Source organism: Xiphophorus maculatus, chromosome 5 (genome assembly GCF_002775205.1).
Source record: "Xiphophorus maculatus strain JP 163 A chromosome 5, X_maculatus-5.0-male, whole genome shotgun sequence".
Taxonomy (NCBI): Eukaryota; Metazoa; Chordata; class Actinopteri; order Cyprinodontiformes; family Poeciliidae; genus Xiphophorus; species Xiphophorus maculatus.
In genome coordinates, this window is record NC_036447.1 from 19538563 (window position 1) to 19598080 (window position 59518).

General features: G+C 38.4%; 1 protein-coding gene across 4 annotated transcripts; it reads right to left on the reverse strand.

The window, feature by feature from the left end:
* Positions 1-3991: 3991 nt before the first annotated feature.
* Positions 3992-57682, reverse strand: rgs12 (regulator of G protein signaling 12). Of its 4 annotated transcripts, XM_023333989.1 has the most exons (20): positions 57412-57673; positions 56920-57083; positions 54926-56198; positions 53668-53907; positions 51539-52555; positions 45010-45129; positions 21538-21559; positions 15146-15315; positions 12974-13066; positions 12714-12857; positions 10847-11029; positions 10507-10657; positions 10093-10178; positions 8869-9072; positions 8583-8656; positions 8363-8489; positions 7318-7414; positions 7171-7232; positions 5419-5590; positions 3992-5119 (listed from the first exon to the last, which is right to left on the reverse strand). In XM_023333989.1, the coding sequence occupies exons 3-20, from the start codon at positions 56000-56002 to the stop codon at positions 4515-4517; spliced, it is 4644 nt and encodes a 1547-aa protein (XP_023189757.1). In that variant the 5' UTR covers positions 56003-56198; positions 56920-57083; positions 57412-57673; the 3' UTR covers positions 3992-4514. The 4 variants fall into 4 exon arrangements, with proteins under 4 accessions (XP_023189757.1, XP_023189758.1, XP_023189759.1 ...); XM_023333990.1 differs by lacking the exon at positions 56920-57083; XM_023333991.1 differs by lacking the exons at positions 56920-57083; positions 57412-57673 and adding an exon at positions 56548-56906.
* Positions 57683-59518: the final 1836 nt, after the last annotated feature.

Below are 59518 nucleotides of genomic sequence, written 5' to 3' on the forward strand. Positions count from 1 at the left end.
CAGTCTGTATTTTCCAGACACAAACCAAAATTAGAGATTGGTATCTGAACAGCTGAAGAATAAAATATTTAATAGGGTTTAAATTTTTTTCATATGACTCTGTCTCACTGTTATTGATATCTAATTTATTTATAATAAAACCAGTGCACAAACTGTTCAATAATTGTTAGAATCATACTCCCAGGGCATAAAATACAAAGTGTTTTGATTTGTAAATTAATTAGCTGGAAGCCAATAGGGCCAGTGGTATTTGTACAAAATGTTCTGCTAGGAACTTCCAGTACATTCACCTTTAAATGCTAACCTGATTTATTTCATAAAGGAGGAAACCAATTTCGATGTGCCTGCTCTGCTCCATTTTCAGAGCTGGTTAAATAAAGTCAGTTGCAGTGGTTGTCACATGTTAGTCCTCCGGGAAACAAAAAGAAACGATCAACAATGAGGAATTATACAAACAGAAAAAAGCATCAGAATCAGGACATCATGTGGTGCGAGTGATGCAAGCAGACGTGGATGGTCTCCTTTCATGGCCGCGAGCGTGTATGTGGTGGGAAGTGGGAGCAAACTTTATGTTTGTTAGCTGACGACCAAAGACTCGAGCGTGACAACGGTCGCTAAACCAGACACTGAGCAGAGAGGAAGCCCTGCATAGCTAATGACCCGGTCCTGGAAAGCTTTTGTAGCTGAAAAACAAAACTCCAGTTCTGCAGACAAACACACAAGAGGCTAGAAAGACAGGAGAGGAATATCAAAGAGAGACAATGCTAAAAAGATGGAGAAAAAGGTTAGTGGTCAAAGACTAGTAAAGAATGTAAACTCAAGAACCTGTAATAAGATTTTAGATTGATGAAATAATGTTTATGGCCATGCACAGCTAAACAGTGGTAGTACTGCTGCCTTGTAGCAAGAAGGTCCCAGCCTGGGATCTTTCTGCATGGACTTAGCAAGTTTTCCATGTGGAGGTGTGGGCTCTCTCCAGGTACTCCAGCTTCCTTCAACAGTCTAAAAACAAGATTGTTGTGTTAATTGGTCTCACTAATTTGCCCTTTGGTATGAGTGTGTTTCTGTGTTTCACGTCTCGGTGTTGTCATGGACAGGCAATCTGTCAAGGGCGTACCACGCCTCTTGGCAAATGACCAAAGGAGATAGAAATATAAAAATCTGTGTGATAAAAATCTTGTACATTTCAGCAACCTCTGAAAGCCCCTGTGTTGTTATATTGATATACCAACCAGTAATGATGGAGGTTCGTTACTCTGTCCCCATCTGATGAATGAAAAGTCAAAGCTTTCCAGTTTAAACTTGGACATTTACTCATGTGCACTAAAATTAATACCGATTTCTCTCCATGCTTCACAGTTAGGATGTTGTTCTTGTCTTGGAATGCCAAACTAAATGCCAAGATTTCAACACAGCAAACTTCCTTCAAAATGCTAAATAATTTTAATTATGTGCACCAGATGAAAAAGGCCCGTGTGTAATTTGTACCCTTTTACTGAGAAATAAATATAATAAGGAAAAGCTTGCTTTTTGGTTTGAGTGGCTTGAGCTTTTGTAGCAAATCGATACAAAAATTAAAATCTTTTTTTTTTTTATAAACAAATTAAACAAATTAATTATAGACTAAGACTATAAATCACTCCCTGCTTACTATCTATTTTTGTTAGTTTGTTTTGTAAATAGCTACAGAATAAAATTTCAAAAAGAGGAGGGCAAAGGAGGCACAGTGCCTAAAAGGAAAAATTGGAACAAAGCTGATATTCCTGAAAACTAGAAAAGGACAGAAAGTTGGTCACACGAGGATACAGAGAGTAAAACGTGGGAAACATTTATTTGAACTATTTACAGAGCACAATGTCAACTCAGCTGAACCGATTCCTAATGAGACAGCATGGCTGCGATACCATTTAAGAATGCAACATGGTGGTTTTTCAGGGAACTATATACAAATTAATACTTTTAACCGGTGGTAACAATGAAAACAACATGATGCATAAATTAATGGATTTATACAGTAAAGTTAAAAATTCATACGAAATGAGTCCAGATAGAAGCTTGCAGAAAACACAGCTCAAAGCTTTCTAATCTGAAAAAGAGATGGTCGATCGATAAGAAAAAAAAGCTGCTTGTTTACAGCCAGTGCACATTATTAAAAATCACATGATCAATGAGCAAGATTGCACACATAAGCACTTGCGATACAGTCAAAATGCCTGAGGTAAGAGAACAATGATTGAAATGGGTTTAAAAATGCATGTACTGTATATAAAGGTAGAGGGTCAGACCAGCCTGCTGTTACATTAAGTAAAAAACTATATGATCTCTTTAAAACTGTAGTATTTTCTTAGAGCTTTTCAGAACCTTCCCGGTGTCTAGTTTTTAGTGGCTATTGAGTAGAGATGCACCGAGCCAGTGGTTGGTGATCAGAATCAAGTTTCAGTTTGATCAGCTGGAAAATCAAAAATAAAATCTTGTTCCAATCATTCATCTTAATGATATATGAGTGCTACCATGTTTCAGTGATATTAACTCTCCATAACGTGGAAGTTGCTACTGAGTGTTTAAGACTCAAAGGTAGCCATTTTGAGTTTCAGTGAAATGTTTATGAAAACTCAAGGAAAATACATTTAAGAAGGCATTTTTACATTTTTAAAAAAAATTATTTTTTGGCTCTAGTGGCCTTTATTTGAAAATAAGCCAACAGATAAGGACTGAGAAAAGGGTGAAAAGACATGTGGCAAAGGTGCAGAGGATGGGACTCGAACTCGGAGCTGCTGCATCAAGGTCTGTAGCCTCTGTATGCGGGCGCCCGGTCTAACCACTGCACCACACAACTCCCTAAGAAGCTATTTGAGAGAAATCGTCATGGTTCCAGACGCAAAAGAGAGAAACACTTTCAGCAGATAACAGGAAGGCTAAATCAAAGTTACTCTGTTGTGTTTTTTAGAACTTATAATACAGGTTATTTTGGAAAATAGTAGACTTAAGATATGGAGCTACTCTGGGGAATGAACTTGAAGACTAGGATTTTAACAATGCTAGCCATGCTAAAGCTAATTTAAGATGCTAAAATAGTTTTTTTGTTTTAAAGATAGCAAAATCCGATTTTACAGTCACCAATCTCTCATAGAGATGGCGGTCTCTATCAACGATACATACTAACAGTAATATACATTAGCCATATTAGCGATATACATTAAAAGCAATGTATCAGTGGTCTCCAATGCATAATATAATAGGTATGACTGCTCTGTGCAGGAAGTGTAGAGTGAAACATTATCAATTTGAGTTTTAAGTAGCAACTCTTAAAGAGAATTTGGAATCGGATGCAATCACATCGGCAGGTCAAAGTTTTACAAAAACCGGAGGATTGGAAACTAGCCCCAACATTTGTATCGATGCATCTCTATGACTGGAATAATGAGTTTCTAAAAGTATGGCTGCTTAGTCACATGTAGAATGAAACAGACATGAAAAGTTAATGTAAAGAAGAGTAACAGGAGAAAAAAATTACACTCTGACAAAGTCTTGTTTACAATTGGCTAAAGTGCATTGTTAAGATTCTGTACATTTAGGGACTGGAGGAGTGAATTTGGCACAGGTTTCTACCAACCTCACCCTCAGTCTTATGTCTCAAAGCAAACATAATCCACAGCAAGTCCGTCAAAAAGTCCACACAGATACACACCACACAAGAAAATCCCAGGGAACAATTTGTCCACGCTCAATGCATCCATTTTCCTCTCTTTGTATTTTTGACACATTTTATTATTCTAAAAGCAGATTGCTGGCTACAAAGTAGTGCACACCTAAGCCTGTCGCAATAAGCAATTATTGTGATAAATTAAAATGAGCTCAATAATTTCCATTTGGATGATTTGCGTTTCTTGAAGGACAGTTTTGTTTACAGAGATTTCATAATATATTTTATTCATGGTTTCAGTTGTTTCAGGTTTTTATCAATTTTTTTAAAATTGTTTTAGATTGTTGTGTTTTATTTTGAGTATTAAAAATATCTTCCAGTTCCAGTGTGAAGTGTTCCATAAAAAAATATATATGTTTATTACTCTTTAAGAAGGCAAACTTGAATTATTATGCCCTTATCATTAAATTAGTTGCATCTAGACAACAACATTATCGTTTATCACAACAATTTCTTGGACAATCTATCGTCCAAACAAAATTTGTTATTGTGACAGGCCTATGAACACCTCACATTATCAGATTCACTGCTGTCTAAATAAAATCTAATCTCTACTGTTTGCAATTAAGTTCTTCACTCTGATCTTTTACATTAGTTGTGTGTGTTTTTAGACAGTCCCGGAATAAAACTTCTAATTAGCATCTAAAAAACTGAAAATTATTTTAGTGGCAGGGAAGGAGGAGATTCAGATGCATTTTCTGCCACGTGTGAGTAGTGGCGAGTGAAGTAACTCCAGACTGACTCTAGTGGGTCACCGGTCCCACTAACAGTCAGGTGAAGAGAGCGGTGCAGGTTCAGCGGTCTTAAGAGTTCACACCGGCGAGGTACCTGAGCAAGGCTGACCATCCTGTGCTTGGTGTTGAGGCCGGGGGAGGGGTTTACTCGACAGGGAGGAGGGAGTGATGTAGTTGAGGCTGGGGCTGTTAATATCTCCTTCTCCCACAAGAGTTAGATCTGACAGGGTGTCCTCCTCCAGCATCTGGATCGATTCCCCTCTGGCTGAGTCCTGGAGGAGACCCTGCGCGCCGGGTCGGGTTGACTGGATGGGGGAGACGGTAGCTGGAAATGGAGGGGGCGGTCTGGTTTTTCTGCCACCTCCGCACTCTGCGCCCAGCGCTGAGTCCAAGCTCTGTGACTGATGGCTCGCACTGAGCAGGTACGAGCCACTGACCACGCCGCCCCTGTGATTGCCATTTCCCTTGTTGCCCCGTTGGCTGCTGCTGGGGAAGCCGCCATTGTTGGTATTACGGGAATTCGGGGTGGAGCAGTTGGGCTCGGGGTTGCGGGGAGGAGGCGTCGTCGGGCTGGTTGGTGTGAGGCGCAGGAAGTCCGGCAGCTGAAGGTCGCTCTTGTTCAGCAGGCCTCGCTGGTCGTCGGCTCGGTTGCTCTGAGCTTTGGATATGAGGTCGAAGAACTCTGCAGCACGCACAGAGCGGCGCACACAAAAACATAGAAATACATGAACAGGTTCCCACGCTTAATTGTACACATCCAGAACATCTCAAAAACTTGGTTTTGTAATGCAGAAACATGCAGCATAAGTATTAATCTTTTAGACACGTCAGAGCTATATTTGGTACAAGCAAAGACTGGACTGTGCTACATGTAGCTAGCTTTAAAGCATTGGGTGTTTGTGCAGTCCTGCAGGCAGGCCGAAGGGTTAGTGTGAACACAGCCACAGAAACAACAGAAAAGGGAGGTTGTTCAGTTTTTACCTTCAGCTTCGTCTATATTAATCTTTTTCTGCTTTCTTTTCCCCGGAGCCTTATGCAGAGAGACAGAGTGGTTGGGTAGGGGCTGGGTGCTTGTGCCGGCGCCGGGCCCAGCCTTGCCATTTTCCCCATGGGGGTGGGCTGAACCGCCTTTCCTTGTTGGCCTGTCGTCCCCCTGGGGGCCACACGAAGAGCGGAGTGGGGCATTAGAGCCCTGATGAGTCACAGCGGTGCACGTATTGGAGGAAGCAATGAAAACAGGTGGGAACCACTGGTGCTGATGGTGAAGAGGGTCATAAATTTTGACAATTTGACGGTGAGCGGGAGACACAAGTTGAACTGGCTGGGGATGATTTTTGAGAATGTCACGAAAATGTTTATAAGAAATAAACATTTGACTTGCTGTGTTTCAGAGACAGTGGAATATACACCACCTGGCCAAAAACATTTTCCTATTTTTGCGTTGTTTAGATTTTGAGACTCTGCTGTGGCATTGTTTTAGCTTCCAGAGCATCTGTAAGGACCGGTCTGACTCCAAAACAGACATGCATCAAGAAATCGACTGCTGACAAGAAATCAGCCATTTTTCAGCTTGATTGGCCAGACTGTCGACGATCAGCTGGAAACTCAGAAGTCCAGCTTTCTTTGGCTTATCAAAACTGCTACCAAGTCTTCCTGCTAGTGTTTCCCAAAAACTAAAAATTAGCTATGTTCAGTATCCTTAAACTCTTCATAACTAAAGTCAGATGAAGCACAGATATAAGAAGCTACAGAAAGGAAACTAATTTGATAAAAATAGGAAATAAAATATATATTAAACGCTGCAGGCCTCTTTCGATCAACATCTCCTCCTTTAAGTCGCCCATTTAAACACTATATACTCATGTTTCTATATAATGCATCGGCTTGTTCTTTATCCAAATCTGTTTGCAGCAGTGTTGTAAGTTTGTTGTTTGCTTGATGCACACTAGTAATTTGAGTTATTGATTGTGAAAAACATATTTTTCAGGATGTGGAATTTGCTCGCAACAACATTTAACACTTGCTGCTAACTGAACATACTAGCCTCTGCAGTCATTTGCCAGATGAAGGATTTTATCTATTGGTTCAGTTAAACGAAGGTGTTACCTTTCATTTTGGCCAGGCAGCGTATGGAAAATAAATTCAGTAAAAACTTGTCCTTGGATGTTCCACTGAGACGCTACAACGGCCGCTTTGTGTGCTCGGCATCATCAACGTGAAAGCTCATAGAGCAAAACACCAGAGGGGCAAACTATCCACTACTTAAAGCTGCACTGCTGCAACTAACAGTGAAGGGAAACGATCTGTTTCTCAAAACAGATCCTGGGATTTACTGAGGATAATGAGGACAGCAAAAAGAAAGTCTCTACAGCTCCTCCACCACCACTACGATACATCGCTGAAGATCCCGGCACCCAGCAAAAGTTGGCGTTGTTACAGAAAAAAAAGGAAAATCCAGAGAGGAAAGTTGATGATGCATCCAGCCACAGGCAGACCACATTAACAGAACATTAGGGAACCTTAACAGAGTGATGCAGTTCTTTTTGCACCACAGCAAAACACACCTGTGAGCACGTTTAACACACAGCAAACAGACATGGGTGACTGAAGACAGCAGGAGGGACACTTAGTAGAGCGTGACATTATCAAACAGGCAGTGGAGACATTCAGAGGGTTACAGAACATTCAAGAATGGGAAGAAAACTTGAAACAAGAGGATGGAGGAGAGCTTACTGTTGCTGACTGGTTCCTGCTCGCAGAAGCTGGAAGGTGACTCTGAGCTGCTTTGATTTTGTCTGTGTGAAGAAACAAAACTTAAATTCAATTACAAACCAGCAAACAGAAGAAGAATGGGTATGATGTGTGTCTGTGTTTTTTCACCTTTCCCCATGGCGTTTTCTTCAATGTCTAACACAACTCGCAAACCATCCAGGTTGGAAATAGGAAGCCCGAGATCTAAAGGTTCCGACTCGCCACTCTGCATCACAGAAAGACATTTTAGAAGAGGTTCATATTGGCTATTTAAAAAACTGAAAACCGAGGCTTGCATGTGTCATTATCCCTTGTGAGTTTGTAGAACCAAATTTTTGCTGCAATTCCAGCACAAGTTGTGTGAGTGTACAAGCTTTCCACAACTACAGACTAAACATTTGCCCATTTTTTATGCAAAATACCCAAGGTCAGGTCAAATTGCTTAGAAAGTTATTGTAAACATTAATTATTGGGTTTAGTATTGGTACACTGTAGCGCCGACTGTATGTTTGGTGTTATCCTGTGTGAAGGTAAACCTCTGGATGGCATATTCAGGATGATGCCAGCCACACACAGCGTTTTGCATATAGGCCAAAAATTCAATGTTAATCTCAAATCACATTCTGCCACATCTTTCTTGTCACTTCTACATGCCTTGTTGCAAACTGGACATCTCTTGGCTTTCTTCTTGTAAATCTTCTATAAAGGTCAGATTTGTGGAGGATTCTCTCAATAGATTCTTCCACTCCTGATTTGTGAATCCCTTCAGCTCCTCTAGAGTTATAATAGGCCTCTTGGCTACTTTTCTGAATGATCCACTCACTGCCCAGCACACCAGTTTTGTTGGATGGCCATGTTTTGTTGGCCATTGCTATCCCTGACCTGTCTGGAGTCTTACTTGGTCTCCATTATGCTGTTTGTTCATTAATATTCTCCAACAAACCTCTGAGACCTCCACAGAATACTGCAGAGTGCAGAACACACCATACATAGGATTCCACTGGAGCTTTTTAATGTTATTAGATTAAAGGGCATTCAAACAGAAATAAATGCTAAAAATCTCAATAAAACAGACTGATGTTTGTATTTATTATTTTATAAAATGTGCACAAATTGAACAGGTATGAATATGTTTGAAAGATCTGCCTTCAGCCTAGGAAAATATTGTACTTACTATACGTGCCACTAAGTCAGAGAGGTGCAGGCCATATTTGGCCACAACAGGCCTCAAGACCTCAGTCACTGGTTTAGTTGGTTTAGCCTTCAGACCCACAGAGCGGTTGATGGGGACCAAGTCAAGCCTGGAGGAGGAATACAAAGACAATAAATCATATTTTTGTGTGAGCCAGGGTCTGCAGTCCCATGTTCATCTCTGCTGTTGACATGTTTTATACCTGAACAGAGTGCGTTTTTCTAATCTCAGGTCTCGGGAGCTGAGGGTCATACAGTCTTGGTCCAAAACAAGAGGCTGAGAAAACAATGACAGGAAATATACATATATTGAGGTAGCTGCTCATTCCTATGATATAAATCTGTGTCAGAATAATAAAAATAAAGTAAAAAAAACAAAGTAAATCACTAATTAATTAGTCATTTATTTGAATAAAATACAGAGAAATACAGCTGGAGGATACCAACTCAAATGATAAAAAAAAAAAGCTCAGACACACTGAGGTTTACCTTCTCTCCTCCGACAAGGAAAAGGTCTATAGCTGCCAGGTTGATGCAGAGTTTGTCACAAAGGCCCTGCAAAAGGTCTCTGATTGACATGCCGGGCCGAAGCGGCACCGGGCAACATGAGCCATCTGGCAAGCTAATGTTACATTGCCTCAAAGGGGCGCTGCTTCCTCCCCGTTCGGATACTGCGCCACGGGAAATATCATGCTAGAAAAGGAAAGAAGGTTGATCTTATTTGGGTAATTTGTGCTTCATCATCTTCCTAACCTCCTGCTTGTGACTCAGAAATTAAATTTGACAAAATATTTTTAAGGACATCAAAAGTGGTCCTGATGAAGAGAACAACTGTAACAAGATTATACCAGTATGTGCTGTTCATGAGTGTTTTCTACTAATGATAACCTCTGAATAGGTCATGAATAGGTCCAATCTCTCCTAAGGTCTAGATTGGAGTGGAAATAAATTAACATCTAACATCACAAACAGAAATAACCAGATAAACTTATAGAAAGCACATCCACCAACAGGAGATGAAAACATTTACAATGAATATGTTAAAATCAAACTAAATATAAACAGTTAATCATCATCATCAATATAATCATCTTCTGACATCTTTATTCTCACCTTCTGTCTTTGTTCAAAGACACAAACACAAAAGGTGAAGAAAGAAACTAAGGATGCACAAAATGGACAGTGAGAGGAACCGAGAAGGCCAGTTCCCTGCTGTGCAGAATCTCAGAATTGCTGCAAGAACTGGGCTCTGGATCACATTAACCTTCTGAACCTCTGCTGTCAGCCAGACAGTACCAGGAGCAGAACCACACCTTTACACAACTTTCTGCCTCAAGCAGTCAAAACGACAAGCTCCTGTTTTTGTTATTTATCATTAATATTTTTAAATTAATCAATTCTGACCATATGCTTTATGAATTGCAGAGGAATATTGTCTCGTTCTGCTTAATGTTGTTCAGTATACAAATGTCAACTGATTTGATGAAGGCAAAGAATGGAGAAAGGGAAAACAGTAACACAATTTGGAGAACGTTAGTGATTAAAGTAATCTGTTAAAATCTGTATCAATAGGTCAAAGCTTCACAAAAATCTGCCATCAAGTGTTCCTTTTAAAGGGAACACTGACATTAAAGCTGCTCCATGCAAAAATAAGCTTCCACGAACCAATTATTAGCAAACTGATTAGATCAAGATGACTCCCATCAGACTGACCTCATTCTTCCCCGAACCTGACGTCCCCAGTTCCAGACTCGCTCCTGAGGATAGCGAACCCTGGGACTCCCGACGACCGTTGGTGCCTGAAAATAAACAAACAAGCAAAGAAAATTGATGAGAAGCATCATGAGCAAACACATGCTGAGTGTAAGAGTGCCTCCTGACTAGATTCAAATTAAATGCTTCAGTAGATAACATCTTAGCAGCACCACAGATGCAAATTGGTAGTTTTTAGGAACAGAAAAAAATACAAGAACATAACAGATCATTTATCTGTCATCAATCCAGTATCTTAACAGATGTTACTAAATTTTCTAATTTTCAATGCATGATCACTTTATCATCTCTTGTTTTGAAACAAATTCTCCAGCAGACAGAAGTTATGAAATGAAGAAAGGAAAATGGACTGACTATAATTAAAATCAGCCAGCTCCCGCTTTTTGGGGCCTTTGCCAAAGCTCCTGTTTCGGGACCACGAAAAAAACATGCCCTTCCTCCGGTCTCCTGAGTCATCCCGACTGTCTTCGTTCAAAGACCGCCCTGATTTGGTCTTCTTGTCCTCCTGTAAGAAACACAGCAATGAGTGGAGGAGCTGATAGGGACACGAACAAATGTGGACACGATTTTATGTTATTGAAAGCTGCAAACTTAAGTTGTTTTCACTCATAAACATGAACATCCAGGATATTAATCCAAAAATGCATGTTCTTTTTCCATTTAAATTAAGACACAAGGATTTCTACTAGCTTACCTTCTTAGGAGTGGACAGGTTGGAGCGGTCGGAGCCGGTGGTGCTGTGCTTTGACGTTGGGCTGCTGGGGATGTGATAGGGGTCAGGAAGCGGTCTGCCCTCCACCTCAGCCAGCATGCACTCCTGGTACAGCCGAGACTTGAGGAATCGCGTGTAGCTGTCAAACTTCATCAGGTTAAAGATCTAATGGAGTCGGGAGGGAAAAGATTTAGGGAGGTACAAAAAATAATGTACGAAAGAATGGCAACAAAGACGATGATGAAAAAATGAGCAATCCGTGAACACTAGAACAGGAAAGAAATCTGTGCAAAAATCCAAAAACCAAGAGGTGAGCAAAACTACTCAGACAATCTGTATGGTATTTTGAAGCAGAAAATGAAAAAACAAAAGTGAAGTTAAACCAAATGATGAAACCTTTAAGCTGCTCTTGGAACGCGTTCTCTTGGAAAAAAACAAAGTAAGCTTGACTTATGTCTAATCCCTATCTTTATGGGGAAAGTTTTTAAGATTTGCTGCTTCAGACTAACTTTATTTAAGAGGAGCTGGCCAAGCTGCAAATACCTGGGAACACAACATAGACAACTTTACATAACATAATTGGTGTCTTAGAGAAAGTATTTTTAATCCTTGTTCAAATAACTTTTTTTAACAAAAAAGGAAAATATGAAAAGTGTGACATGCTTTTGTTTCCAGTACCTCTTGATCTGATTTTAAAAAAATCTATTTCTACCTGTGAACTGTAATCTGTGTGTAAATTAATCTAATATTAATCCAGCTGTTCTGTGAAGGCCTTAGAAGCTTGTTACAGAAGAAACAGCATCATGAAGGCCATGGAACATGTCCAGCAAAACAAATACCCTAAATATATAACCAGAGCTACAATGTATCAAAGCCTTACAGTGTGTTAAAATTGTCCAAAGTCCAAACATCAATCTATTAAAGAATATTTGTTAATACTTGTGAATAACTGAGGTTCAGACACTCTTCAATTGCTAGAGACCGGAAAAGACAATCTCCATAAAATCAGCTGGGTAATGTAGCTGAAAATGTAACAATATCTGGTTCTGGAAAACAGTAACTCAGAGGATAAAAAAACACATGCATACCTCACTTTTTAGATATGCATTTGTGTAATAATTTTAAAAGCCATGTATCCATTTTCCATTTACACTAATTTGTGTTGGTCTGTCACATAAAATCTCCATAAAATACACTAGACCTTTTGGTTTATGACAAAACGTGAAAAACTTCAAGAGGTATAAAAATAATCAACTTATCTACATTCTATTTGTGATTGAAAATATAAGATAAAATATTTAGCTTTTGAAATGAAAGTAAAAGAAACAGAAGACTGTGATGCATTTATGGATAAAACATCAATCAAAAGATATTCTGGGAAGGTTACCATAAGGCTTTTCAATGTGTGTGTGTGTGTGTGTGTGTGTGTGGGCGTGTGCGTGCGTGTGTGGTTATTGAACAGAAAATGTGTGGGTGTCTGATATGTAAAAAAAAAAAAAAAGCATGATAGTGAGGATATCCTTCAGGCCTTATGACTTCCTTATCAGAGTTTGAACATCTGAGCTCCACAGCTGAAATCAATAGGGCTTTTCAAACACTGTGCCCCGTCAACAACATGCGTGTGTAAGGAGCCATTCAGGCCGGTGTTGCTCGACAGCAGGCAAAGATGAATGACTGGCCTTGTGTTGTGTTAGCACTTGACACTGTGTTCAGAGAGCATTTTCAAATGAGTTATGTTTTGATTCACTTTTAAGAAGAAGAATAAATTTGTCTCGCAGGAAGTGGTTCTATTTTTGCATGTGAAAGGGTCAACTGTAGCAGAAGCCTTCATAAAAATGTGTCTCCGTACCTGCAGCTGCTGCTCCTTGAACATGTCGGGTTTTGGCGCGTTGAGGATATCGTCAGCAAGCTGGGCTTGACTGTCGATGTTGACTGGTGTTGTTGCTTTACTGGAAAGGAAGCTGTTGTAGATCTCTCTGGCACGTTGCGAGAGCTAAAAAAAAAAGGATTTACTATGAATCGAATGCTCAATAATAACTACATACTACAGGAGGGATTCAAATGGATGCAAGTCTGTGCTACAAGTATTAATCAAATAAGGTGTGTTACCTGTTTGTTGTCATTCTCAGGAACATGGCTGAAGAATTCACAGGCCTGCCAGAACAGAATGTTCTCCTCACTGAACTCCTTCTTTAGAAACTCCTGCAGAAAATAAACGAAACACGGATTAAAAATGGAAGACGAAAAAAAACAATCAGACAAATTCATATATTGGTCTTAATCAGAAACATGTAGCAAAATCCGCAAAAGTATGAGTGTGTGGCAAGAACATTTAGTTTAATTTCCATTTTAGAAAAAGTTGAAAGACACATTTGTTCTGGTGTAAAAAGTAAAAGCAGGATCTGTTTGATATGATTCACCCAATACTGACACACAGCTGTGTATAATACTCAGTAAAACTGTGTTGTAATAATTTAATACTGCTATATTTACAGTGCCAGCCAAATTCATGAAAAAAGCTGACAAAAATGTTTAAAAACCCCTAAAACAAATCCACTACTGTTCCTGTAGCAGAATATCACAAAAAAATGTTCGGAATCCCAAATTTGATTTGAACATCAATTTATTGTTTCTTGCTTGCTTGTTGTTTTTCTTTTTTAATCACGTAAAGCACTTTGAATTATTCAGTTGCTTAAATCTGCTTTGCAAATAAAATAACCTTGCCTATATTTATTAAATGGGGAAATTAATGCCATTGTAGGAAATAAATGTTTTTAATGGGGGTTTTTATGTAATAGTGTCTCTTCTCCTTGGTCTACCAAGTAAACATATTCAAAATCAAAACAAGAGTAAATTGTATAATATTATAATATTCTGTGCTTGAAAGAATATTTTGTTGCAATGGATTTTCAAAAAGTCTCCTACTATTTCTGGGTGGAAGAAGCTTATTTTGGAATATTTCCCTCTTGACTTTCTAACATGCTTCGTCCACTCTGAGACTGACATCTTTGCACACATACGGAAGCCGTTTTGGACTATCCTGCTAGAATAGAATAGAATAGAATAGAATAGAATAGAATAGAATAGAATAGAATAGAATAGAATAGAATATACTTTATTGATCCCCTAGGGGAAATTGCTTATTTGTTGAAAGCTACTCCATCTTAGGTGATAAATACAAAGTTTGTAAAAAATATTTATACCTAAGAGTGAATAATAAAGAGTAAATAGTTCATAATGACTAGATATAAACAAATAAATAAATAAATAACAAGCAATATATTAATCAATATACTGACCACATATATTGTGACCACATGTGCACCATCCTGTCTCGAGCATTTAGAAATTCTTAGACTTTGACTATAAAATGATGAAAATATGTATGCCCCCTATATTTTCTTTTCCTTTTTCTTTCCTTTGGACTGCACTGCTGAGCTTTTGTTTTGTTTTGTGTTGTTGTTCTTAAACCAAAAATTAATAAATATATCTATAAAAAGATTTCATAGTTACCAAATGTTGGTACCTCTAACAAACAATTTAAAATAAACAGAAGTAAACAGAGAAGTCCAGAGACCCACTTTAGTCACTGGTCACTAACTTGGATGAGCACTCGTGTTTATCTTGTCACCAAGCAGAGGAAGGAAAGTGGTAGGGAAGTTAAAAGAAAACCTCTCTCACATTGGAGAGATGCAGCAAAGAGAGGCATCTCAGGGTCGATAAATGTTAGCCCACTTTTATATTCTACCATCAAAATGTGTGGAGTTTACTAAATCTACTTGGACTTCAACTGAAGTTATATGTTTAGGTCAGATAAAGATTGAATTCAACCTTTTAAGAAAAACAAGTTTGTCACCCACTTTTAGGTACGTTTGAGGATCTGCGATGCTGTGGGCTTGATTCTCTCCCTAAGCTTCTGGGAATCTTGTTAGACTATGTGGTATCAAGAAACCTTTGAAATAACAGCAGATTCAAGTGAAAATCTGACTGACTGTCGAAAGTCTGACAAAATATACTGCTCAAAAAAATAAAGGGAACACTTTAAGTGTGAAACACCTGTTTAAGTGTTCCCTTTATTTTTTTGAGCAGTGTATTTTGACACTTTACCCAGAAATGTTCATCACAATTCTGCAGCAAAACAATTACGTGAACACTCACTTTTTACACTTGCCATTAAAAAAACATTAGAAATTTATAATACATTGTTATTGACAAACAGATTTAGAGTCTGTTTGTCCACAGCATCTGCTGGTGAGTAACGTTCAGGCGATGTTATTTTACCGAAAAGTAGCGGACTCCTACAGGGTCCTGCAGCAGTCGCTCGAAGCAGACGGCCCAACTGGCCACCCTCCTCTCGGTGTGGCGCCGGTGACTCTGGACACTGGGCAGGCTGGCATTACTGTTCAGACTGTTGTCACTGCTGCATCCCTGCAGCTCCACGCTGTTGAGCTCTGTGCATAAACAGGGATAATGGTATAATTTAAGTACATTTATATGCAGTGCTTTTCTAGTTACACCACACAAAGAACTTTACAGTTGAGCCACATTCAGTCAGCTACACATTAACACACAGATACATAGATCTACTTGGGGCTACCTAGGGGCACATCAACATGTGGAAGCTGGAATCAAACCCACACGTTTCAAATTGCAAAGCGATTTTCTCTATTAAGTTGCTGTAGTTTCTTAAATTTTCAGTTAAGGTTCAAATCTGCTTTGCTAACCAAACCCTTAGGATAATAAAAATTGATTTTATTGAAATCGGCAAATCAGACGTTTATGATTCTGATAAATGATTCTGATATCATTTATCAGAATCGATAAATGATAATGATAAAAGCTGAACCTGAATAGTACTTTTAATCACACCCTGTGGCTAAAACTGCAACTTTTTGATAACAAGATTATTTTGTTTGCAATTATTTGCATACTTTTTTTAACGTTTTTTCCATCAACTGCAAAACAAGAGGAGATCTGAATTAATTTTATAAATATTAAGTTACATCAGTATTGTAACAACATCTTTTATTACAAGGCAAGACATATGAGGTCCCCAAAGGTTCCATCTTGGGGGCCCTCTTATTTAATATCTGCAAGCTCCTGCTATCTCAGATTATAAAACGTAATAAGATTAGTTATTAACAGAACTATGGTGATGATACACAATTCTACATTACAATGTCAGCAACCCAACCCAGCATCGAACAGATGCTTAGAACAAATCAATGCATGGATGTGCCATAACGTTCTCCAGGTCAACAGAAACAATATAGTAGTTATTATCTTTGGACCTGAAGAGGAACAGCACACAGCTTGAGCTTTTACAGATGGAAACTAGAAATGAGGCCTAAAATCTGGGTGTAGTGATGGACTCAAGAGGGAATTTCAGTGGAGTCCGCTGTGATTGTACTGAAAGCAGCACAGTCACACTGGAACTCACTAAGCACCAATGTTTCCCCTTGTCAGTTTTATAGCACAGGTAGAAACCTGCCCTGGGAGACCATCTTCTGCTCCTGGGTTTCTCTTTTGCAACAAAACACCTAGATACAGCACTTTCAGAAGTCCAATAGGTTCAAACCAAGCTACTTATTCACAATAACTTTAATAACTCTTTATATCCTTCAACCGGTTTATATATTTAAACTTAATGTCTATATGCTGTGGGCACTTGAACCTTATTAGTGCCCACAATCCTGGCCAATAAAGCTGACTCTGTTTCTAAAAAAAAGGTCGTAATTCTAAAAACACTTGTAATATTCAATCTAATAGGCTTTCTGAATCAATCCATGCTTTATTATTCTTGGGAGAGTCTTGGTCAATCCAAGAATTGCTTGTTTTTCCCACTACTCCGCTGCATTGTGCCCGTGTTCCTACCATTTAGCTCTGACCAGTGTTATATTCGTGTTTGATAATAACCAGGCATCTTGTATAGCTCAGACACTTTTATTCAAGTATCTTTTCATGGATCTGCTCACACAGGTTTCACACAAAAACTCTCCCCCTCTGTCATAATATTCTTTACAATTATACATAAGCATAATTCATTCAATCATCACAATCAGGAGGCAAAGAGGGGTGCTGAGAATAACCAGCATTGAGCTGCAGGCCAGACTAACAGAAAGTGGCCTGCTATGTTGAGATAAAACCAAAAGGAGAACAGCCACAGGGAGGACAGCGGCAGTCAGGTGCCCTGAACAACGCAGAGGCCGTAAATAAATATTTTTTAAAAAATGTGAAAAAAGAAGATTGTACCCACAGCTAAAGTGCTCTCTGATTAAAAACCTCCAATCCGGGCAATCGGTGGACACTTTCAATGTGACTTCTGCTTTTGCACTCAGTGACAGTTTTCACACCGGATCTTTAAAATTGTTTGGACCAAAATGACTGTTTTTATCCACACATTTCACAGCAAAGTTCTCTTCAAGGGCAGATTAAAATAAACTCCTGAGGCTTCTGCTAAATATTAATGAATATTTATCACTGTATATAAGGAGAAAACATTAATCTGTGTAAACCTGTCTGTGATGTCTAAACCAAGAGCTCTGTTCAGCGTCACAGACCCCAATGCACATATCACAGAGGCAGAGTGATAAAACAAAGTTCTCTCAAAAAAATCTAACTAAAAATACACTAAGCAGCGGCTTTATACAGCAGGTTATAATATCTTGTTAAACCGTATTTTTTTGTTTCTCACAAAAACTTGATGTTAGGCTGATCTCACCCAGCAGCTAATATTTCCACAGTGTGTTATTTTATCACCACTCATTTTGCATACTGGCAAAAATGTTCAATTTCACAATCGTCTTAGCAGAGCACCTTTTTCTACCTGTTTCTTTCAAATCCACACTGCTTTGTGTTAGTCTATCACATAAAATCCCAAAAGAAATATTCCATTATGTTTTGTGAATGTAATTTGAAAAATTGTTCAATATTTCAAGAGGTCTGAAAACCTTAGCAACAGATGTTTTTTTGGGGGGGGGGGTTGCCATGAGACTCACAGGAGAAATTGTTTAGCATATTTCATAAATGCAGAATTTAAGCTAGCTCTGCTTAACAGACAGGGATGTAGGTCAAGTCAGCACACAAAAGGTAAACAAACATTTTCCTGTTTTAGATTACTGTCTACACTTTTAAGTGTGCAACCTTAAATGGTTTTCTGTTGTAATAAATGGAGTGATTAGCCAAAATGCTAACTGTGCAGTATACACTAAGTAAAAAAAAACCCCAAAAACCGCAATATTTTATCATCAGCCGTAGCATTAACATTCCTCTAAAACCTCATTCTGTATAGTAACTAAGATATTCAATACCACAGTCTCTACCATTCAGTAAGTTTTATTGCTCCTTCTTGCGCTCTACATTTTCCTCCAGCCGGAAAACAATCTATGAAAACTCCTGCGATCTCCTCACCTGGGTAGAGCTGGTAGGAGCCTGTGTGGTGCCAGCGGGGCAGGTATCGAATCCTTTGGGGTAACCAAGCCCCTTCATCCATAATCACCCTATCAGGGGCCCTCTCACTCCCCCCCCCTCAAAATTTCAAACAATCCAGCCTGAACAAATAGTCCAATAAAGGGCACAAACAGCTGACATCACAGGGAGGAAGAGACTGGAAAAAGGGGGAAAGCGAAAAAGGTGCAGAAGGAGACGCTGCCGTTGGTTAGCAACCTGGATGACAACCTGAGGAACCACAGAGAGAGTTGGGTCGCAGAAGGCACACACACCTGCATGCACACCCCCACACAGGCACTAGCTTCCAGCTAGGTAAGTGATCCAAGTGCACGCAGGGCTTGAGATGGTAAATAATTCAGAGTCGAGGGAGGGGACACTAAAGTACAAACACAAACTCACGTCACAGAAACACACACACTTGAAGCACAGCATTGATGAAGGGCTCGTTAAAGGAAGGCCACTACTGAGACTAATGAAGCCTGAACCCCAACAGTACTATTACTACACACACACACACGCGCACACACACATACTTACCCACGCCCACACGCACATATTATAAAAAGCTGCCAGTTATACTTTTTGATGATTCAAAGAATGATTGACCTATGATTAACCTTCTCAAATGCAACTGTTTAGAGGATTCATAGCAGAAAACTACAGATATAACAGGAAAGAATGACAATAAAGACAATCAAATACTAAAAAGTGGTGTCAACACATTTCAGGCTAGACTGCTGAAGGTAAATTCAGGAAGGTTTATTCACACATGTATGGATTACTGACTATCTCGCATACAGACCACATTTACCACGATTCGTATCATATAGTGAAGAACTCGGGCGTCCCACGGGGGACTATCCTCTCTCTTCTCCCTAACGATGTCACACATTACAGAACAGATCCATTCTGGGCTCTATTGTGTTGATTCTGCACATATTTAGTGTGTTACTGTTGAAGAGCTTTAGTGACAACTAGAGTACCAAGTGGTATAAAAAACAACAAACTCAATTTAGATCTTATCACTGCAGAGCAGACATCCCAAGGTGTGACAGCATAAAAAGCTCACAGGACGATAGGGATTCACAATTTGTAAGGAAGAAATACTAGCAAGGACTGAATGGTGATGAAAGTCTATGGATTGTATTTCTAAATATATTTACACCAAGTACATCATACCAGTGGAGTATGTAAAACTGAACACAGCAAAATAATATTTATTTTTAAATTTTACAAATAATAATAGGTTTAATAACTACTTTTTGCTGTTAATGCATTGACAATGTCTGTAGGAATACATTTCAAGAAAGAAAAAACATGTTGCTAATTATTTCAGACACTGTTTCTCATGTGGTAACCCCTTTTTGGATTTTTTTTACAGCTTTCTTTAGCTTGATGATGATAATGCAAGCTAAAAACTCAGTGTTTTTCTCCAAATAAATTTAAGGAACAGACCAATTGATGTTAAGGAAAATAGTTTTTTCCATAAACGTTACAATCTTTATGCTGTTTATCTCTCACACACGAGCACAGAGTGGGTTTAACTTTGCTCATAAATCAGAGAACAGTGATTCACTGGTCTTAGTTACAGAGTAAATAAGATCATAAACTTTTCTACATTAAAACTGAGCATCAACTACAAACTGCTTAAAAACCTTTTGTCTACCACTTCTTACATCTTTTATCTCCCATCTGCCCTCAGTTAAGCCTTATATGTTAATTTCTGGCATTTCATCAGAATGTATCCACATACTAATTCATTGCAACATGCAACAACTTGGCAAGAAAAACATGTTGTGACATAGCACATCCATTTTACTTCCAGAGCCAAGTAAAATAGATTTACTTGGCTCTGGATCAAGTAAATCCATTTGCAAAGTGGTAAATTCATACCCAAGCGCCATTTGGTTTACGTCCTTCTATAATTTTGCACCTGAATAAAAAGAACAAATCTATATCACTTCAATTTTCTTGGTAGTTTTAAGTGTCAATGCAGAAAGCATTAGGAACACATGACATTTGTATTAGTCTGATTATGATATGTACTATTGATGAAAAATCATGAAAAGGTCAACATGCCATTTTTCATGTATAATTGAATTGCATTCTGTAAAATTTTCCAAAGACTTTATTTTTAACTTTTTCCATTAGTTGAGCTTCTGATCTTTATTTAGGCCAGATGACTCTAATTAAATATGACCAATTAAAAGCAAAATAACCTAGAGTGACCTCCTGTTGGTGGACATTATTTATAGAACTCCTCTAACCAAATTTCCTTTGGTTTCTCTATGAGCAGAATGTAGTAAAGTACTTTGCATAGTTCAAAGTGAGCAAATCCAAATGAATACTGCCTGGTGCAAAACGTCCTGTGGGAGATGGCTCCAATTTGTACTTGGAAATGTCCGATGCAAAACTACTAAAAGTGCAAAGGTTTGAAATAGCTAAAGGGTGAAATCATTATATTACGAGAAACGCAAAAGTACCAGCATCCTTTCAGAGTTCAACTAAACACAACAAATGAGCTTGTTTCTGAAATAATCTCACAACACCAGCATAAAAGTGAATTTTGTCTTTTGCTGGAAAGGAGAAACTAATTTAAGCTCACAGTCAGTGTGTTATGCACAACTTTTTGCTGCATATCTCCACACAGTTAATGTGCTGACACATATGAGACTGTGCATTGATTGCAGCTGTTGAAGAGCAGACAGAGGTGGGGAAGGAGCTGAGCAGGTTGAACCAGATTGTACCCGAATCTGTTTTACCCGAATATGTTTTACTATTTAAGATGTACGTAGAGTACCACTGAATTTGATCTGTTTTCATATGAACCCAAATGACATAAACTCACTTGTCGATTTGATTTGAAACCACTAGAAACAACAGCGAGCACTCACGCCTTTAGTCAGTTTGCAACATCCATTATTCTTTAGGAACTACAGTACTGAGAGGGAAAAATGGCAACAGGAAGAACAAGGAAGTTACCAGCACACTAAAAGGGCTCAAATGACTTTAGAAACAATAAGAAGTTTAGCAGCAAAATACACAGAAATACATCTACAGGTAAGATTTATTCCTCTAAGTACTGAAGTGTTTAAGTGGCTAAACATAATACTCTACAGTTGGTCATTTATCATAACCCAGTTGTAAGTTCACTGCTGAGATTCAAAATATAGTAAGAAAGCATTCTGGCTGGTGTTAAATGTTTAAAAGGCTCATGTACTCACCTCCATCAGAGACTGCCGCAGACTGAAAAAAGAAACACAGAGACATGGGTTAGGATTGTTCCTTGGCCCAGAGCTACACACATTTATCCAGGCTCCCACAGTCTGTGAGGGCCATGAGGCAGCTGCCTGGACATGCACTTTCAGCCACATGGAGGCTGCTACAGGCCAGGTCCCGTCATCGTACACATTTTCACTCCATAACAAGTTAGTGCCCACTCTTATTGTATTCAAGGTGGGTGGAGTCGCCTAAACAGGCTGCGCTTGCTCTGCAGGGAAACTTCCTTGCTGAGGGGGAGGGGCTTACTGTGTGTTTTGCTTTGAAAAAGGTAAAAACGGCGGCATGCCCTCGATTTTAAAGTAAGGTGAGATGTTTGTCTACATATCTGATGTCTAAATTTAACTCAAAGGAGCTTATATAGAGAGTAATATACACGAAAACAACATTTAGATTCTTTGTATAAAATGGAGCTGGTGTCACTTAAGCAATAACCTATGAATGACAATTAGTGTGCAAATCATACAACACCACAAGCTGATAGCAGTGGATGATATAGCCACACCTGATTGCAGGGAAAACCGACAGTTGAGCGATAATGGCATCGTCTACAACAGGCCTGCTCAGCAATCAAACTAAACAAAAATATATTGGTAAAACATGTTAATATTACAAATATTACAAATAATTATAATATTTATGTACTTCCTGTTGCTATCTGTGTTGTAATTCCCCTATTTAATTGACTTCATAGAAGTCCTTGTATGCAGAACCAAGAGAGTTTGGACTTAGTAACGGCACAACAGAGAGTTTCTGAACATGGTTTCATCTTCACTACATAGAGAAGGAAACAAAAAGCCTGCAGCAGCTACTAGATACCAAGTTGCAAATGATAAAGGTAAGTTAACATTCAACCATATGTTTGCGCTCTTCAGTCTGGTTTGTCTGTTTAACAGACAAATCAGCTGATCAGATTCATTAGAGTATAGGGTGCAGCTTATTCACAGGACAGTCGAAAACAATAAGGCGAGTTTTTGTATTTATTCTATTAGATGAAGACAGCAGAGAAACTACAACTTCCTTAAAGTCTTCACCATTAAGAGTCTTAAGAATATACAACTCTAGGAAAAAATTAGATGACTAATCTTAACATTTATATTAAAAAAATACATGAGTAAAATAAAGGCAGTTGTTTAATTTAATGAACTTCCAAGAATATTTCTCCCAAATTCCAAATGAACTATTGACTTTTAGAGCATTTATTTGCAGAAAATGACAAAATGTCAAAAAATTATTAAGCCTCCAATAAAGCAAACACATAAATAACTTTACAAAACATGAAACAAGTGTTTAAGCTTAGGAAGACTTCAGAAATTAGTATTTGTTGGAACAATCCTGCTCTTCTTTCACAGCTTTTATGCATCTCGACTTGCTCTCCACTAGTCTTTCACATTGCTTTTGGATTCAGCTAACCAGTCTTATTTAAGCATTTAGTGATGGGTGATGGATTCACACTGGAATGCAATGACTGTCACACACATACATCTGCTGATAAGAGAATGTTCAGTGGTTTCTTAATTTTTTCCAGAGCCTCTCTTGGAACTTCAAAAAACATTCCTTTTTCAAAGCTAATTAAAACAGCTTACAGTATCGTCTCTGCTTGCAATGCTGTGAGGAAAACATTCTCTATCCTTTGAATAAAAACAATAGTGTCCTATTGTATCTGAGAATATATGGATATTGAGTCCCGTCAAACAATTTGAGACATATTGTATGTTTATTAAATGTTAATTATGCTTGACACAAGCTCTCAAAATTGTTAAAACATTACAAGATGTTCTCTGGACTAAAACTTATAATATGTAGTGGAAGTATGCACACCTGGATCAAAGGTTCTTGTCATGTAAAAGATCATTATATATTAGTAATATTTTTTCAACTTTACATGTGACTCATAGCCTGCAGAATTCAATTCAACAAAAAAAATCTTTATGTGGAAAAAAAACGCCCAAAAGTTGCAATAACCTAGATACAAATAGCTGCTCACAAGCTGTTACCTTGTTGAAGCAATTTTGTTTGCAAATTTAGCATTCAGTCCTCCTGACTTCACATCAGCCATCAATTGTATGATTCTTATAAACCTATAATAAAGATCAGATGTCCGGGTGGGACAACATTACCAAAAGATGACTCTAAACAAGAGACGTGCAACACTGTGAGGCTGGAGACAATTCTGGCAAGTGTTTGTGTTTTCCATGTGACAACAATTGGCTGTCTTCTCCGAATGTCTGGACAAAGGAATAGGATTACAAGACTGACATATTTTTGTCCAAAGTAAACATCTATGCCTGTATAAAATTTCCCAAAACCCTGTGGGAGGTGAATGCTTGGGCCACAATTCCAGATGGTATATTTGGCACATGAGCGACAATACAAATTATCAAAAGCACACTGTGACCTTTGGGAAATGTTATGATGAAAGGGATCTTTTACCTAGACTGAACTCTGTTTATTTTCCAGGAAGATATATTTATCTGTTCCAACTGAATGTTAGCATTGACCAAAAACTTCAGGTGTCTGCTAGAAAACCTGAGCAGGATTTAATTTTCGGAATAGTGAATCAAAGCATCTGTTAAAATTAACAAAAAACAACTTGATGACTCAAGAATGAATCAATGTTATTGAAAAGATCAAAACCAAAGTTTAGGTCTAATTCTAGTGATGAAAATTTGTGGCGTTTTATGTGGATTTTATTGAGAAAAGATTTCTTCACAATTTGACAGATTTGGAGCATATTTGGACGATATAGTGAATAAACTTTGACAAGTGAGGGTTTACAGCTGGTGGACTCGTAACTGAATCTAAAGGCCATTCAACCTGGTTTTCGCTTAAGGGTGTTATTCCATTTTTGCAAGCCACAAACCAGTCCATCTCAGTGACGGACAGGTGAGCTGTGCAGGGTGCAGCCCACGTCTTGCGCCACGGTTATAGGCCCCCTCACAACCCTTTGATTTTGAGAAAGTATGGGACATTTTTGGCATTTTTTTGCTACTTTATTGACACAACACATAATAAAAAAGCAACACAATAAAGCTAAACTTCTGTTAGACAAAATTCAGTTTCCTCAATACCAGAACACAGAAACACAAACCATGCACGCAGCACGGATTTGTATCTCAAACATGCTCAGCTGGGATGAGATCATTCAACACAGACATCAGTAATGAAGCTAACTGTGGAACAATGAAAACCTCTGTGACTCAGACAAAGTAATGGATAAATATATAAAAAGACAGACAGGTGAGCAAGACAGGACAGGAGAGGTGGGGAGCTGTCCGAGACAGGACTGTCTGCCATTGAGAATATGTGAGGCAATGGAGGAAAAACAGATGTAAATAGCAGAAAATACTAAACTAATATCAGCAGGGGAGATGAAAGCATTTCAGCTATCAAGATATTGACTTGTAATGATTTTATTACCCTTCACAGACATGTGGGAGTCTTGTGAATAAAAAGATATTTCTAGAGTATTTTTCACAGCTAGTCATGAGAAATGCTGCAACTTCATTTCTAGGAAATCATGTTTTTCCTCTTTATTTCTTATATTTGATAATAAATAGACTGAACTCAAATCTCAGTGAATTTCACAGCGTGCAAGAACCAAACCAAAACTCAAACTGCTTGTATCACTGCCTGTTCACTGATACAATCAAGTGGAAATCTGAGTTTATATTCAGCATCAGGACTCCGTAGTTAATGAATACCCATGACTCACACACGAACAAAGAGCCTCCTGAACTCAAACAACGAAGCCATGCTATGTCTACACATGACAAAACTTTTTAAAATAAGCAGCTCTGTCAAGGGTGAGCCTTTTTCTTATGCTGTTTCTGGCTTTTCTTTAATTGGCAATGGAACCAGTCATGTCCTGTGGGAATGTGACTTTGCATTGTCAAAACAATGCCTCTTAATGATTTAGATTATTACTAAAAAATTATTTTATGCCAGTACCGGTAATTCCGTTTAAAATGTGAAACATGTTTATTACATAGATTCATAACACAATGAACAGCTGTACCTGTGTGTTTCTCCTTCTACTCAACTTTCTATTAATGTACATGGAGACAGCCCTTTGTGAACAACCAGATTCTTCAGAAAACAAAAACTGACTTATTTTCCTCATGCAGGGTTTCAAACGAGTCGACAGAGTTCCTCATGACTGCATCAGGCCAAAATGTGGGTTTTCATTAGATGTAAACTGTAATCATCCAAATTAATTTATTGAGATTTACACGTAATTGACAGATAGTTAGAATCCAGTAGATATGTCACTCAGATTCTGCGTCATTCATCACCCGCTATAGAGCTTTCTTTAACTCCTTTTATACTTTTTCCAACTCTTCTTGTTTATTTAGGTTCAGACTGTTTGAGTAAGGTAGACAGACAATTTGTAAAACGTTCAGATTTAAAAATAACAGCAAAATGAGTCTTTAATTGCCAATGAGATGTAATCTGAGAATCCTTTTTAATATCACTGTAAATTAAGTTATATTTTTACTATTTATCAGATATCTCCCTGGAATAACTGACTAAAGCAAGTCTCATTATATTTGACCTCTTGCTGCAGCATATGTGCTGCTTTGGCTCATCTACATACTGTCCAGATCTTGTCTTGAGCTACTCTGACTGGCCCAGATGGCACGGTTTTGGTCAGTGGGATTAGACATTTGTGTGTCCCTGCAGGAGAAAAAGATCCAATGTGTCTGAACACGAAGTCAGTGTGGCTGAACGAACAGACAGGAACAGCTTAATAACAGGGGCAGAAGTGTGTTAACTGCTCTTTTCACTGATCTAACCTCACATTTCTCCTCCAAATCTCTCCAAATATCAGCCTCTTTGCATCATTAGAGTGAGTGAGGAGTTCTCTGTGGGCTAAACTACTGAATCATATGCCTGACATCTGGTAAAGTGGTGAATTTTTTGTATGTGGGGTCTGTTTCTATGTGTGCGTATTCATTTTTTAACAGTGATCACTTCCAGACGGACTGTATGTTGGGAAAGTTTGGCCCAAGGTTGAGACCTTAAGTCTGCTCTTCTCGACTTTCATCACCCAATTCCCTTGCACGGTATTTTCCCTCTTCCCCATTTTTTTAATTTGCCCCCCACCCCCACTCCATTTTTAATAATCTCACTTTTTCTTCCTTTCTCCATCTCATATTACCATAGATTCCTTCTAACCATTCCAGTGAAACACAGGCCAGAGTGACTGTGTTTCCTCAGTCACTCCAGCCTGTGTTTCCCTCCTCTTTTGGCAGGTCCTGGTCATTCCTGACAACCCAGAGAGAATAACTGGGGTTTTCCAGACATTCCCTCTTCAAATGAATCTCCTCAAGACCTACATTTAAAGTGAGGTAGGCTATATAGATGTGTTATAAAACCAATAGAAATACATCTATTTCTAGCACATCTGTGATAAAACAGAAAAAAACTACTTATCTGATATGAGTATTTCAGTAAGTCCAGAATACTACTTAAAATGAAGATCAGTTACAGTCTTAAACACAAGTTGTTGACTTTCCACATATACCAGATGGCACTTGTTTGTTCATATGCTAAAAGGCGTTGTCAGTAGAGTCTGAATGAAGTTAAAAATCTACAAAGAACTCTTTGCTAATGAGATGAAAGTTTTCTTGGTACAAAATCAAAATGTGTCTGGAAACAAATTCTGTGGATTCAAACTTGGCTGCAGTGTCGGATGTCTTCATAGAATATGATAACGCTTCATTTGTTCAGTGAGGAGATTCAAATTGCTGCGGTAGCAAACTGTTGTCAAATAAAGTTAACCGGAGTAATTATATAATGCGACTGACAGATAAATCTCTAATTTAGGGGGGGAAAGAAAGTAATTGCCCTCTAATCTTTATAACTGATTGGTTGCAGTGACGTGTTCAGGGGAAGTTTAATTATGAAGAGTAAAATAGGTACATCAGAAGTAAAATAGATGCTAAAATGATGAGACCTCCACTTAATTTTTCATAAATTTGCTTTTTTATTGGTGATACCAACAGCATTACGGTCAAAGTCACTGAATTAACACAATGCCTGTTGAAATGCATGGAAGATGTCTGGGTTGAGGCAATGCAGTACTGTGCCTCACCTGTGGTGACGCTGTGTCAACAATACACAATACACATATTCTTCACAAATTGATATTCAAGTTGATTCTGGTGAGATCAAATTAGGATATCTACATTTTGTTAAAAAAAATTTATTATTTCTTTATCAGACCAAAATTATGCTAGAAAATATAATACACAATAATAATAAAACATCAAGAAAGGGTTAATGATCCATAAATAAGCAAAAACCACTATGCTTTATAGTTTATAGTTGTAATACAGAAGTTCATCTTTAGTCATGATGTTTATTGGCTGGTAGTTTTAGCTTCCAACTAATCTCCATAAATTCTAAGAGAAGAAACCAAGAGAGCTAAGATACTGCAGAAAGATAATGACTACTTTTAAACTTGAACAAAACCTTACCTCTAGACCCTGAATTATAATGTTAAGTTCAAGTAAAAAAAAATCAATATCAACACTAAATCTATGTGCCTGGTCATACTGTTAATCTGTTATCCACTGTAGTTTGTGTGTCCTGAAAGGTAAGGTCCTGTTTTTCTTTCTTTGAGTTAAATCCTATTTGATTACATGTTCCTTTTGTTTCCAATTGTCTAGTCATAAAATTATCCCGTTAAGCCACAAGCTTGGCCTGTTCAACTCAGGTTTGGTGCTAAAATTTGCAGCGAGTGGTTAGTCCCTGTGTGTACAGCTCCTTCATTAGCTGTTATGCAGCTTAAACTCCAGATTTAGAAAACATGAGTACATCTCACATCTGTTACTCTGACAGCTACCATAATATTAATAGTTTAAAGCCATGTTAAGCAATCTTGAGTTTCCAGAACATGCCTCGTTTTGGTGGATGATGGAAAAGGACAGTCTGTATTAGGGGATGAGACAATGAGAGAGCACTAACACTTCAAAAACAGAAATGTTTATCAGTATTGGAGACTGTGATGGATAAAACAACTTACACACTCCCACACACAAAGACAACACTGTTTGCACCACAGGAGCTTACCCCTAGCTCCAACACTTCTCTGAGCTGCCACCTTTGGTAAGGAATGAGCTTTTCCCAGATTGAACTGCTCCAGTGAAAGATGATTGAAATATGAAAGAGCATCAACATATCTTAAAAGTCTGTAAACAGCGGCATCACTGCAAGGAGGCCACACCTATAACCCAACAAGTAGCTTGCATACACAGTCCCTAAAAGGTAACACACTGATTCCCACACACACTTACAGCAGAAGAGGAAGCTGGAGGACCAACGGTCTGAGCGAGTGTGTGCCTGTGTGTTTACTTTTGAATATGAGGTGGAATAGTGGCTGCCATTGAAAAGGCTGTAGTCATCCTGCCAAGACTGGCAACGGTGGAGCTGCTTGGCTTTAGAACGCCTCGACACAGAAATGGTGGCATGAAAAAGAGGATTTGGTTCTAATAATCAAAAGTGAGACGAATGATGTGGCTCAGGTGTTAATACATGAAACGTGCCGGACAAGAAGAGCAGTAGAAACATCAATAGTTCCTAAACGGTGACATTCTCTATGAAAGACTGAGGTGAGCCCAGAAATCCCCGCAGCTCACGAATCGATACCTACCCTCATTGACAGGGAGGAATTCAGATAATGGTTTTTCCTTACAACAGAGAGACACAGGAGATGTGACTCAGAGTCTGAGCCAGTGAGAAATGTCTGTTATACTTGGGCTGGTGCCTAAAACAGACAGAGCAGCAAACAAGATGTAAACACAAAGCAAATCTGATTGAGCACATCTGCCTGAAAGGCTTACAGCTGACGGACGACATCCTGGATGAGAGGAAATGTATTAAAAATGAGTCACTCAAACCATCTTTTCATTGTCTTAAAGTTGTTTGCGCCGCAGGGTCAAACACACATATAAAAGAGAAGCCTTTGCAGGAAGGAAAAAAGAAGCTCCCACTTTCTTTGCCTTAGTTTCTCTTCTCAGTTTCTCTGTTGCAGAAAACATCTGGCTTGAAGAGAAAGACAAAAAGTGCCTGGGGCTAAGTTGTGTTTGCCTCTCTTTTAGACTCATTTTACCTTTGAAATGAATCTCTTGCACCACCTTACACCACCGCATCAATTTTCTCAAAAAACAATAGGAGAACCTCTGTTCTTTTCCACCCAAAGAATCCATTACTGTTTTTTTTTCTTTTTTTCCCTCTCCTCAGGATGAAGTCAGTGGAATTCCCTTTCTCTGCATCTCCTGCACTTTGCAGAAGTAAATAGTTCACAGTTTTCTGCATTTGTCCCCTTCTTTCTCACGCACAGTAAACAGAGTAACACTGGCATGCAAAGAGTGACATTTTTGTAGTTTCTCATTAACTTTACACAAAACAGACTAAACTGTACTAAAGCAAAGAAGCAAAGTTTTAGTTGAGATTTACTTGTCTACTTGAAGCAACACTGACAAAAAAGGATAACAAGTTAAGCACTTTCTCACGCTCTGGGTTTGTATGTGCAGTACTCACAGTATTAAAGTTCCAGACGCGCTTGAAGGAGAGCCTCTTCCTCAGGCTCATCCTGTTCTCCTCTCAAAGAGGAGGAAACCCACCGAGTGTTCAGTTTACATATCTGAGCCACACTTGCACAAACGGAGTGTCTTCAGGAGGAATCTACAACAGGAAGCCCGGGGAGACGACCGGCATGGATGGAGACATGCCTCAGTGCCACTGTGCCCTCAGAACTGCTTAACTAATCAGCAGAAGCTGTTTAAAATAAACGGGCTGTAAATCACTGATGTTTAATGTGTCTAATTAGAGCGGTTGTTTCCGTCTGTTTCACTCACACACACACTCCTTCACACACTGAGCTGACAAGTTCCATTCTCTGGTAGATGCGCACACACACGAAGGGCTCAGTTTCCATAGTGAAACGCCCCCATTGGGTACAAGAAGGGGAGGGAACAAAGGTCAGCCTGCCAATCACAAGGCAGCATGGTTTTTCCTTCTCCACCCTTCTCCTCTTCCTCCCACTTCAAATCACATGAAAATGTGTTCAGGTAAGATCATTTTCAATTATGTGTAGATTTATTTTGTGTGTGTGTGAAATAAAAAAAATATAAATATGACTCATTTCTGAGAAAATCTTCAAAAGACGATGAGACGAGAGGACAGCTTGATGGAAATTAATTCAGGAGGTTTTGCTAAAGGTCAACCAAAGCAAACAAAGGCACTTCACAGGACACCGCACCACACTTCAGAACATACACACAAAGACCGAAGTGGTGCATACAGCCTCAAGTTCATGTCTAGCCTACAAATTTCAAGGTAAAAAGGAAGAATAACTTAGAAAAATTAGAAAAAAAGAGTTTTTGTTTTTTCACATAAAAAGCACAAATGTTGTTTTGAGAACATTTTCAAGTAATATAATGGTAATGGCATAATAATGCAAGTGCACCCCCTCAAAGACCAATAAACGTTCATTTCCAATTTCTAATGAACATTTAACACTGGAACTTGAAGACATTTTAAAAATTCAAAATAAATAAATAAAAAAATACACATGGATCAACAAATAAAATGGATATTGAAGTTTCCGTAAACAAAATTACCCTCAAAAAAGGGCCTTGTTGAGACTGAAGGACCAGACTGAAGCCTTTTGTCATCCAGTCAGAGACGAGAAAATCAAACAATCATGCACATGGAAATGATCAAACTTGTTTTAATTTATCAATTGATTTATTGCTTATTGCAACAGGCTTACTAGAAGACTTTAAAAGGTGTTACCAATTAAACGTAGAAAGTGTGGCTTGCATTTGGGTTCACCCTCCATTACTCTGATACCTTAAAATTCAAATTAATTAAGTCAAGCGTCAGGCAGGGAGAGCATTAATCAGAGAAGCAGCCAAGAGGCTTCTCTGCAGAAACCCCATAGATCAGGTGAGAAAATCTGTCAATCATTTTAGTGTTATTTGGTTTTGTAGGTGAACAGAGCACAAAACTCTGTGAAACTTCCTGCTGTGAAACATGAGGATGACAGCATCCTGCTATGGTGATGCTTTTCTTCAGCAGAGGCTGGGAGCCAATTAAAGAAAAACCCATAAAGGACAGAAAAATAAAATCACCTTTCAGCAGCAAAGTTTTTTACAGTTTTGTGAATCTGTCATGTTTTCCCCTTGCGGTGACTTTGTAGTGCCAGGTCAACTATGCTGAAGTTGCAAGTAGACAAGTCAAAATTTTCGGTTCTAGTGTGTATTGATGCACACGATTCCTTTGAAGTGTCTGGTGAAATCTTATTTTTCTGGGAAGTGTACCCACATGCCAAGTACTAGAGCCTCCACTCAGATTCACTCTCTAAGCAGAGCAGACAGGCCTTTAAATGGTGTATGTTACAAAGTTCAGATCTGGTGTCATAAATAATTAGGAACTGAATGAAAAAAACCTCAAGTATGATCTCATTAACAATTTATTCTAATAATTTCAGTAATTTTAAGGACAAATTGCAGAAATGAACTGATATTTTTTGCCTTCTTTTTACCACCAAAAACCCCATCAGAGCTTGAGGTATTTCAAATGCTGTGCCATATTGTCGCTAAAGTTAATGCTAGCCTTTCACGTCCCCGTATCTTAGCAACATCAGGGATGGTTCCAGCACTCGGCACCCCTCCGACAACCAATATGCACACACACAAAAACTAAGGCGAAAGCAGCTGCCAAAGCACTAATTAGCAGGAGCTGCTGTTCTTAAAGGGAAAGTCCAGTGGAGCCTTGATACTCAGTACGTCAGAGCTGGTTCAGCTCAGCCTGCACACCCGAAATCACCACAGAATCTGGGAAAACCACACAGCTAAAATTCTTTCAGAAAACTGATTGCTCACACCTCTTGGTGTGTGAGCAATGGATTTAGGAGAACCATGATGAATACTGTAATTACATGAGCTCAAACTAACCGCAACACACATTTGTCAGTGCAGAAAAACATAAGAAAGGGTACAATGTCACAAAACATATGAGGAGTGTAAACAGGGTTAGCTGAAATGATGGTATGTAAAGGGGTTGAGAGACAAACAAAGAGTTCAGTTCATCTAGTGTCATTAAACCAAATGTTGTGTGAATGTCTACTATATCATGGACTTCAGGTAAACCAGTTCAACACAAAAAAGTAAACATTTATAAAAAAAATAAATAAATCTGTGCTTGGTCTCGATTTGCTACCATCTCCTGAAAACAGAGAAACACACTTTGAATGCATAGTACAAGTTGCTACCTTATACTGTCGTACACCTGACCTAAATTTCCATTTTTGTAAATTTTTCAAAAAATGTTTATTAAACAAATGTTAAGTCAGATATGAGTATTATTTAATCTGCCAGGGTTTAGAGCATCTTTGTATACTAAGTTAATAGTTATATTGTTTCTAATTATCAATTTTACAACAAGGAACACAGATATTTCATGAAAAAAATCGCAAATAATTTAAACTTAATGCCTATAAAAGAGGAACCGTGCAGAAAATACCACACTTTAAAATAATGCAGCAGCAAGAACTAAACTTTAGGACTCTAAATACCACAGAAACTTTGTGACAATAGTGGAGAAATCAGCATTTATTTGTTATTACAGTAAGAGAAAAATCTGAAACTGAGACATTTCCTTTTGGTTTCTTCAAATATAATTGAAGAAACATTTTTCACCGCAGAGGTGGATAGTCAACCTCCTATTTATTTTAAGTCTGTATAAAACAGTAAAACCAAACACTGCCCCCTGCTGTTGTTACTAAAGTGGAGCATCGGCTTGAGAAGAGCATGGGGGTGAAACCACTGTCCTCTAGGGCCAATGATTACCTGCTTTAACAGATCTGAATCAAATGATTGGGTCATTAAAGTGCTTCCACAGAACCTCATGACATGCTGAGGAGGTAATTCAAGCATTTCATTCAGGTAGGTGGAAGCAATGACATCAAAAATGTTGTTGGACATTGGTGCTTGTGGATCAGAGTTTAAAACCCTGTAATAGAAGAAGAATAAAAGCTAATGTTCATATGTAGAAGGTTTTCAGGTTATTATTAATTTTTTTTAATTGCAATTAAAAAAATGTAGAATCAGAGCTGCTAAAGGATAGTTTTTTTTCAATCAGATGCAAAATATTTTAACAGATAGAAAAAAAGATCTGGTGAATGAAGTTTTCTGGTTTATTGAGATAATAATCCAAATAGACTGAAAGAATTAGTGTGAAATGTATTTGGGCTATTTCTGCCAAAGGCTTCAAAGTGCAATACAGAATAAAATAAACTTACGTGCAGGACTTCTTTCAATGTTTTTCAGGTATTTATTAAGACCATCGACAATAGGCTGTGTCAAGTTTACATACTAACATAAATTATAATGTACTGTATCTTCAATGTAAAATAAAACCATGGTAAAATAAGATAAACACAGTTGAAAACTGTATTTATAAGACTGAGGTATAGCTGGTTTATCTTTTTTAATAATGTTAATAATCTGTTAATAATGTAGTTGCAGTCCTAGTTTTTCAGTGAATCTTAGTTTATTTTAGACTGTAGATTAACTAAATTTGTTGGCTGAATCTGGTGTGAGTACAGCTTCCACATTGTTATTTGAAAGTAATAAGATCAGGTCTGTGCGTGCATGAACAGCAGTAACAAGGATGTTAGACTCAAAGCAGTAATACTTGTGCTATTCCTTCACAATGTTAGCTTCCATCGCCTATGAAATGGAAAATTATCACCAAAGCCACTACATCGTTTTTTCTCATTGTTTTGGCAAATGCACTCAAGCAACTGTTCCCATACTGTTTGCAAGAATGATTGGGTGTTTCTTTTTATATGTTTTTTTTTATGTTTTCAGACATGTTATAAAACAGAGTACACCTGGCAGAGTACAACACATTCCACATTTGGCCAAAGAATTTAAACCATAAATGTTAAGGAAGGTATACATTTTCATAATTAATAACAGGACTTCCTTAAAATCACACCGTTTTCCAAATATTCCCCCAAGCCATAGAATCTGATTGACCCTTAACACTGAGTCACATTGGAACAACCTTTAAGAAAACATATTTTTTGAATGACCAACATGCAGTCAATAATATGTTCCGTCAACCACATTTAGCAGAGTTATTATCTGAAAAAGCATACCGTAAGTAAAATTTGGAAATGGTAAATAGCCTAAAAATTCTGGCAAGATTAGCCGACCAGTTTGTGTCAACTCAAAATGGGGGACCAGAGCCAACAGGTTGTGCCAAAGGAGAAATGAGTCAGCAAGGGCAACACACACTCCGCAAGAGCAGAGATTTATTGTTTTGCTTGAGGTGGCAAGAACCAGTATAAAACGTCCAGTTCTCTGCAGGACATTTTATGCTTCACAGGAAGAAACGAGTTCAGAGAGTGAACACACTTCTCTGATCTTACGGAGTATGTCTCAAACACAACTCACCTGACAATATTTGGCCATTTGATTATTTGCAGTTTCAGAATCAAACAGACCACTTCTAAAACACTGATTATGTGTGACTAAATGTAGAGCTTGAGCTTGAGAACGCTATCAGTTTGAAAGTAGAAAAACTAATAATCAAATTTCAGAATTCGATATTACAACTCATAGTTTCATAGATTAGATTACATATTCTCCACTCAAATCCATAGTACTTTGGATGGCTATTTATATATTAAAATCAACCTAATGCTAGTGCCAGAAACTATGTAATAATAAACAAAATATAGAATGAAAAACTTCTTAGCCATATCCATGTTATACATATAAACAATAAATTCAGTAAATTCATTAACTTTTAATTTATAAGTGCATTTTTTCAGTTCACTAAGCTTCTAAACTGCTTGCAGAAAAGTATTCAGAGGCCAATTTCCCATACTAATGATTTTACAAGTGTCTGCTGCTAAGCACAGACTAATAGTTATAAAATCTAATTAAAATATACATGACTACTAAAACCAATAAAAAGAAAAATATGTGGGGTGTTTCACCAGGAGTGGTTTATTAAAGGTTCTGCCAAAAGAAAAACAAAACTACAGTACATGTAAGAACTATTATGCTTAATGACTGCATGCTTTGCTTGGCAAAAAAAAGAGAAGCTGTGCACAGCTGGGTAGTAGTACTTTTTGATGCCCAATTACCTCTGTATGTGATCATTTCTGTCTAACAGGGTCTTAAAATCTCTTTTCTGTAACTGGGAATTTTTAGCTCGGTAAAGAATATACACTTTAAAAATGTGATTATTTTTCATAATGCTGTACATTGTAATCATAGACTGGTTAAAATACTTTTCCTTCACAGCCACACTTTGAGAAAGACGGCAATCCACATTAATGGCATCTCTAGACAAAATCTTATGTACGAAATTATGGAATGCAACATTTTCGAATAGTAGCACAATCTTACTCCCTGCCAACATTGCCACAGTGGTGCCAAGATAAATTTGTCACAGTTGTATGCAAACGTTTTTAATTACTGTTCTGACTCCACATGTGGGCACGTTTGGACAGGAGCCTTTTTTTTCTCGTAGACATTTTCCAACTTCTAGAGATCAACATATCTGACTTACTTCAATGGTATGTTCTTTTGCCTTTCTCATTTTGAAGAGTGGCTAAGAGAAGATCATTTTAATATCTCAAGAAATTAAATTTCCTCAACACCGATCAACAAACTAGAACTGACAAAAAGTTACATTAGTTACATTTATTCTAAAGTGATTGGGAGGTAATATGTGAGGCACTGATGATTTAATTGTTTTGTTACTTTTCATGGAGTTGTTTCTAAACTGAGCAAAACTACTCTCATTTAGGTCTGAATGGTTCTAAAAGTGATAGAAAATAAAAGTTCAGTTTTAACAAGTTTACTCATTTGTGACATTATGAGAATCAGAATTAACACTGTTTGGAGGAATGGTGATAAAACCTCTGACCTTGCAACTGCTGGATATCCACTAAGTCACAAGTTACACAAATAAATTAAAAGGATGACTCTGTAAAATAATGATCACGTAGGCCAAGTACAAACACCACAATAAGACATGGAATCTAAAATCAATAGAATGAGACCGCTAAAATCTGTTCTCTAGAAAAGTAAAACATACTGACTCATACGTTTTCTCAATTCTGATGTGGTAAAACCTTTAATCTAGGATTAGTAAGAAGTTTAAACAAAAATATTTGTATTTATTTTAAATCAGAAGTATGCAAAATGTGACTCCTGGCCTCATGGGGTGTTTTACGTACAGGAGCGACACTGATCCTGTTCCATCATCTGATTTTCCCTTCCTAACACGCTCTGCTCCAGGGTGATATCACGAGGAACAACACGCACAAATCTCTTTAGTGAGAATAAACAATCACACACACAGGAATAAACTTGTGTGCAGTTCTTATCTTTAGGTGCCTGAATGTGTTTTTATTTATAATTTTAGGGTATGAATGAGTTTTCTGTGCCCTTGTGGGGGTGTGTGTGCGTGTGTTGGGTCAAGGGGCTGGGAGAATGCTCTTTTCTCACAGATGTGTTCAGTTAAATAATGTCCTGAGCTGCTCACCACCACAGTGTCAAAACTTCTTAACCCTCCACAAACAACTGCACATTCATCCACAACTACCAAGAACAAATCACTAGTCAATTCTTTCACATTATATATTAATCAGTCAGTCCAAGGATTTAGAATCAATAAAAATTGCTGCGTTTTATCCAGTTTACTGGCACAATGTGTATAAAAGCCTTAAGCATACACACAGACACAAATAGATTCACACAGCCAAATCAATTAGCTTTAATGATGGAGTGATCAAATGGAGGAATCAACAGGTGTCCCTTTAAGTCAAAAGAGCCAGAAAGAGCCTAATGATTGGCTCAAACGGGTCATGTGATCTGTCATTCCTGAGATGGGCTTCTCAACTACAGTTTTAGTGCATCCAGTTCATATTAAATTAAAAGAAATGCAGGTCAACAAATGTAACAGAAAATATATATTTTTTTGTATACATGTAACATAAAAGGTTATTAACTCAAACTATTAGAAACACATTGATATCTTGAGATAAACTTGGATCATTTGCTGTGGTTGGACATGGTAAGGATTGTGTCAGACAGCTTGAATCCTACATATATATGTATATATATATTTAGTGAGAGTGAGACAGACATGGCCAAAGAAATTCAACACATATCAATCGAACATACAGAGACACAAATATTGAACTCATTTACTCACTGGATCTGCAGGCATTTCAGTAAAAGTTTGCTGCTCCATGAAGACGCGTAGTCCTCAGCACCGCATGTGAGAGATCTTTTAAGTGAACATTGTCGTTAGCTGTCTAATAGGGGTGTGTATGAGAGAGGAGAGACTAAGTGCTGGTTTTCAAATGTCCAAACGGCTACAGAATGTCGCTGTCACCAGATTCCCCCTTTCCTCCCGTGCGCTCTCTCTCTCTCTCATCCCTCCCTCTCCTCTTCCTCCTCTTTCCTCTCTATCGTCTCCCCTTCCCTACCTCAACCCACCCCCACGCTCCCCTTACTCCCTCCCTCCTTCGCCTTTGCACCCACCCTCACATAATTTCTATTCCTCCCACACTGCTGCCGGCTGACACACACACACACACACACACACAAGACAAATGTGTAGGCATTACTGCAAAACCCCTCGTCATTAGGCAACACACACCCACACAAAATTAGCGCAAAGTTGAATGTGTTACCCTCAGCGCTCTTCAGTTGTCGGCTCAGTGTGCCCCACACATGTCTGGAGAATAAACTGACAGTTTTGATGTTTGGGAGGCGGAGGGGGGCTCAAAAAAGCAAACAGACGAAGAGGAGGGGGGCATTGAGTGAACGACGCAATGATTTGTTCTGAAAGACAGAGACTGACAGCTAAGACAGCTACCTGCAGGAAGCGCTACGTGTTAAAAAGTGGCTGCATTCCTCAACATGCCTTGACACACAGTGGAGGTACTCACCCCAACACTTTCTACCGCACGCACACCCCTGCTGTCTGACTTGGCCCAGGGGTGATAACAGCGAATGTAGCACCACTCAATGACACCGACTGCTGATAAATAACCAGCAGCCAAGAGGCGTTTACTGGCAATCAACAGGGACAGAATGTGTTTTCACAGTATTATAAACATAAACAACATACAGGTGAAAACAGATGTTCACATATATTGACTGAAAAAGACAGCATTTTTTTTTTCACTTTCTCATGTTAAAGCTAAATGTTACCTATTTTAGGTCGATTAGTATTATCAAATATATTTGTATTTAATAATTGCCAGAATAACTCCATATCACCAGACAGAACCGGTGTAACTGAGTCAGGCTAATAGGGCGGCTTTTCAGCTCTGCCTCAAAATAATTTAAAAAGCAATGTTTTCTTTGAGCCACTTTACAACAAATCTGGCAGAATTTTGTTCTGTCTTTGAGAAGAGCACCACACACCTACAACAAAACGTCCCCATAAAATGATGCTACCACCCTTCCACTTCACAGTTGAGATGGTGGTTATTCATTAAGTATTCTGACAATTAGTCAGAAATAAAAATGGCAAATTATCCAGATTTTTCATTTAATCACTTAAGCCTTGCCTTTTTATACAATATTATAAATTTTCCTTAAAGAAAATGCTAATTAATATAATATTATAAGGACGTGTAATAATTCCATTCCTTTTTTAAAGTAAGATAATAAACATCTTATTGCTTGAAATACAATAACAGCCTTTCTTTAGAGTATGCCTCATTATCTGTAGCAAGTTATGAATCTGTGGCAAAAGAAAAATACTTCTAGCACCAAAAGTGAAAAGCTTAGACCTTTCTGATTGAATTAACATCAATATAGTGTAGGGTTGATCGGGTGATTGATTCTCCTGATTAACCGATAAACAATTGAACAGAAAAGGTGCTTAATAAGACACTTTTTTGTACAGAGTTTGAACCAGATGAAGATGAAAACTATGTCACTTGAAGATTTGAGCACAGAACATTTTTACAGACAAAAGTTGTTGCTTTTTATCTCAAATGCAAAATGTCGATATTTTTTAGTACAGTTTTGGTTCAATTGCTGCTCTGAGAATTACTGAACTGCTAAATTAGTTGACAATTATTTTAATAATCGATTACCGGTAATCCTACTAATTGTCATAGCCCTACTTCCATCTTCCTTCTTTGTCCGTCACCCCTCAACGGAAAATTTAAGTGGAAAAATGTAAGTTGTTTTTAAACCATAATGTTTCAAAAGCTTTGTGTATCTTCATTCTTGTAGTTGGAGTGTCGCCATACCTAAAAAGAATTAAAGCTGGTTGAAATTGAGTTTTTAATTTATTTGCTCAGATCAGGCTTTGGAGACGCACCAATTTTTTTCAAACAGACACCAAGCGTCTATTTGAAAAGATCATTACATAAAACAGATGTTTGACGGTTCAGAAGAGACGTATAAAAACCTTGAATTCAGCTTTAATGTGATGTACATCCTCTTAAAAGGCTCGACAGAACAGCACTTAATTAGAGCAGTGATGTAAGATGTTATTGGTTGTGCTCTCTCACCAATTCCTCGAAACAGAAAGCTGTTTTGTTTTTGTTTCTTTTTTTTATATTAAAAGGCCAACTGTTAAGTTTATTAGATTTTAGAAACATCTGTCTCACTGAAGTCACATTTGTGTGTTTAGATCCAAACTTACAGGATGTTAGGAAATATCTGCGTAGTTGGGATGTCCGTAACAAGGTTTGAGTCAAATATGTTACATTTACCAAAACAGTGAAGCTACAACTAATGTTGTAGGGCAACTGTAGTTACAATGTAGCTCACCCCCATCAGCATGTGTATGAGTGAATGTAGTATGAAGCGCTTTGGTGACTAGATGAAGCACTTTATTTCCTTTAAGTTTCTTTTTTGAAATGTAATGCTGTCAGTGTAACTTTTTTAGAAAGCACATGATGGAAAAACAAATCTTCCTACTTTTACACAAACAGCCACTTATGAGTGCAGGATATTCTAAAAGATAAAGGAAGTTTCTGCACAGCACAGAACAATGTTTTAGTCCCCAGAAATGCTACATGCATTAATCATTCAATTTGAGTGTGTTTGAACAGCAACCAGCCACACAATAACCCAATTATTCATATATATAACTTGCATGACTTTCTTACAAGTCATATTTGCGCATTTGACCTCTAAATGATTAGTATTGCTTAATGTTATTTGCCAGTCTTCCTTGTGTGAAAACTTAACACACGTGGGACCATCCCAGCACAAGTTTTATATCAATCACATGAACATTTTTTATTTTTATTCCATGTTGTCCTTTTGAAAAAGTTAATTTAATTAGCTGCCTGCAAGGGGGATGGATATATTGTATTGGTGAGACGCAGTATTTACACTCTTACAGATTTATTCTTTACTTACGTTTTCATCCCAATTAAACAACTCAACGTATCTTAAAATATCAGACAAAATTAATGCAGAATGCAGTTTTCAAATGATGATTTTATAAATTTGGGGAAAGTAAAAGCCACCCAAACCGAGATTGCAGTACGTAAAAAAAATTATTGCTCCCTAAACCTATTAACTGGTTGTGCCAAACTTGGTGGCCACCCTCTTCTTTGCAAGTTAAGTCAATACAATTAAATGCTTTGGGAGAAATTAACAACCTGTTTAAAATCTTGTCACAGCATTTTGTTTTAATAAAGTCTGGACTTTGGCTTGGCAACTCTAAAACCATCTTTTTGTTTTTTTGGCTTTGGTGTGTTGATGTATATGGAGTCCGCCTTGATGGTGTACTTCGCCTGATTGCCCCAAGTGAGCTTGGGGTTAAACTCTTGAATCAAAGGTCAGACACTACTTCAGGACTTTTCTGGTGGAGAACAAAATTAATAGTCGACAAAACAAGACGAGACAATATATGTTTCTCATCATTATCCTTCACGTAGAACAATAAAATTAAGGCGCAGTTTTGTTCAGTTAAGTTTAAAGTAAACACAGAATGAAATAATTAAATATAACATGAAAAAATAAAACATAATTAAAGAAACACACCAGAATATTTGCACATTCGACAATGTAACGGAATGCACACCTTTCGCCTTATTAGCTCATCAGTTCACAGAATAATTTCCCAAAAGTCATAGGAATCATAAAGATGTTTTTCTCAAATGTAGTTTGGAACTTTGCGTTCCTTTTCGGTCAGAAAGGTTTTTTGGTCTACAGTGGAGGCCATTTTTTTCAAGTCTATTTTTTTATTGAACCACTTAATGACCTTAGATATGACATGTGGGGCCATAGTTAAGGTCACTTTAATCACTTTTTATGTGACCTCCTAGATTTAATGTTGTTACACTCTTGACGTTTTATTGGTTGGCAGGCCTCGCCTGAGAAGATTTAACACTGATGCAAAAATTTTAAATATAATGTCAAATGAATAATAAAGCATAAATGTTATGCTTTGTGATCACTCAGACGACAAAGCATAGAATTAGCCTGAATAGATCTGCCTTTATGGGTCAGGCACATTGTCACCAATGACATCAATGACGATCTAGAATGTTTTTTCATCTGTATCTGCCGATACAGATATTATCGGATTGGTGCAGCTCTATTTGTTACCCTTTCCAAATAGAGATCAATGACTTTGTTTCTGATCTGTTTTTGTATTTGTTTAGCATGTGATGTGTTGCTTGTTGCCGTATTTTATCTTGTTTCATGTTGTCAGACAGTTCCTAATAAAATAATTTCTTGACTGTAGAGGCTGGTGGAATTAACTTTTATGGTTAACTGCAGTTAACCATAAAAGGTCAATTTCTGGTCAATTGACCAGAAATTGCATTTTATATTTACTTTGAACTGCCTTGTTGCTAAAAATGTGCTACATAAATAAAATTACATTACCTTATTGTTACTGACTGATTCTACACTTGGTTCAATTTAAATGTAATTTAAATGTGACAAAAAAAATACAAAAGAGAATAAATCTGGAAAAAGACTGACACCTATTTTCAACACTGTTCATATTATCTGGTAAAATAACTGTTAAAGAAGATTATTGGATCACTGAAATGTGAAGCATTATTCAAAAACAAGCATTATTCAAAACAAGAAGAGTGTTCAGTCTAATGCTCGTCTTTAAAAATTAAGCCCTACTCTATCACTAGTAAGCCTATAGATCTGGCCTGAATGTACATACAGTATTACATATTCAGCAGTAAAACATATTTGAATTTTCACCATGACATCTGAAAGCTCCTAAATGTGTGCATACATATACGTGGATCTACATATCCTTTGTGCTTTCTGTGTCAGTTCCTCACTAATGAGTTGAATGCCAGCTTGTTGCTCATTGGAGCTCGTTAGAAGAGCCAGCCAACACTTAGAACCCATTTACCCCCCACCACAATCACCACACAAATACACACACACAAAAACCAACCCTTCTCTTCCCCCCCCCCCCCGATACACAGCACAAAGCTCTCTCTGTTTGTGAATATTACAGCATGTGCGGCAAGAGAAAAAGGCCTAACAGCCGGAAGAAAATAAGTAGAATAGAGGCGGCAGGAAGAGCTAAGAAACAAAAATCTTTGACGTGGGATGACGATGGGACATCTAAAACTCATGCAAACAATGTGCAGTTTAACCTTTCCAACAGAGCTGATGACAATGAAACAAAGGGAATAAAATAACATAAAATTTGGCAACAGCATCCAAAACAAATAGGCTTAAGGTTGAGGTCAAATATTCACAATAACCTGTGTTACTGTAGAGCTGCTGCGCTTCCTTACATGTCACCGTCCGACTGTTTGCCTCTGCAAGTAATTTGCGAAATCTCTTCACAGTAAACTCTAAAACAGCTTACTTTCAATTAATCCTTTACAAAAAGAAGTAGTACAGTGTACGGTAAAGTTGAGCAGAAATAAATAAAAGCTTCTCTGAAGAAGACCCAGTCTTTTTCTCAAAAGTGTAAACACCCCAGGTAAAATCCAGAATAGAAACTATGAAAAAATATTTCCAAACCCTATCCAGTTTTGAATATGAGACACACCTCCAAGTTTGCCTGAACACAGGTTTTGGCACTCCATCTCTCACTCTGCTTCCTGTTGCAGTCAACCAAAGGAAGAATGACAACAATGTATGGAAAAAAATAAAAACGTCACAACTGAAGCAGCCGTGGTGAGTTTGACTTGTCTGCTCCCAGGATGCCCCAGTCACCACTAAACACAGGAAACATTTAACTGTGCTCTGATTTCTATCTCAGGGCCAAAGCTACTGTTATGAAAAGAGCCTCAGATGGCAAAACTCTCCTTCAGACATAAACACACAGACAAGACTTTGTGGCAACAACACTGCAATTTATGCTTTTTGTTCAGTCTTAGTCTTTTAGTTATATTTTAGAAAAAAAAATAATACAATGGAAAATAAAGTATTGAAAACTGATTCATCTAATAGTAGCAATGTCTATTTCACCATCTGAGTACTAAAATACACAGGTCAAATCTTGACTTTATGAAACAAGATCTAAATAGGCACATTGTTAGGGATATCTCGTGCTTCTCAAATGACTGTACTCCAGGTCATTTCTTGAAGATAAAAAAGGAGAAAAATGATCATTTCTGTGACAGTGGAGCCATATAACGCTGAGTCGAGCTGCACACAAGATCCAGTGCCTAAGTTCAAGTCCGGTAATTCAGTTTGCCACATAATTTATTTCAGACCCATAACCAGAGCTGGAAACAAACGTAGGGTTTTCCTTGAAGTTAGTTCAAACTAAATGAAGCTACAGAGCAGATTTCAAATTGTAAGGATCTAAATACCAATAAGATCAGTGACTAGAATTTGAAGAAAATGATTGATTCAAACGATCGATTCCTAACATTTCAAACCAGTCTGCTCATTCCTCTTCGACCTTTGACATCAACAAGTCCTTCTCGCCAACGTAGCAAGAGCTCACTGGATACTTTCTCAATTTTCTGACCATTATCCAACAATTTGAGGGACAATACAGACGTACTCAATAAAGCAGCCAGGGAATTTAAGTGTTTAATTGAAACCATCAGTTTTCCGATAGTAATAATGAAGTCCTGAAAAGATATTGCTGAGCACCAAGAGTTCATGAGGGGGAGGCCTTTTAAATCTAAGAACACAAATTGGAAGGTTGAATCACCGGAAAAGAAAAAAGACTATCTTCTTGGAGGATTTGTTTCTAAACATTGATACAACACCTTCAGCAACCAAACTTAGTGTCATTCTGTCACAAAAAAGCAATGCTGAATGTTTTTCTTTCATAGACAGATTTTGTTAGATTTTACTATGTATACTATTTCTATGTTAGCATTCACTGTTTGTTTGTACAAAAACCAAAAACACACAGTTTGTGTGAGGGTGAATGTTGCTCACCTCCAAGTTGTCCAGGGAGCGGGCCATGCTGAGGCGTTTGGAGCGCCCAAAGGAGCGTCTGGCTGAGGAGCGCTGCGGCAGAGGAGGGAACCCCATCGTCAAGCCGCGAAACCGACCACCCTGAGGCCAAGACAATAAAATTAAGTTTGGTTTATGTGCTATAACAGATGTCACAATAAACAGCCTTTTGTCAAATAATGAGAAACCGCAAGAGATCATAGGACGGTGAATAACGAGAACCTGCTGTACACCATATCTTAGAAAAACACTTCTTTTTCTACAAATAGAATCTGTGCTCACAGATTGTCTTATATTCAAGTAACTAAATAGAAATAAAATACATAATTGAACAGGGTAGACAGAAGAATGGTTCTTTTGCATACTATTGTTGTATACTAGTGTTTATATAGGGTGACATGTTGAGACAAGGAGGCCTTTTTTAATATTTTAAACCAAGAAAGAAATCATTAATGATATATTCTTCAAAAAAGGACAATTTAAGTTAATTCAAGTACTATGTAAAAATACTTTTTGTCTTTAGCGACAAGCTATTTTTCTAACGTGAACCTTCAGGAAGCCTCAATTTATCTGAAATACTAGAGAGCTATGTTTCAATTATCAATTGGTAATTAATCACAAGCTATTTTTCAGACAGTTGGTCCCTTAGTTGACCTGGTAATAAGTATGCAGGCCAGACATGTTAATTTGACTAGATAAAAAAAATTAGAAATAGAGAAATGTGGTTAATCCCAATAAATTGTGTTGCAAATGCATGAACAAGAGGTCACTCTTCTAATATCCTTGATGCATATGTGTGCTTTGTCAGAAAACTTTCCATATTATTCAAATATTTGAGAAAAAAAAAAGACAAATACATGACAGGTTGACTGTTTTTACATGACCAGTTCATTCACCTACTTATAAAGTGCTTTAAAAACCAAAAGGCAACCAAAATGTTGTACAGGTCAATCAGTAAATACAAAGTTTACAATAAACAATATAATCGCCAGTAAAAGAAAACATAAAAGAAATAAGGGCCAGGAATTTATGAAATTAAAAGTCAGCTTGAAAAGGTGAGTCTCTAAAAGAGATTTAAATTTTTTATAGATCCCATGGGAACAGGGAGATTGTTCCAGGGATTAGTACCTTTAGCCGAAAAGGCTCCGTCTCCACACAGGTGGATTGCTTGGACAAATTCACTCAGAAATGTAACTTGTTACACATGAGGGTACATTTTTTTGCAATCATTTCAGTTTAAACAAGAATAAAATGGCAATTATATTTGGATGGTTGAAAAGAGTGATATGCATTTTTCAGGCACAGTGTGACATTTTATAGCACAATTAAGTATGTGTGTTGCCTTCAGTTTTTATAAAAATGCTGTGTATATCAAAAATAACTAAAAAGAAATGTGCTTTTGCTTCATTTAATGCCTTGATATTTTATTTAAGAAGCTCCTACCTTTTCTGACATTCCCCTTTACCAAGGCAAAGGAATCTTCATGAAGCCGTTTACAACCTTTCTTTGCAGCATTGCACTGCAAAATGGTTCCTATGATGAGCTCAGCAGACTAGCAGTTTGTTGCTGCCTCTAGTCTGGAGGAACTACACAATCCTCATTTGAAAATTTAACATGGCTGCCTTCCATGCAACCTTCGCAATAATTACAATAAAAATTTCCTAAGCTATAGATTGGCCATATTAATTTACAAATCCAACTTGTATTGGTACTTGAAACTAGAGCACAGATAAATGGTTTGTTTTCATTCCTGAATGAAAGTTTTGACTTCAGAAATAAATTAAACTCATCTCAATTGGCCACCTGCTCCTAGTTGACTGTTTGACATCATACAAGGAATTATTAATTTTTTTCTACTGCAGTTCACTTTTGAGAAGACTGATGAAACAACGTTCAATGAAGCTGAACAACTGCATTTTTGTATGTTGTTCCTTTAGAGCTCTTGATTAGTAATTATTTCAGTCATGTTAACCTTCCAAATCAGAGCAGCACAGGCTCCCTAGGCTTAGCTAATTGATATTATATGACTGACTATTTAACAGATTGATATTTCAGGAGAAATGGAGCATTGTTTCAAAGGTACCAACAAATGTGTCTGCATCTGTACGTTTTCCTAATTTAAGCACATTTTTTTCACCTACATGTTACATTCCTCATGGCACAGGCAGGCATATAAAGTACTTCTGTGTGCCTTTTGTGACAGCTGTTGAATCAATCCCACAATCCTAATCCAATGATGCGAAGCATGTTGCACAAAAAGATCAAAACAGCTACATCTTTTCACAGTCTTTGCCTATGATGATATGATGAATAATGAAGTGCAGCCTGCTAAAAACTTTAAAACATTATGATGTTTGCAGAAGTACTGGCCTGGAAAACAGCTAATTGGAATTAGAGCCCAACATCCGTGCAGAAAGTTGCTGCCATAAACTGTCTCACCTAGGAGCATCAGTCACAGGGGAAAGAACATTTACTATCTGAAGCCATTTAACAGTGACGTCATGTCACTGAGGACTGCTGTAAATCAGAGGAGACAGGGACTAATCAAGTGTCGCACTGACAACTGTTGCATTTGGAAAGCACAGAAATGACCTGTCATGTCTCTGAACTTCCACACGTAACATCTGCCTTATCTCCTCGCACTGTAGGAGACAGCATAGCGGAGTGGGCCCCGGGTGATAGCAGGAGATACGTAATTAAAAGACGCTGACAGGTTTGAGAGGACAGACGCGAGCTGAATCAGACCGCCTGTTTAGGAGGCGGTCGCTGCATTTCATCAGGCACCGGCAGTGGTGTTGCCTGGATACCGAGTCAACCCTACATCTGTGCATGTGCGTTTCCACGCACATTCAGATAATGAAGATTAAATGCGTAGGCGCAAACACTCTGACGTGACCTTTTTTTTGTTTGTTTTTAACCCAATTAGTCTTACATGAATTCAAGAAAAAAATCCAAAGACATTTAATGGAGAAGCACAAACTGGGGTTAAGAAGAAAAGTGATACAGAGCAGGGGTTGTTTTGGTTGGCACAGGAGACAGCTTTTTTTTTTTAAAGAGAAAACTGAGTTTCTGAGGAAAATTCGAAGCGCTCATCTGTGTAATTTGTTATCAACCTTCAAACATACAAACACACAATATCATTTAAAAAAACATCTTTCCTTTTTATAGCAAAATACTCTACATAAAAAAATCTAAAAATGATTGTAGCAAGATGGGTTAACAGCTACCACATTAAAACACAATCACTATGAGTATGTTTAACACTTCTTTATGACTAAGGATGTATCTGACAATTTAGAAATGAATAACCAAACTGCAAAACCAATTCATTCAGTTATTATTTATCGTTTCAGAAACGTCCAGATCAGTTCTTTGACCATCTCTCAGAATCATGACCAGTATTACCAGCAAGTATCAGCAGTCAAATTTAAGTCATGCCACAAGCATGGCATGTGGCTTTTCACTTGCAAAACTTTGTTGCAAGTGAAACAAACACAAATTGCGGCTGTTTAGACTTCAGTCGTGCATGATCTTCAAACATGACCACGTTTTAGTGTTAATGGACCTTGAAGGAAAAACAGGAAACTTTCCCAACAGGAAAGTTGGTGGGTGTGCAGGAAGCCAACAGAAAAAGAGAGACAGTGCCACCATGTGTTAAACAAAGAGCAAACATTAAGAGACACACAGCTACAAGCGAACGCTCAATTAATTAATAAATCAGAATGATCTATCTGGTTTAACTAATACCAGAGTAGAGGGACTGAGCCACAGAGGGATGAGGATTTTGTTCTGAAAACCTGACGGCTTCTTTACCACTTCAGTCTGAGGGCATTGTTCAGAAAGGTTAACATCTATCTTCCTGCTCCGAACAGTTTCTATACTTTGCCTTGGTATTGCTAAAGCTTCCTCTGATTGTCCCCACTCAGCTCCCAGGAATCCTCTCAACCAATCAGCTTAAAGATGAGAATTATCAACTTCTCTTGGTTTTAATGGAAACTCTCCTCAGGATCTGTCCTACATTTAACTTTAAGGTGCAAGGAGCTTTTCCTGCTTACAGGAATGGTAAAAAAAAAAAAGTGCACATTTTGCAATTAAAATAGTAATCACAGCTTATAGGCAAGCCTGACGAGATTTTTAAAAAATGGAAATTTCATAAGCAGAAATATTGTCCTAGTTCAATTCTTATCATTTAACATGCTTTTAATAAGAAGCCACAAAGAGTGAAACCATGATATAAGCTTTCAAAGACAAAGGCAGCCTGCCACTCCCTGCACCTGTTGCTCTCAATTAAAGAGAAAGACAGAAAACGAGGTAAAAATCAGTTCAACAGGCAGTTGAATAATGCTACTAAATGTAGCCGTTGTTTATTCTAAATTTTTGCAGTCTGTGAGTCAAGCAAAACTATAAATAAACAGATAGCATCAGAACTGTAGAAATCACACATGAATAATGTGTTTAACTCTGAATGACTGCAATACTCAATACTCAAAGCACCCCTGCAAGTTTTCCTCAAGCTGCCATGGTGTGTTTTTAGAAAATCCAGAGACTGCCTGAGGTCATGCTAAAAGTTAAAATTTCACATCAATACAATCTGCGAAAGCCTGAGCCAAAATGGTTGCTTAGGACTGGGATAAGTCCATGAACTCGGGTGCATATCAAACTGGGCCACAGTTGAAGGTCAGACTAAATGCTGCCATGCGAGAAAACAATTCCAAGCACAGCAGCAGTAATTTTACAACTTGATGTCAAAAACAGACCGGTCAAAGTGTTTTAACTACCTAAAATCAACACCTCAAAGTCTTTCACATGACATAGCAGGATACTAAGAAAGCAAACAAACATTCTTGAACAAAAGCAAGCCTGAAGAAGAAATGATACTGTCACAGAAATCAAATAATGTTATTGCAACTAAAAGTGAGTGTAGAAGCAAATGAATCTCTGGGTGTAGTTGTTTTATTTGTATAGTTGTTGTTTTGTTTTTTTTGTGGACGCCGTAATGTGATTTTTTTTTTTATTCATTTGAGGACATACTTGGGTATTCCCCACTGCTGAACCAGGAGGTTTTTCTGTGAATCGCCTTCGCACCAAATATAGAACTACCTTTCATCTCCATGGTCAAACATGGTTGGGGCAGCGTAACGCTGAGGGGATACTCCTCTTAAGCAAAGACACTGAAACTGATCAGAGTTGAGGAAAAGATGAATGGAGCTACAGACAGGGTAATAAAGGAAGAAAATCTGTTGGAGACTGTGATAGAGTCATGTGTATTCAACAAGGACAAGGACCGTTAAACAGCTAGAGCTACAATGAACTAGTTTAGATGAAATCATATCTGGGCTTTGATTAAGCCATCAGTGTTCAAATGGTGTAGTCAAAGTGCAGATATAATAATCTGTAACGAGATCTGAAAAAAGAGGATTACATACACTATCTGACTGAGCTTTAGCCATTTGGCAAAGAAGACCAAACAAAACTTCTGACTGGATGTGCAAATATGGTAAAGGCATAAAACAAAAGACTTCACAAAATATCGACTCACTTTTTAGATTTTGTTTGAAAATAAATTTGCATCAGTTACCTTCTATTTCTCAATGTGTGCGTTACTTTGTATTTGTCTTTCAGATAAACTGGCATTTGTCAGTAAAAGATAACAGAGTCGTACAAGTTCAAAAGTATGAATATTTTTACCACACACTGTGTTCTGGTAAAATCGAAGAAAGTAAGAGGTTTTATGTATTTTTTTAACATGAAAGTACATGTAAACATTCTGCCTAAGCATCTTTACAGGCAGGGGGTGAGATTATGGAGTATAGTCCAACTGGATAGTTGTGTTTTTTTTTGCTTCTTGGTCCTTTTGTACAGAAACAGTACAAAAACATATAAAAAGTCAGCAAATTTAGCTTAGTGAAAATGATTTCTAACGCAATGCATAATAATTTGAAATTCTATCACTTTGACGAATCTGCTCCACTGCAGAAGACAGGTGGTTTTCAGGTGACAACAGATGTCTGCTTAGTGCATAATATATGATCTGATACAGGAGCAGAGAGGATAAATAACTTATCCATCCACTTTTACCAAGTCTGGGAATTAAGACAGAATTATGCGCTGCTATTAGCAGGTAAATGTAGCATTTTTAAATCGAGAAGTTTAATGTCTGAGAAAAAAATGTGAGATTTAGTGTGGGTACTGTGAAAAGAGGACAGAAAATGCAGAGTGAGCGGCATGAATTTATAGTCTCAATAATATGTAGCCTTGAACACTCTCTAGTCATAGTAAATTTCCACGACAGGAATGTGTGATGCGGGGGAGCGACCTCTGACAGGGCTTTCTCATCTCACAGTCACTTTTAACACAACTATCTCACAGTCCAAAAACTGACTCTGTTCGAAGAAAATTTGTCTTTGGTTGATACTTGTGAAATAAACTGAATGAAATACGTGCAGGAAAAGTGATAAAAGTCTGACTGGTGCTGATGTTTTATATTTTACTAGCTTGATTAAAGACGTACCTTTTTCTCTCCCTCCTTTGAGTTCACCTCTCGTTTTTTCTCTCTTTCGGCTCGCCGTGCTCCGTTGCGCTCCCGGTCTCCGGCGCCGAACAGTTTCTTGGCCCACTCGTCTTTCTGAGCAGCCAGCCGGTGGCTGTGGAGGTGTGCAGGAGGGGGAGTGGGAGGAGGAGGTGGAGGAGAGGGAGGATGACTGACACCAGGTGGATGCATGCGGTCCCCTGGGGCCAGCGGGGCCCGGTAGCGGTCGGCAGGGATCTTATTCATGGGTGGGGGCAGGGTGCTGCAGTTGGCTGATGACCATCCGTCGGTGGACTCGGCGTACGACTCCTGATCGCTGCTCAGGCCCTGGAAGTGGCTGTGGTGGTGCTGGTGCTGCTGACGCCAGTCTCTCAGCACATGGACTGGCAGCCACCTCTGAGGCTCTACTCCTACTCCTCCTCCTCTCCTGTCTCCTCCCCCCATAGCTCCACCCAGCTTCCTCGCCGGGTAGTGATGCACATTGAGTCCTTGTGAGAGTCTGCTTGGCAGGTCAGGGTGAGCCAGGGGGAGAGGGTGAGGGAGGTCAGCGAGGTGCGGGTCGTGGAGGTAGTGACCGTTTCTCAGCATCGGAGGAGGTGGGGGAGGCGGAGGGGGGTGGGAGGCGGCAGCTCCGAGGATGGGGCTCCAGGCCTGCTGAGAGGAGGGCGGGCTGTCCCACTGGCGGGCCCCGGACATGTGGTTGTGACTGGGAGGGCCGCCGAGATCCACCAAAAGGACTCGGTTGCTCTTCTCCTCAGGTAAAAAGTTCCCGATTCCACTATCGCTGTTGCTGCTGGTGCTGTGGTTCTGTTGGGCGTCGTTGTCTGGATCGTGGAAGGCGCGGGCCCGGACCCCCTCGATGTTATCCCCCATGTCTCGGTAGAGGACAGAAACAAACTGGAGTAGAGGCTGAGAACTGGGTGGGAACTCCAGGCAGCCTCCTGTGTCTGGGTCAGGGGTGCACTCAAAGCCAAACCTCCTGGCCACACCTAAATGGACCTGTCCATACAACAGACACAATGCTCAGTACTTATACTTACAGGCACTGGTCATTAACATCCCAGAAAACATCTCAAGCCTCATGGATTTTTGGGCATTGGGACTTTTATGTAATCTTTATTTTATAGATTACATAAATATTTTATAGATTTGCTTAAGTACAAATATCTCTTTCACATTAAAACCACACGCTATCATCTGACAAATAAAATCAATGTAATGGAAGGATGATTTTAAAAAAAATAAAATGTACAAATAAAAATAAAGTATTGGAGTCATGACTTTGTAGCAAGGAGAAAGCATTCATTAAAAGTCACATGACGCTAGGTTTGCAGTTTGCCACAAGCCATTTAAGGAGCCCAGCAAATGAGGAAAAAGGTGTTCAGACTCAGTTCAGATGAGTCCAAAATTGAACTTCTTGGCATGCGGAACATTATGTGGAACGGATAACACTAAGATATAACCGAGCGTGAAACGTTCACCTTCTAGCATTAAAAAACAACTCTATCTTTACCCAGAACCAGTCTAAAATCCAAACAAGAGTGCAGACCTGAAAACTGACATACTCAGACACTCTTCCTAACTGAGCTTAACGTAAGTTTTACACAAGAATGTTAAAAGTTTCATTCTCTAAATGTGCAAAGCAGAACCAGAAGACTTACAGCTAAAAGCGGTTACAAACTCATCTTCTTTTTCAGATATTTCTTTGTTAAACTCTTTGTAAACCCTGTCTCATTTCCCTTTGCTGCGCAGTTTTGTACTGCTTTGTGTTCCTGTTTCAAAAATGTTCAAGAGGTGAGTGAGTACTTTTCCAAAGTACTGTTTTAATATATGTAGATTTTGTAGATCTTTAAGAACCTTAGGATTCCTCCGCAGAAGAGGGAAGTCTGGGCCTCCCTGCTTGGGCTGCTACCCCAACGACGTGACAACAGATAAGCGTAAGAAAATAGATGGTCTTTAAAGAGATTTTTACACTGATATGACTTAAAAATGAGAACTTTTTAAGTTCTTTAGTTTAAGTGCTTCTTTAAGCTAAAGAAGCAGCACTTCTTTAGTTTAAAATGCAAAAATATTGTACATGGCCAAAAAATGCTTCACTATCTCTGAATTACCTGGTGATGACATAGTTCTGGATCCACGATGAACACGTGACATGAAGTCCTTAAATTTCCTTCGTCGTCTCGCCCGTTGCTGAAGTGGCGATCATCGTGGTCGTCCGTGGCTTGCATGGTTACCAATCCGAAGAATCGGCGATCATCAGGACAACAGGCGCTGAAGGCGAGTTTTTCTGCAGGGTAGGTGGCCAAGACCTGACCTCTGTCGCTGCACAGGAGTACGCTGTCGTGCATGACCTGTCAGGGTGTAATGTATTCATTTTACTGCCGTGTAAACAAATGAAGTTCACACATTTACAAAGTGTAGTTAAAAAACACCATGTTTCAGTTAACTATTTAGTTTTTATATACAAACAGAAATAATTGTGTGATTCACCTCGCCCCTTTAAAGGTAATGGGTAAATGAATTTTTATAGAACTAAAATAATTTCACCCATGTAAATTAATTTAGGCTTTCATGAGTCATTCCTTTTCCAGGCAGGAAAAGCATTTAAAAATTAGAAATGGGTTTGAATTTTTTTGTGCATTTCTTTCTTGTCAACACCAACTATTATCACATTCATCATTCTACAGGAGCGTAATACTGTGTGCAGGCCCATGCAGGCACCTGCAGACCAATGCAGCTGCCTGAATGACTTGCTTAACTGTGGACGGTGATGCTGGTTAACCAGTATATTCTAATGTATGATAGGTTGGAGCCTTGAGTCTTTTGTTGTTGCTTGATTTAGAACATTTTAATCAATCTTTTTCCATCTGAGAATGATGGCTTTAATCAGATGGTTGAAACGTGGACACAGCTGACTGTTCATTACCAAACCTTCATCAGAACTGATTTTGGTATAGATAAAACATAAATGGTCTTTTCAAACAAACCTGCACCTACTTGGAATTGTGCGGACTCTGCTTACAAACAGAGTCTAATTCAGGGAAGTTATATTTGAGCACTCAGTAGAGTGGTGAAATATCCATTCAGAATTACGCCAAAAACTTGATGGCAGTGACAAAACTAGTTTAGTTTCTCTGCAACCTGCTAAGGGACCTTAATCTAAATGCTAATGAGAATATATATCTGTATTGGAGCCTGTATGTACAAATTCAAGCTGGTTTTGAATAGAGAAAGTCTACAGCAAAGTCAAATATATAAATACAACTGTTATTTTTTTAAGTACGTACTTGAGATTTTATGCAACAACAAGTGGGAAAAAAAACAATTAAAAAATTATCTAAGGCAGATAACTAGAAGAGTCAAGTTCACCTTCATGAGAACCAATGAATGAATCTTCTGCTCGGCCCTGAGGCGCCTCATGCTCCCTCTGATGGCTTGCAAACTGTCATTCTCCAGGTTGGTTCCTGTTGAGGCGAGCTCAATGGAGCCGAGATACCCAACAATCATCCCCACGTTAAGGATTCCTTCGCTGGGCTCAAGACCAAAGTCAGCACCTTCTCCAACATCCATATCTTGCTCTTCGTGGTGGTGAATGTGGAGGTGACGGAAGTCGGACTCCAGGAAGACAGAGTCATCATTCAGGACCTGGGCCATCTCTTCCTCAGAGAGCAGGTTGGGGTTGCTCTGGGTACAGGAGGCATTGTGGTACGGGTTGAACTCCGGATCGGACATCTGACGCGGCTTTGAGGACGAGCTCACCCCGGGCCTGTCCTTGTCCGAGCTACTGGAGGAGTGGCTGGAATTTTCAAAGATCATGTTGAAGATTCCTCCAGATTGCAACTCGGCCACCACCTTCTCTGCTCTGTTGATGCCAAGCTGCTTGGAATCCAGTTTGGGCTTGTACCAGCCTCCTTTCGTTCCACAGCCTGACCGGCCATTATTGTTGCCCACACCGTTATTGTAAAAAACATCCAGTTCGTCATCACTGGAGCAGGAATCCAGGTAGGCCGCCGTCATCGCATTACTGCTGTGATGGCGACTGCCGGTGGCCCGTTGAGGGTGGCGTCGGTGGCGCTCACCCTCAGCAATGATCAGCTTTAAAATGCCAGAGCAACGTCCAATCAGTTTGACGACATCTTCGTGCGATGCCTTGGAGACATTTATGTCATTGACAGAGAGGATGCAGTCTCCTGAGCGCAGCCCCACGTAGTCTGCGGGACTTCCTTTAAGGATGCAGCTGAGGACACAAGGACTTTGGCCTGTCAGCGTGAAGCCATACCCTGTTCTTCCTCTCGCAACCTCCACAGCCTGAATGCGGCCATACTGGACGGTGGAGGCGAGTTGGGGAGGCTGAGGGAATGTCAGCCCACTTCCAACACAGGGGCGCCTCTTGGACGACGAATCCACCTGCCTGGACATTGTGCCAGGAAACCTTCTCTTTTCCATTGATCGGATGGGTTTCAATTGATCATTTCACATCCTTGGTTTGAGACATGTTCGATGTCTTAACAGCTGGGCTGCTTTGAAAAGATGAGCAGCAGCTCAGAATGAAGCACATGGGTGAGAAGCAGGTCTCAAGCTTTAACACAGCTCTGTGAGTGGTCCCATCATGGTGTCAGTCCTTCCTCCTGGCAAAAGACACCTGAGGCAGAGAAGGAGAAGAAAGAATTCAGTCATGAGATTATTTTCAGTATTTCATAATATAAGGCTTTCCATCTAAAAAAATATTATATATTTCATTAAAATGTTATATATTTCTTGATATAATCATGTTATGTTTAAATATTATGCCTATATAAGTATACATACCATATATATAAGTATACATACTATATATATATATAAACTGAGAAACTATTTTCATCAGATGTAAGTCATAATTACATAAATTAACTAATTTTCGGCCAAGTATTCATATATTCAGATTCAGATTCATATAGAGGAACTGTAATTATTCCATTCATCTACAGAGAATCAGTATAACTGTTTACCTATATTTGGAGATAGAGGTGATGGGAGGAGACTGACGCACCAGTGCGGTGCTCCAGGTAAACCTACGAGTTCTGGAACAACTTCAGGCTACTTTTTTAAACTTCCGGTTTAGTTTTTGAATTCTGGTTGTTTAAGTTTATGTTAGACAGTTCGAGTACCGTAAATTATAGTTGTACAGAGATTACTGTTGACTTCATTAGCTAAGCACTCAAGTAGAATAGAGCATAGTTGTAAATGGCTCCAGACGAGAGGAATTGTTATCGTGACTTCACTCTCACAGCTGTATGTTTTTAAATTCTTTCGCATTAGTTTCGAAAAGTTTCTTCCTTTCCGTTTAGTTTCCTGCAGTTAGAACCGTGGCGTGCACCCACCCGTGCTAGAGCTTGAAGTCCCGCCTCTTTTTGTTCCACATCTTTGGAATGTCGGTTTGTTACCGTGGCAACGGGTATGCACACAGATCCGTCCCGCTCTGTCATTGGCTGTCCTGGCTGTCCTTTCAACGGGCCGCGCTGATCAACCGTCCCGAGAAGTTAGCCTGAGAAATCACAAGTAAAACTTCTAACGGTAACGGATTCCACAGGTGTCAAAAGCCTGCTAGCCTCGCTGTCCGGGAGCTGCGTTTTCGTGTCATTGTATCACGTCTTTATTTAGAAAGCAGAGTGGGGGTAAATTTACTTTACAATAACGAAAACAGCTGGGGTTATAAAAAAAAAAAAAAAAAAAAAAAAAGCCCGTCTTGAGTTGGGATGGCCAAGTTAAAGAGGTGGATGCAGTTTTTTTTTTCTTTCTTCCTCCCTTAATGTTCTGACAAATATATTTGCACCAGCGGGTTCGCTCATGCGTAGATTTAAAACAAGACTTACGTGTCTGTATCCAGCGGTCATGCTGCTCAGAGACATCCCATAGTTCTGTCGCTAAGGTTTGTTAGGTAAACTCTGAGGCGATGGGTAAACAAAAGAAAAAGACTACACCATCTGGCGAAGTAGCCTCACAAGAGGAGGAGGAGGAGGAGGTCTGGGAGGAGGTGTGTTTAGAGTGGGCAGCAAGGAAAAGGGCGTGCAGACGTGGTGGGACCCCCCGACTCAGACTAAAGCAAGGGCATCAGCAGAATGACTTTCAGTTTACTAGTTTTATGCAGGCTAGATTTGGACTTTAATAACATTTTCTCACCGTAAGAAATATTGCACAATAGACTTTCTGAAGCAAAATGAACCATTTTCCAATTATTTTAGTGTTTTATTTTGATTAGTTCAAGCATGTTAAATAGTGTTTATTAGACACTGCTAATAGTACCTAACAGGACCCAACCAACTACTCAGTTCATATACTTTGTAGTACATTGACTTTTCAGTAAACTAGCACTTTTGTTGCAAAAATCTTTAACAGAAATAATATTGAAATATCCCCCTCTATATCTAACAGATTTTTTTTTTTTAAACATTTCTTTTTGTAATTTAATTACTTGCCAATTATAGATTTTATAGGGTAGTAACCTAGACAACCAAACTGAACTAGTTTGACAAAAAAAAGTTTGTAAAAGTGAACAGCTCTACTTGAGCAATCTGGGTCCGATTTAATGTCAATGTCCATTTCTAGCCTGGCTTAGTTCTTGATATGACTGAGACTTTAATATATTAACCTCAACAACCTGCACTTTGGTGTTAGATTTTTGACACAAATGCTTTTTCTGCTATGTTCACCAAGACATGACCCACTGGCAACATTTATCCATGAGAGCATCTCTTCCTTCCATCATGTCAGAGACTCATGGACCATATGGCAACTTCCTGCTAATCCTGCTAATACCTTTTAATCAAACCACCCATTTTAATGGGTGCTGTAAAACAGGAGTATGTTTCCATACTTTTTCTTTGGATGAGTAGCAGGAAAGTGTGCTAAATATAAAGAAAATAAATAAATTTTAAATTGGCCATTTGAAGATTAAAGTGGACTGTGGGCACATGTAATTTTTCTAGTGAGCTCAGCTTAGACATTTATTCCCTCTCTAATGTGAGTGAATTTGTTCTCTCCAGTAAGCTCGAAAAACAAGGCTGTATATTTTTAAACAGTTTAAGTCTCGCTGTTATAACAGTGATAAAAATGTATGACCAATCACACATTATATCATGCAATGTAGAAATAAATATTGTTTTTAGTAGTTTCCCTGGGAACTAAAATAAATTTATAAATATAAGATGTGGATTATGTATTTAATGACCAAGGGAAAGCTTAATTGGGAGACATTGAGTCATGGTTTCTACAAACTCCACAAATGCTATGCTAAGCACGGATTTCAATTAAAAAAAAACTACAAGGTATGAGTGTGCATGTGTAAGGCATCAATTGATGGGCCAAAATTTCTGCAATCTGTCGAGAGGTTTGTGGAAGGAGAAACAAAATGTTCGACCCAAGTCTTACAGATTAAAGGAGCAGAATTATGTACTTTCCAAGCACATGCCGCCATTATATAGCACAATCAACTATGCTAAATGCTATATATATCAAATATGACTTAAATTACAATGTCAAAAACTCCTCTTTCTGAAACTCTGCCTTCAAGAAGTCATCACAACATGGCTCCTCCATTAACTCTAACAATGGTTTTACCAGTGTTCACTGAGAAGTCACTCGTACAATGACCTCTGCTTGGTGTTTGCCAATTGCTGCTGGCTAGTCTGAAGGAGCTGAGTGGAGGAGTTGCGGACGCTTAGAAGTAGGAAACTGCAGCTCAAAAAAGGAGCTGTACTTCAAAGGTGGCGGTAGGTTCACTCAGGCGTTTTGCACAGCTGAATGGTTGCCACTGGAGAGTAAAGGATTTCTCAAACATGCATGAAATAATCAATCAAGGGAACACTCCAGGTATGTTTCTGATTAGAATAACATTATAACATGATGCAAAGCTCAAGAATTTTTTTTTTTACATAACACTACCCCTTTAAAACAATTCTTCCAAAGACTAAGGAAATGGAT

Coding starts and splice junctions, on each gene's coding strand:
- rgs12 (XM_023333990.1), bottom strand. CDS start 56,002: ATGGAAAAGAGAAGGTTTCCTGGCACAATGTCCAGGCAGGTGGATTCG. Junction 52,556..53,667: donor CAGAACTATGTCATCACCAG/GTAATTCAGAGA, acceptor TTGTATGGACAG/GTCCATTTAGGTGTGGCCAG. Junction 10,179..10,506: donor GCTGGCTGATTTTAATTATA/GTCAGTCCATTT, acceptor GTTTATTTTCAG/GCACCAACGGTCGTCGGGAG.